Source organism: Lepidochelys olivacea (assembly GCF_965140295.1).
Source record: "Lepidochelys olivacea isolate rLepOli2 genome assembly, chromosome: 24".
Taxonomy (NCBI): domain Eukaryota; kingdom Metazoa; phylum Chordata; order Testudines; family Cheloniidae; genus Lepidochelys; species Lepidochelys olivacea.
Window position 1 is genome coordinate 3,262,559 of NC_140434.1, and position 52,346 is coordinate 3,314,904.

The 52,346-nt window shown below is 53.9% G+C and overlaps 1 protein-coding gene across 6 annotated transcripts; it reads left to right on the forward strand.

Moving 5' to 3' along the window:
- The first annotated feature begins 1,997 nt into the window (after nt 1–1,997).
- Nucleotides 1,998–46,621, forward strand: VANGL2 (VANGL planar cell polarity protein 2). Of its 6 annotated transcripts, none has more exons than XM_084613723.1 (9): nt 1,998–2,044; nt 19,261–19,474; nt 27,872–28,143; nt 28,848–28,968; nt 33,875–34,482; nt 37,784–37,920; nt 38,999–39,134; nt 39,580–39,811; nt 40,769–46,621. In XM_084613723.1, the coding sequence occupies exons 3-9, from the start codon at nt 28,073–28,075 to the stop codon at nt 41,027–41,029; spliced, it is 1,566 nt and encodes a 521-aa protein (XP_084469849.1). In that variant the 5' UTR covers nt 1,998–2,044; nt 19,261–19,474; nt 27,872–28,072; the 3' UTR covers nt 41,030–46,621. The 6 variants fall into 6 exon arrangements, with proteins under 6 accessions (XP_084469849.1, XP_084469846.1, XP_084469851.1 ...); XM_084613720.1 differs by lacking the exon at nt 1,998–2,044 and adding an exon at nt 2,153–2,283; XM_084613725.1 differs by lacking the exon at nt 1,998–2,044 and adding an exon at nt 2,153–2,283 and having other exon boundaries at nt 27,875–28,143.
- Nucleotides 46,622–52,346: the final 5,725 nt, after the last annotated feature.

The following is a 52,346-nucleotide window of genomic DNA, read 5'->3' on the forward strand; positions in this document are numbered from 1 at the left end:
CTAGCAATGCCTTTACATTCAGCCGAGTACGGATCACAATCGGTTTTCATCCGACGGCCTCTGCGGTTTGAGGTGGTGGGGTCTCAGACTAAGCATAATTTTTGTCTCTATAAAAATAATGGAACATGTGTGAAGGGGGGGGGAATCTTCCGAATGTAACAACCCCACACATCGCCTTTTGGCTGGGCGTGAACATGGGAGCCTCAGTAACAACAACAACAAAAGCATAAAGAGGTGATGGGGCCTAGTGGTTAGGGCGCGGCTCAGGAGAGCTGGGTTTTCTTCCCAGCACTGCCATTGGCTAACTGGAGACCTTGGGCAAGTCACTTCACCTCCCTCCGTGCCTCAGTTTCCCCACTTGTAAAGTGGAGAGAACGTTACAGCCCTCCTTTGTACAGTGCTGTGAGAGCTACCGATGACATGCGCTAAATGTTATCAACGGCCACACTGCTGGAGCTTTTGCCCAGTCATTTATATGGGTGTGAAGTGGCTGTGGAAGGCGACCCCTCTGATGCGGGGGTGTTTGTGCCCACTTGGCACTCGCTGCGGGCAGTGCAGCCTGCACAAGAGGAGCCATGAGGAAGGCGTGAGAAAGAGAACAAGCGTAATCCCTCCGGCTTTCCTGGGCAGTTACCCAGTGGAGGGTGTCGGGAGGAAATGGGTGTAACATAACTGACTGGTTTATTATTGCGGTAAGTAGCACAGTGGCACCAAGAGACCCCCACTGAGACCGGGGGGCCTGTCTGGCCAGATGCCATCGGTCAGAAATTCAGGTTTTCGGTTAAAAAATTGGTTTGTTTTAGAGAACTGTAAAATGTTCAGCTTTCATGTTTACAATACCCTCCCCCCCCAAAAAAACAAAACAAAAAAAACCCCAAAAAACAACCAACCAACCAGCCACACCTTTCTGTGGGCAGTTCCAATGAAAATGAAAAAAAAACCCTAAAAATACCCCCATTGAGAACAATGGAGAATCCCCACATTGAGAACAAGGGCCATTGCCCCCCACTGAGAACTATGGAGAATCCCCCCATTGATATCAATGGCCATTGCCCCCACTGAGAACTATGGATAATCCCCTGATGGAAAACAATGGCCACTTCCCCCCCATTGAGAACTACAGAGAATCCCCCATTTGCCATCCCAGTGCCATGCCAGTGGCCATTTGACCCGCATTGAGAACTAGGGGAGTTGCAGGGTGCTAAGCACCGTGTGTAAATCTGGCTCTTAGGTCAGCATGGGATTCACAGCTGCCCTGGTTTTTTGCCTACTCATTTACACCAGCGCACAGCGGCTGTGGAATGCAACCCCTCTGATCTGGGGGCGTCTACCCCCACTTTGGCCCTCACTCCCTGCTGCAAAGGATGACCCAAAGTTCGGGGACGGGTGCACCCGAGCCCGGACTAATGGAACTAGTTGCTTGGGCCAAGGCTGCTCCCTGTGGGGGGGAAGGGTTTGCAGCATTGGCCTTGACCCTGCCAAACGGAAATGAATGGTCCAGCCGAAGCCCCTGATGAATCCAGCGAGCCCCGAATCTGCAAACTAGCCCAGCACCACCCCACGGGGTTGGTCACCATGGCTCCGTTTGCAGGACCGAAGCCGTGAGTGGTGCGCCCAAGTCACCCAGCCAGACGAAATATTTGCAGGATCGGGGCCCTTATTTTCTGCGACCGGTCCTTATGTTCAGCCTGTGTGTGTGGGGGGGGTCTCTCTCTCTCTGCAGCTTTACCCCCATCTTCTCCCTTCGCCTCCAACCCCCAAGGGACTGAACCAAGCAGCAGGCCAGATACACCAGGGCCCAGGGCCTGCGCCAGGTTAGGAATCCCCATCTCGCTCCCCCCCCGGCTTGCGAGAAAATCACAGGAAAGTCGCGCGCAACCATTTCATCCCCCCCCCCCCCCCCCAGCTAAAATGTGGGAGGGCTGGAGGGCTCCTTCCTCTGGCAGGAATCTTAAATGAAGAAAACTGCCAGACAGTGCCCGTTCCTCCCCCGTCGCCGGCTCTTTCCCTTTAACACCAACACACTAAACAAGATGCGGGCGAGGTGGGGGGGGGACTCTGGGAACTTCATCTCGGAGACAATGGGAGAGCTGGAGGGGGAGGGAACCGGTTCCTAGAACAGCCGGGGGGGGGGGCTCAGGGAGGACTTTGCGTTCACACACTCGCAGGCTGGCAGCCGGGATCCGCAATTTCCAGGCGCTTTCTTTGCACCGGGATTTTGTTGTTGTTGTTTTTTTTGGTTACCTTTCGCAGTCGGCGCAAAGCGAGGCAAGCCGCAGCCTGGTAAACGAAGGGCATTTCCCGTGGATTTCGGAAAGGGGGGGGGATTTTTTTTGGAAGCGACGCGTTTTGCCCTTTTTTATTTTTATTTTTAACTGTCGTTGCGAAGAAGAAGAAAGTGTGTGGGGGGAGGAAGGCAAAGCCCACCATTAAATTGCGGTTGTGTGTGTGGGGGGGGGGGGCGTGTGTGTGTGGGGGGGGGGTTGGAATCTAACAAAAGGCACAAGAAGCTACAGAAGAGAAGCTGCGCCCCGGTTGTTAAGGGGAACCCGGACTGGCCGGCCGGGCGCCGCAATGGTGAGTGAAGTCGCCCTCTGAAAAACACGGCGTGAAGCCCGCTTCACGCCGGATCAAAGTTTGCATCCACCCACCCGGCGCGCAGCGACCGAGCCGGCAAAGGCGCAGAGCAGGCTCCTGCTCGCCCATTGTTGGGGTGAGTCCCAGGCAGGAGGGGAAGGCTTGGGAATTGGGGGGCTTACAAGAGGAGATTCTTCATTAACACCGAAGGGGGAGGGTGTTGTGGGGAGGGGGGAGAAGTGGATTGTTTATAGGCTTGTGTAATGTGCATGATTTTAATTGTTGCTCCCCCCCCCACACACACACAAAAAGGCCTCCCAAGCCAGGCCCTTTCCTGGGGTTGTGGCCAGGTGGGGAATGCATGCGGTGGGGAAGAGCTGGTGGATGGAGAGGGAAAGATTTTTTTTTTTTTAAAGGGAGGGATCCTGATGAGATAAATCGCAGCCTGCGTTTCATTTCCCACCTCTTCTGTTGTGTGTGTGTCTGTGTGTTGGGGGGGGGGTGTTTATTTTTATTGTACTGGGGGGGGGTCATTGCACCTGGCTCGTTTCCTCGCTCCCTGGCCTGTGGAGATGGAGCATTTTCAAGAGGGGGGTTGTCTGCAGGCTTCTGGGTCCCTTTTGAATGATCAGACCCACCCTTCTGCTGTCCCCCACTTCCCCTAGGGTGGAATAGATCCCACATGCACTGTAGGTGAGACTGGAGGGTCTGGGATCAAAGTGGGGACACGGGATCAGGAGAGGAGGGGGGACGTGGTCTGAGTATTCCTACAAGCCTTTTTTTTTTTTTTTTCCCTTTCCCTTTCTTTTTTGCCTTTGGTTTAAGAATAATTTGCTCCTGGAAAAATGAAATGTGAAATTCATGGTGTGAATTTAAGTGCCTGCCAGGTGGAAAAACAAGGAGGTGTATAAGGCCCTCCTCCCCATATACTGAAACCCACCCAGCTTTTCTGCATGGGTTATCCATGGTGTAGGGCTCCTCTGTGCATGATTATAGCTACACTAGTGCAAACCTCAGTGCAAACAGTGGTCTGCGCTGGTGTAAACAGAGGTGTGCCTCCATCCAGGTGAAAGCCATCACTGATGCAAATTGCCTATTTTTTTTACACTAGTACTAGTGTGTCTACGCTAAGGATTTGCGTTGGTGTAACTACATCAGTGCAAAAAATCCCCAGTCTAGACAAGACTTGAATGCCCCTGTGATGCAGAGGGGGAATTTGTCAGCACTGGTGCAAATTCAGAACACCCTAGTCGCTTCATGTATCCTTGCACGTTTGTGCAAATGAAAGATGGCAACCTGGCCTGGCAACTGGGCTAATATCACCTTGATTTGGGGCAGGCCAGGGAACTTCCTGCACTTTGTAGCTTTTTCACCCGGGGTGATAGTCCCTTTTTTTGAGGGAGTAGCAAAAATAAGTTTTGATTGGGGGTGGGGAGAAGTGTAAATGTTCGATGCTCCCAGTCAGATTCACTGGGATCTTCCTGTCATGCTTCCCTCTGCCAGCTTTGCTCACCTGGATCTGTGAGAGCGAGGGCCTGGATTCTGATCCTGCTTGCACCAGTCTCACTCCCGTGCACCAAAGTTAACTACTAAGGAGTTACTCCCGATTTACCCCAGGTGTGAGACCAGAATCCTGCCCCAGGTCTCTGTCAGGGTTGGGAAGCTTTTCTCATCATGAAAGGGCGTGTGAGTCGATTTCCCCTTCAGGCCTTGAAGTAATAACTGAAGAAGAGGTTTAAAAAAAAAAATCGCTTCACAGGGCCCCTGGGGTTGGCTGTTGCTTAATCACAGCAGTTCTGGATTGTGTTGGGACTGATCTGGGCTCGGAGGCAGACGGAGTCTGATCCTGATCTCGCTTAACACCAGCATGACTCCCCTGGAGTTACTGCTGCTCTCTTCTCTGAATCCCCGGACTTAATGAACAGATGACTTAATTTCGATGAGGAGATGGCTCCTTTCCTGGCTGGGAGGCTCAGGGGAGCCTGGGTGCCTGGGGTGTTTAGTTTGTGGTGCTGCGGACTAGTAATCGAGGGTTAAAGTGATCTCAGAGGCCTTCAAGCAAAACTCTACTTAACTTTAGTCCATGGATTTCGAGGCTGGAAGGGATGTGTCTGATCATCTGGCCTGACCTCACGCGTTACACAGGCTGGAGAACGTCACTCAGTGATTCTTATATTAAACCTACTTGCATGGGATGGAATGTGCTTTCCGCGGGAGCGCTGGTGATGCTGCACGGCCTGGAAGAGCTTCGTGCTTGTGGCATTGCAAATGATCTGTAGGTGAAGCCTAATTGCACATATATCCGTGTCCAAAAGTACCGGGTTAAGCCCTAGCTTTGGTAAACGTTCATGCAGAGGAGAGATGACCAAGGCTGGCAGCGGTGCTGGAAGGAAGGGGGCTGCCACACCACCTGGCTTGAAGTGGTTTCCATCCTATGCAGGGTTTACACTTTGGTTCAATGGCTCTCAGCACCCCCGTGAGGCCCATTGTCCCAGCGCCCCTGAATGCTTGTTAAATCAAACGCAGAGTTTGGGTTACCTGCCGTGGGGAGGTGAAGAACCTGCAAAGGCAGGGAGCCGTGGAGTCTCAAAGCTGATGGTTTCAGAGGAGCAGCCATGTTAGTCTGTATCCGCAAAAAGAAAAGGAGGACTTGTCGCACCTCAGAGACTAACAAATTTATTTGAGCATGAGCTTTCGTGAGCTACAGCTCACTTCATTGGATGTGACACCTTCATCTGGGATGACCACGGCTTAGCGAGGGTCCCACCAAGTGCGCTGAAGTGCACCTTCTGGGGTGGGGAGGAGATGTGTGGCGCATTAGAGGGGAGAAATGATGAGCTTTCTGTGAGTGGCTGCATGGTCTAGAGGGTAGGGCGCTGGACTGGGAGTCAGGAGATCTGGGTTCTGTTCCTAACTCTGCCACTGCCCTGCCGGGTGACCTTGGGCAAGTCACTGCCCCCTCTCTGTGCCTCGGTTTCCCTTTGCCAGGCTTGTCTCTTTGGAAAGTAAGCTCTTTGGGGCTGTTAGTGTCTCTCACTGTGTGCGTGCAGCGCCATGGGTCTCCGATCTTCTGTGGGGTCTTTGAGCTCGACTGTAAGGCTCATCCTGTGGAGAAGCAGAGCAGACAAGACAGCGGGGAGGGAGTTGTGAAGGTGAATCGGTTGCCAAAGGCACATGGGCTGCGTGAATCGCTGGAGCGGGAGGAGAGCAAAGATGCTGCTTTGGTGTCTAGACCTGGTTGCCTGGGGATCCTGCAGGCTGATGCGCTGCTTATTTAGGGCCTGACCCTGCAAAGGGCTCCATGCGAGAGGTGGACCCCTGTCCAGTATGGCAGGGTCCAACAGGGGGCCTGACTCATCATTGTCCGGCCCTTTGTGTGGTCGTCTGCAGCCGTGCAAAGGGAGCGTATCCCTCTGGTGATCTGGTAGCATGCTGCACTCTCTTTGCACGGCTGCAGACATCTGGCCAGATTCTGTTTGCAGTCACACAGGTGTAAACCCAGAGCGAATCCACGGATGCGGCTCTGGGTTTGCACTAGCCTAAACTGCAAACAGGATTGGGCCTCTTGCGCTCTGGGCTCCTTCAAAAGTATGTTCTGCGTTGCCCCATAGGTGCAGTCTCTCCCTCTGCTCTCCCCGCCGCCCGCCCGAGCACGTTGGTGGACGAGTCCTGGGGTGTGGGAGCTGTAATTACGGTAGTGTAACATTCCAGCCGTAAAACTCCGCACAGCCTTGGTGCAAGCGGCTGAGCAGCCGTCGCCAGCTCCGCCAGATGTGACGGGGTCTCAGTGGGTGGGACGGAGGCAGTGGGGTCTGGGGGTTAGAGGAAGGAGCAGGAGTTGGCCCTGCTGGGTTCTCTTCCCGTCTTTGGGGGAGCAGGACTCACCTGAGTTCCATTCCTGGCTCGGCTGCTGGATGGCAAGTCACTTCCCCTCTCCGTGATTCTGCCTCCTGGTTGGGGAGATGAGGATAATTCTGACCTGACGCCAGGAGCCTGGCGAGTTACTTGGATTTGGAGATTCTGGGATTAGAGGGCTGGTGGGTTGACCAGGCTCGGTTTGTTGTGTGAAGTGAATTTGGGGCAGGGACTGTCACTTGCTAGGTTTGTACAGCGCCTGGCACAGTGAAGCCCAATCTTGGCTGGGACTGCTATGTGCTACTGAAATATAAATATTTACTAATGGTAGTTTGTAAAGAAACAAAAATCCCCCCCACCCCCATGCACGTTTGCTTCAGAATGTGAGCCGCTAAAGAGCGTAAAACCTTCCCTTCGGGAAGCCAGCCGCACTTCTCAAACATTAATGGCTTAGCTTCGCCAAGCCTGATGGGCCTAGCTCTTGGCAGGCCTGGGTTCAAATCCATCCCTTGCCACAGACTTCCTGCGCGACCCTGGGCTTAGTTTCTCTGCGCCTCAGTTTCCCATTTGTACACTGGGGACAGTAGCCCTGCCCTGCTGCTCGCGGGGGCTGTGAGGATAAGTACGTCAGACTGGGGGGGTGTACAGATGCTAGAGGAATGAGGGTCAGGTAGAGCAGAGATGGGTACCGGTTAGGATGGGGGAAATCGAGGCAAAGCGCCTGGCCCAGGGACACACTGTGACTCAACTGGGAGTAGGTTCCCAGCGTCCTGGCTGCCCGGTTGCGTGCGCCTTCTCCCCAGTCTCACTTCGCAGCTTCACGTTCATGTAAATTAGCAGAATTTTTGTGCTGGCTAGTGCTTGGGTCAGGCGCCGGCTGGGGTGGATGCAGAGGTTAAAGTGACATGTGATGGGGGCAGCTGGCCTTCCCGTTCCAAGCCTCTGCCCTGTCCTTGGGGTGAAGATCAGGCTGTGTCCCGGGGCTGCTCACTTCCCCGCTCAGGTTGTCTGGGGCTAATGAGGCGGCTTTGACTGTCAAAGGTTTTGATCTGCAAGGAGGGGCCGCGGGTGGAAACAGACACAATGAATGGTCTGGAAGCTGTGATGATGGGCTGGGAGTGAGCTGGCGTGGGTGGGGTTGAGCTCTGCATTGCAGACTGTGGGGCGTTTGGGAACTGAAGTTATCAGGGGTGGAGAGACAGGGCTGTTTAGGAAACGGGACTTCTTTGCCCCTGCCCGTGGAAATGCCCCACGTCTGCCCTGCATTTAGATTACGCACACTGGCCATTGCCATGCTGTTCCTCCTTGGAGCTTGGGGATCTGGGCCAGGAGGGCATGTTGTGACGGGTCTCTCTCTGGAGCTCCTGCTTGTGAATCAGAGAGGGCCCAAGCGGGATTCTTGCTGCCAGAATGAGCGGGGAGCTGTTTAGCTAGGGGACTGAGATAGGGAAGCGAGGGAGCAAATAATCCAGCCCAGGGCTGCTCTGGGTCTCTTAACCAAAACTGCCTGTTTCAATCCCTGGCGTGGGTACAAACCAGGCCCATTTTACAGTGTGATTCACTTGTGCAAAATCGTGCTGTGCTGGCGTAACACGCGTGCAAAGGGAGGGCGGAGGGGCTGTGAAAGCATTGTGATTTAGTTCCTTACAGTGTGTATGATAACACCCATTGTTTCATGTTCTGTGTGTATATAAATCTCCTCTCTGTATTTTCCACGGTATGCATCCGATGAAGTGAGCTGTAGCTCACGAAAGCTTATGCTCAAATATATTGGTTAGTCTCTAAGGTGCCACAAATACTCCTTTTCTTTTTGCGAATACAGACTAACACGGCTGCTCCTCTGAAACTTGCCTTTTACAGGCAGTTTGCACTGGTGTAAAGGAATGCACTAAGTGCAAGGCGCTGGAGAATCGCTCCCCAGGGATTTGCAGGGGTGCTACTCCTGCTGTCAGGAATAGAAGCCAGTTTTCCAGTCCAGTTCTTGTCTCTATGAGGAACGTTGCACCAGTGTAATTCAATCAGTTTTAAAATAGATTTAGTTAAACTGGGGCAAACGCCTACTTGAATCAGCTCGTGCCTGTAATTTACTGATTTAAGCGGGTTCAGGTGCATCTGCATTAGGGGATTTGCACTGATTTAACTAGATGGGTTTAATAGATTTTTAGTTAAACCAATACAAGTTTTCTCATATAGACAAGGCCAAAGGGACCTGGTAGAAAATTCGAACTACCCCCTCACCCCCCAAATCCTGAGAGAGGCTTAAAATCATGAGTTTTAGGGCGGGAATAATGAATTTGGGGTTCTGGTTTTTGCCTCCCTTGAATCGGGAGGGCTAGAAACATACTTCATGAACTCTCACAGTCTTCTCCCATGTCTCATAAAATTTGGTGACACCCCTGTGCTTGGAATCCCATGACTGCATGAGAATCCCAGCTTTCATTTTTTAAAGTCAAGTGTCTAGCTTTTGTGGTTGCAGAGAAAAGCTTGAAAATATGTCCAGAATGTGCCATGAAAGCTCAAAATCTAGCAGGCAAAGGAAAAACCCCGCGAAGTGTATAATGTAAAAAAAAAATCTGGTTTAAAAAAAATTACAACTCTCACGCTTTTTGGACCCAACTCAAGATTTTTGAATACTTGACATTGGCAATAGTGAGTCTCGTAATCACATGCCTCTGGGAGCTGTGGCTTTCAGAAGAAAACATGGGAAGGGATCAAAGCGTATATAAGCTAACGAAAACTAAGCCTAGCGAAGGCTGGTCGGGAATGTCTGTTCTCCCCATCTCATAACACAGGAACAAGGTGGAAATTAAACACTGACAAAAGGAAATACTTTTTCACTCAATGTTTGATTAGCCAGTGGAACTCACTGCCACAGGAAGTCATTGAGGCCAAGAATTTAGCAGGATCCAGAAAGGGATTCGACCTTTATATGGAGAACATGAATATTAAGAGTTATCGTAATAGACCATCCTGGGGAGGAGGGGGGCAGATGATCCCACATTTTTCTGGTATGGGGTTCTTGCACCTTCCTCTGAAGCAGCTGGTGCTGGCCACTGTCAGACACAGGATACTGACTAGGTGGATCTGTTCTAATCTGGCAATTCTTCTTCTGTTCCACCAAAAATTGCGAAAGTTGCAACAAAATCAGGAGAGCCGGCAGCCCTGGGATTGTACCTGGCTCATGAGGCCTCTGATTCCACGTGCGTGTATGAAGTTGGGGCGGCGTGTGTGTGTGTGTGTGTGTGTGTCACAACACTTTCACTGTAAAACCAAGTGGGGGCTGCTGCCTGGTTTTCTGACAATGAGAGAGGTCTGGCTGGCAGATCAGAACTGGGAGGCGAAATGTTTGTGAAGTCTTGCAAAGCTCTAAGCTCAGATGGTTGTATCGGGAGGGGGTGAGGGCTGGAGGAGACCCAGGGCGGTGGAGAAGAAAGATTTTTTTTTTTCCTGTTGTTTGAGCTTCTAAGAGGGAACTGCAAACAATGGAGAGTTAAGTAAATTTTGTCGGTGGCCTCTTTCCAGCTTCCCAGCTGAGGAGAGGTGGGGACGTGGAGCTGGCGTTCAGGGCTATGAATAGCCGCAGCTCTCCTCAGCCAGTGAGAAAAGCTTCTTGGTGACCTACTTCTTGGTGCTTTTACCTGGGAAGGGCTGGAGTTTATCTGCCCAAGTGGAACAGCCCTCTGGTAAGCCTTCCCCACCTCCCTCCCTGCTGGGGTACTTATGCAACCTAAGCCCTTCTCTAGCCAGCGCCGTGGCACCCTGAGCAGCTCAGCGTGGCGGCCACTTGTGTGGGTTTTAACAGGGGTGCTCTCTGAAATTTGGCCTGCCATCCGCGGGCATCTGATTAGTGGAGCTGGCAGCACCCCTAGCCTCCCGTAGGATCGAGTGTCCATGTGAGATCCTGTTTCTGCTGCCCAGGCCTTGCCCCCCCCCCAGCCAGCTGCCCCCCTGCTCCAGCCGAGGGGCGCCACTGCACAGGCCCGGCGGGGGGTGGAGGTGGCCGTGATGTGGTGGACAGCAGGGGAAAGCGGTCCCATTGTATCCAGCCAGCTAGCCGTATGGAACCAAAAACATAGTTTGGAACGCAAGCAGGCGTTGTCTCCAATCCCCAGGTCTTACGGGTGTAGGAGGGAATTGTTCGGCTCCTAAGCTGGAACATTTACTCATTTATTCTCCGTCGCTTGGAGTCCTTACATTGAGATTGGGCGTCTCTCAGAGATGCGCGCCAGCTCCTACAGACATCACGGGACGTGGGGGAAGGATTCTCTGGCCTCTATTGTGGGTGTGATTATTAATAGTTATTAGGTGTATTATGGTAGCGCCTAGGAGCCCCAGTCGGGGACCAGGTTCCCACTGTGCTGGGCGCGGTATGTTATTGTTTATTAGGTGCATTACGGTAGTGCGTAGGCACCCCAGTCACTGGCCAGGACCCTGTGGCGCTAGGAGCTGTACAGACACCAAACAAAAAAGTCACGCTAGATGATCACAATGGTCCCTTCTGGTCCTCTGAATTTATTCACCTTTTTTTCACTTTGGAATAGCAGTCTCCCCCGCCCCACACACCTCCCCGTGTGAAGGCTCGCAGCCCCTGTCTGGCATTTAAAATGACAAAAACAACCAGGCTGCTCAGTCATCTCGGCGCCTCTGCTAGACAGCAGCTAGCAATCAAGTTCTAGCCGAGAGAGAGGATGGCCCAGTGGTTAGATCGCCCAAGTCCTAGGCAGCTCTAGATTCAATCCCCTGCTCTCTCTGACTCCCTGTGTGACTTCGGGTGCTTGGTTTCTCTGTGGCTCAGTTTCCCCGGTTTCCCCCAAGGCTGTTGTGAGGATAAATATGGGGCAGATTGTGGACGGGCTCGAGTGCTGTGGTCATGAGGGGCCATGTAAGTTCCAGAGGGTTTATCTACACCTGTGGCTGGCCCGTGTCCGCTGACTCGGGCTGGGGGGCTATAAAATTGCAGTGTAGCCATTCGGGTTTTATTACAGGGTAGATATACCCTAAGATAGAGAGGACTGTCCGCTCCCCACCCTCTCACGCCGACCTATGTTGATCCCCCTACCTCGCCTCAAAGAGCAGGTCACTGCTATGTGCCCTGGAAGTCAACAGGCAGGGCAGACCTGCGGGCCCTTCCACGGATCCCTGTGCTAGCCACCCCTCTCTGTCCTGTCGAGAGGGATGTAGCATCAGGGCCTCCACTGATCTCCAGCATGTCATGAGGAGAGAGAGAGAGGATCTCTCAGACAGACTGATCCAGGCCATTGATAGTCAATGGTGCTAAAGATAATAAATAACCCTCTAGCTCTTATCTAGCCATTTACGTCTATAGATCTCAAAGCGCTTTCCACAGGAGCACAGTATCCTTATCCCCATCTGTAAGATGGGGAGACTGAGGCACAGAGCAGGGAGGTGGCTTGCCCAAGAAGCAGTGGGTGTGATTCTCATTGATGCTAAGACCTGGTCTGCAGTTAAAAATGAGATCGACCGGGCTGCGTCACTCAGTGGCTGTGAAAGGTCCCGTGGCATTCTCCAGATGAGGATGAAACATGACAGATCTCTAATTGAGGGCCCTGCTTTTGCATGGTGTGGCTAAGCAATAGGGTGACAGGGTGGCCCTGTGGGGAAGGCTCTAGACTGGGCTCCAGGACTCCTGGGTTCTATTTCCCACTCAACTCCTTGTGTGACCTTCTGATTTCTGTGCCTCAGTTTCCCCATTGTTGCAGAGCCTTGTGAGGTCTGTAGGTGAACAGTCCCATAGAGCTGTGTCTGAGCACTAGTAGGAAACGGTAGCAATCTCTGGGTTGGCTCCTCCAGCAGAGAGGCCGGACTCAAGGCAGTGGCAGGCATGCGAAGCATTGTGTCATCTCACCCTTATTAAAACCATCCTGATTTAACTGTGTTTATTTGATTTAGATTTATAGACCTGCTAAAGGTGGCGCCCGTGGCATGAATCACAAATACCGCCTAAGTGCAGCAGCACCATGTAACATAACCCATCTCCAGGGGCTTGGGCAGTTTAAAACTCACCTTCCCTCCTGTCATACCCATCCCCATTTTCAAATGTCTGCATGGTAAGCACCTAGGGTAAAACCTGGATCCTGGAGAGTTACAGCATGGAGGCTTCTTGCCCCTGTTAATAAAGGCAGGAATAAACCATGGTTCAGCCACAAAGCCACCCCTACAGCGCTCTTTCTGTGAAGAGGGAAGAATTTACCAAGAGAGGTGGTGGCTTCTCCATCTCTTGACGTCTTCAGAGCCAGACTGGCTTCCGTGGCTCAGTACAGGACTTGGGTGGATGTCTCTGGCCTGGGCTATGCAGGAGGTGAGTCCTTGTGGTTTAAGATCTATGAATCCTGAAACGGTGATGTCCTGTTTTGCTAGTTGCAAGCCCTTAAGCTAATTTTGATACTGGTTTGAGGGTGGAGGGAACCCAGTGGACAGGTGCCCTAGAGCAGACATGGCCTCTTGGTTATTGGTCATAATTTTTTACTGTACGTTATCGTCTAAAAGTCCCCAGTCCAGAGGAGGGCCCCATTGTGCCGGGTGCTGCACAGACATGTAGTGAGACAGTCCCTGCCCCAAAGCGCTTGCACTTTGGATAGACAAAAGGTGAGAGGGGAAACTGAGTCACAGAGTGAGACAGTGACTTGCCCACATGTCCGTGGCAGAGCTGGGAATGGAACTCAGCTTTCGTCATTCCTAGTCTAGTGCCCTGTGCCCTGCAGATGTATCAACCTTATCCACTGGACTCTGGTGCTGTTGGGCTGCGATTCTGGATGCCGGTGGGGAAAGATTTTTAACTTTTATAAATACACTGTGGGGGAAAAACACATGAATAATTAGATCCAACCCTATGGGCCTTTTTCTCCCCCATCCCAAGTACCCTGAAATGCTGATGGAGCCAAGCCAATCCCAGCTGGCAGCCCCTTGAGGTTGTGTGCTGGGACAAGTGGCAGATGCTGCCCTCCTGTGCGTCTCCGCATTGGTTCTGCGTTATTACCCCATGACGCATGCTGTTATGTCCAGTGTGTGTGTCCGGGGGTGTGTGGGTGTAGGTGTAAGTGGAAGGCAGCCAGGACGGGGGCAGGTGCTGAGGTGGGAAGATGGGAAACCAGCAGGGAAATGCCAGCAGGCTGCTTTATTTACAAACAGACCTTGCAAAAGTGATGGATTGTTTTCCACACCCAGCCCATCTGGCTTTGCTCCTGCTCTTGGTAGCAAGTTTTATCCCTCTGGGCTCAGAGGCAGTTGCGGGTCTCTGCAGCCTCCCCTTTTCATGGCGGTAACTTCTTCAGGGACAGCTGGATCTGCTCTTGCTGGTCCCCAGATCCAGTGCTGCTGGAAAGGATGCCCTGAACTGGCTCCTCCATAGATCAAGGCCCAAAGGGACCATTGTGATCATCTAGTCTGACCTCCTGCGTCGCACAGGCCAGAGAACCCACCTGGTGTTTTCTGCAGCAAGCCCATAACCACTGGCTGGACCAGTGCCTATGTCTCCTGTATTCCCCACTCATCGTCCAGCAAGGACACCCGCTTCTAGACTCCCGGCTCCTTGGCCGCCACCCCTCTGGCGCGGAGACGTGCGTTTCCCCCCCCCCCCCCCCCGACCGGGGTATTTCCAGGCTGCGCAGCTCCCTGCCTGCACGGGGAGCTTCCCAGTGAGCCAGACTGCTCAGCCAGCTCGCTTTGCTTTCTCCGTGGTAAGGTGCCCCGCTCCTTTTCCTACGCAAGCACATCTATTTTTAAGGTGAAAGCTCTACGGAGAAGACCCAATAAAAGAACCCACCCTCATGTTGATAAACTTAGCAGAGATTTTCCCCAGCTCCAACAAGGGCTCTGGAAGGGGTCAGTCCTTCAAACCTCACCCGGGGTTTCCCTGCGGTTACAAGTTCATAACACGTTGGGCGCCATGAATAAATCAGCCTGGTCTTTATCCAGCTGGGCTCTTTGGTCTAGAGATTCCAGGAGCGGGTGATTAATAGACAACAGGTCTCTGCTCAGGGCATAGCTTCACAAGGCTGGGTTTTTGCATGGCCGGAGAAGGGGAGGGTGCATCTGCGTTCACCTCCCGCTGGGGATTTCCTAGGAAACCCACTGAACGCAAAGTTCGCTCTGGTCTGGCACACTGTTTCAAAGATTTCTTTGACACTCATAACAATTCCCAGGGTTTACCTTCGTTGTCTGCCCCCCAGAGACATTCTGCACAATCCCCCAATCATACGTAATACAACAAACTCATATGACGCTTCAACCTAATTCAGCTAGCTTTGTCCAGGAGACGTCTGGGAACTGCCGTGTGTGTCACGCGTCTCTCTCAGAACCGAAAATCCCCTGGGGAAGCTGTTCCCATGGCTAATTCCTGCCCTGGTTAAAGTTTGTGCCTTGACTCCAGTTTCAGCTTCCCGCTGTTGGGCTGGGTCTCATTTCTGCTCATCTGCTGGCTTGTCTCCTGTGTCTGTATCCATGGACCGAGGCTGTCATCACCTGCTCCCCTTCCAAGCCTCTTGTTTGCTTGACTCTTGCCATCTCTTGGGACATCTCCTGGCTTCTTGAGTTGGGTTAGACCCATTATAACTAAGGGTACATCTACGCTGTGAACAAAATCCTGTGGTGCTGAGTCTGAGAGCCTGGGGCAATTGACTTGAGCTTGCGGGGCTCAGGCTCCGGGGCTAAAAAATAAGATCATGGCTGGAGCCTGGGCTTGGAAACTGGGTGAAGCGGGAGGGCTCGGAGTTGAGTGGGAACATCTGCTCTGCTATTTTTAGCCTTGTGGTGCTAACCCCAGCTCTGAGAGTTGCTGCCACGGGGTTTATTTGCAGTGTTAGCCGTACCCTAAAGTCGTACTCGTTTTTGAAAAGAGGAACCTAAATTTAGGCTCCTAACAGTGAAATTTTCAAGGGCGTGGCAGTGATCTAGACGCATGAGTTCCACTGACTTTCATCATGACTTATGCGCCAAAGTCATTTCCATGCTTTTGACGAATCCCACCTCTAACTCCGTACGTAGGTTCCTAAATCAGCAGCCTGGCTTTGAAATGTAGTGAGCGCCCAAAGCTCTTATTGATGTCCGTGAGTCCAGCACGCAGGAGCGCGATTTAGAAGTCCAGGGTGGTCTCCGTGGAGAAATTGACCAGAGTCCCTGTTGCAGAATAAGCTGTTTTGCGAGAGCACCCGGTCTGGACACTATTCTGCAGTGAGAGTGATTTTATTCCAGGATACTGTGTGCACACTGGGGAGTTGTGCTGGAATAGCTAAATTATACTCGACTAGCTGTGCTTGTCTCATTTCCCCTAACTTTCAGCTCCTGCCTCGGAAAACCTTGGCCGAGATTTTCCAAAGTGAGTAGTGATTTTGGTTGGCTAAAATATATTTTGGGGGTGCCCAGTTGGAGACACCTTAAATGCTCAGAAAGCACTGGGCTCATTTTTGCCAGGGCTAACGAGGAGGAATAATTAACATACCGGCGCTCTGCGGCCCAGTGGTGAAGATCTGTCAGGTGGGAGGAGCTTTACCTCCTATTCAGCCAGCCTGGTCTTTGTAACCACTAGATCTTTTTGGGGGAGGGGGATTGGGTGGCGGGGAGGGGGATTGGGTGGCGGGGGGGGGGGAGGCACTGGGATGCCTCCTCATCAGTTTCCTCATCAGTACACGTGGGATAATGATCCTGCCTTGCCCGTTTCAGTGGTAAGCTCTTCGGGACAGGCACTGTCTCAGCCTATGTATGTGGAGCGCCCAGATCCCAGTGAGATCCCAGATCAATAACTTCTTTGAACCTGCTGTCATCCAAGTCTCTCTTTCTGGGTGTTATTTTGAACCTTAGCAGCGTGACATGGAAGTTAGTGGGTTTGCTTTGGCCAGGTCTTTGCCCTTTGTGTTTCTTGGTTTGAATGAACCTGAAATTCAAAGCAAAACTTGGGCCCCTCCCTAGCTCTTCTCTCATGCTTTTCATCCATAGATCTCCAAGCATGTTACAAAGGTAGTTGCTGTCATGATCCTCATTTTACAGGTGGGGAAACTGAGGCACAGGGCGGCGAAGTGACTTGCCCAAGGTCACCAGGCAAGCCAGTTGCGGAGCCAGAATTGGAACCCTGGAGTCCTCCATGCACTATCATGAGGCATCACTGTCTCCCCAAGACTAAGTGTGGGCCCAGACCTGGGCGGGGGGCTGCATTTCAAATATTTAAACTGTATCAGGGGCTGGGGTTGTGCAACTGCAGGGTCTGGATTGAAAGGCTTGTGGCCGACGAGGTTTTGGAGAACTGTCGTGGGTACTAACAAGCTCACGCCAGTTCCGGGCACCAGACTTCAGGAGAGATGGGGACAAACTGGAGAGAGTCCAGAGGAGGGCAGCAGAATGGTCAGAGGGTTTGAAAACCTGACCTAGGAGGAAAAGTTAAAAGCCTGGGCAGGTTTAGTCTTGAGAAAAGCAGACTGAGTGGGGACCAGCTAAAAGTCTTCAAATGTGTGAAGGGCCGTTCTACAGGGGACGGGGATCGATTGTTCTCCACGGCCACTGGAGGTAGGACAAGAAGCAATGGGCTTAATCTGCAGCAAGGGGGGTTACAGTGGACGAGAAGCTGGATATGAGTCAGCAGGGTGCCCTTGTTGGCAAGAAGGCCAATGGCATTTTGGGATGTATAAGTAGGGGCATAGCGAGCAGATCGAGGGACTTGATCGTCCCCCTCTATTCGACATTGGTGAGGCCTGATCTGGAGTACTGTGTCCAGTTTGGGGCCCCACACTACAAGAAGGATGTGGAAAAATTGGAGAGAGTCCAGCGAAGGGCAACAAAAATGATTAGGGGACTGGAACACATGACTTATGAGGAGAGGCTGAGGGAACTGGGATTCTCTTCTGCGGAAGAGAAGAATGAGGGGGGATTTGATAGCTGCTTTCAACTACCTGAAAGGGGGTTCCAAAGAGGATGGATCTAGACTGTTCTCAGTGGTAGCTGATGACAGAACAAGGAGCAATGGTCTCAAGTTGCAGTGCGGGAGGTTTAGGTTGGATATTAGGAAAAACATTTTCACTAGGAGGGTGGTGAAGCACTGGAATGCGTTACCTAGGGAGGTGGTGGAATCTCCTTCCTTAGAAGTTTTGACAAAGCCCTGGCTGGGATGATTTAGTTGGGGATTGGTCCTGCTTTGAGCAGGGGGTTGGACTAGATACCTCCTGAGGTCCCTTCCAACCCTGATATTCTATGATATCAGGAGAAACTTTCAAACTCTCAGGGCACCTAAACTCTGGAACGAGCTTCCAAGGGAAGCTGTGATCTCTCAATCACTGGAGATTTTTAAAGAACCAGTTGGACAAACACCCGTCAGGGATGGTCTAGGTTTACTTGGCCCTGCCTCAGTGCCAGTGGGCCGGACTCAAGGTCCCATCCGGTCCTATGTTGCTATGATTTTATACTGCTTTCCGCTTCCCCTGATCTTACAGGGATGGGGTTTAGAGCTGGGTAGGAAATTTTACCAGGTGTCTGTCTTATGTGGGTCGGGGGAGCTGGTGTAACTCCACGGGCAAAAGCATTGTCCGCAAGAGGAGCAATTACTGGTATAGGCTACCTGTATAACTATGCCCGTGAGGCCTGGTTCCCCTTACTGTGTGGGAATAGCTACACCAGGAAAAGCATCTTTATATAATCCGATTCCAGACTTGTCACTCGGATGGCTAGACTGTCTGCTGAGTCAGTGTGAAGTGATGGAAGCGGCCACAAGCAGGGCTGAGCACGTGTTTTGTTCTGACTGTCCCCAGGTTGAATCATTGCTGGGGTTCCCTGCCTGTTACGGCCTGGTTTGGAAGTTTTCAGCCATATTTTGGCTTTTTTGTACACTTGGTGAATTGCAGCCGTACGCCAGGTTTGCACCCATATCATTGTAAAGGGCTTGTGCGGCTCTAAAGATACCAGCAGAGTTAGAGCCATGCACCCTCTGTGGGTAGAAAAGGCTTTTGATGACAGCTGGGGCTGGTTGGAAAATGGAGCATGTTTCTGCCAGATAAATACAGAAAAAGAGAGAGGCCCATGTTTTTGTTTTTCATCCTTCCTCTTTGTTCCCCCACGGAAGCTCTCCCACTAAAAGAGGAGAAGTGAAATCTTTTTGTTTAGTTTCAGATCTAGCCAACGTGTTTCATTTTGAGGATACGTTTTGGCAACCACGAACAGGTTCAGGTTGGTGGGAAAAGCCAGTTTCCCTTGAAAGACGTTTTGAGGGACACGTTTTGGCCGGCTCTCATGATGGCCGGCTTGGGGGCTGTTCATGGAGCCGGCAGGAGCTGAGGAAGTGGCCCGGCATTTCAGGCACCTAACCTGCCACCTAGTGCCCCTTTTATTTACTTCTGTGGCTCTCACTCCCGTCCCGCGGGAGTCTGTTGCCCAGGTGTGGGGTTGGATGTCCAGAATTAGGGGTCGGTTCTGCAAAATTTTGGCTTCGCCCTTAGAAGGAAGCTGGTGTTTCTTAAACAGCTTGGGGACAGTTTAAGGATTCTTGGCTTAACCAGCCTGGCAGGCTCATTAGGGCAGAGGGAACTGTGGGGGGCTCAGGGCATTGGTACCGGGGCATCAGTGGAGCCTTTGTCCTCTACACCTGACTGCCTGTTCCCTAAATATCTTCCCATCACTTCATGGTTTGGTGGCTTACGTGCACTGAGTTTGCTGCGTCTCAGCCCAGCCCCTGGTGGACGCTGGAGCTGGGCAGGGCTAGAGCAGTGGGAAGTTCTTTGGATCATTGCTTGGTCTCCAGGGTTCCTGGGCCAGGCCTGGGTACCCTGGTGTCGTATCGGCTGCAGCAGGGCCTTCATCTGCTGATTTCCTGTCTCTCTGGGTTTCCTGCAGCTTCCCGGCGGGACCCTGGAGCAGAAGCCCAGTGCCTAAGCTGCTCCAGATGTGGAGTCCCGCAGCTGGCCGGACCAAGTGGAATTGGGATCTGGCCACTGGTTTCTTTTGCGAGATCGGGATGCACCGGCGTCTCGGCGACTGATCAGACCGGGGGGGACAGGACCCTTCTCTGTCGCCGCACCCAACCCCCTCCCGCTGCGCCACTGAGTCGGTGAGTTCCCTCCACGTGTGCAGGGGCAGGACTCCTAGGTTCAGAAAGTGGGTGGCCTTCCCCTTCCTTGGCTCTGGTGTGTCTCCCCTGGCTCCTTCTTTAAAGGAAGCTGCAATTGGTCACTACCCAGGATTTGTCTTTAACTCCCAGCCAGGTGAGTGTCACCAATTTCTGTGGTGACATCTGAGCTGGGAGCCGTGGTGAGGGGGATGGGGCTCAGTTTGCACTGGTGTATGGGGGTGAAAATCTAGGGGGCGGGGTGCCTGGGGTGCATGCATGTTGGAGAGTGTGTCCATGTGCAGACGTGCCTGGGGAGGTGTGCAAAGGCGGGGGGTGGAGTTGCAGAGGGGGAGGGCGTGTGCATGCGTGTGAATCCATGTACAGGTGTGCACTAAGGGTGGGGCTGCAAATGGAGCTATGACAGGGTTAGTGCAAGGGGGTGGACGTGTGAATGTGTGTCCCGGGGCATGGGGGGATGCGCGGGTGAGTCTGGGTGTAGGTCTGTGTGGGCGGGGGGATGCACTTGTGAGAGGATGCATTCACGTGCGCAGTTGCACATGCGTGCGGCTCAGGGGGCCGAGGGGGGCTGCGTGCAAGGGGGCATGCGCAGGCCCGGTGCTGTTGACGGGGGCGCGGGACGTTGTATCCCTGCAGGCCCTGCTGGCGTTGGGAACAGACCGCAGGGAACACGGCCCCGGCGTGAATCTACTGGCGCTAGTCAATAGGCCGGTGATGCCGGCGTCCCCTGCGCGGGGAGGGCTGCTTCTCGCCGGCCTCGGCTGTGCACCCCATTGTTCCCTGCAGAAATCCGATTCCTCCTTTCAGACAAAGCCCCAAAAGGGGGACATGGGGGGAGGGGGTCAGGCCCTCCCTCTTTCTGCTTGTGTTTCCTCCCCCCTCCCCTTTCCCCCACCGCTTGGGACACTGGGATGCAAGCTCCCCAGCCTCCATGCCATCTCCTAGACAACCGGGGTGGGGGGCTTTTGTTTCCATAGTGATAAATGTGAGAGAATCCAGCATCTGGGACAAAAGACTCCCACCCTCCCCTCCCCAAAGCAGAGGGGCCTTGGGAGAGGCCAAAAGACATTTTGGGTTTTATTTGACTGAAATGGCATTTCCGTGGTAACTCGTCTCTCTGTGTCCTTCTGCCCCCAGCCCTGAGCCTGGTTTCTCTCTTACCCACAACAGGCCCTACGCGGCCTCGGCAAGAAAACGGGGTTCACGGGCGTTGGGGGAGCCATGGTAGGGTATCGCCTACCCCAGAATTTAAGGAGGATTTTTGCGAGGGATGAAGTTGGGGTCTGAATAGTAGGGGGCAGGACTGGGGGGGCCTGATTACTGCTTTCCCTGAATGGGGGAGGGGTCTGGGGTTGGATTTAGGGTTTGAAATCTGCTGAGACACCCTCTCCCCGCTTGAATCAAGCAACTGCCCTTGGCGTGTGGGGTTTCAATCTCCCTGCTTGAATCAGGCGTGTGGGGTTTCAATCCGCTTGCTCACATGGGCAGCCCCTTGACAGGCGAGCAAGTCTGTCAGCCACCGGGGGGGCTCTCTGGGGGCCCGAGAGCTCGTCTCTGGGGAAGATTTGCGAGGAATTATTTGACTGGATTTTGCAACAACTTCGGGCCGGGCAATTCTTTATCACCTTGAATGGCTCCAGGTCCTGATTCAAACGCCCTCTCGCAGTGGGACTGTCCTCTCCCATCTGTGCCCCCCAAAATCTTGCAGGTGGAGATCCCCTCGCTGTTTCTGCCTCCCCTCCCCCAAACCACCCTCTATGCCCCATTAAACCTCAAGGATACGAACACGGACAAGCCAAGCTGTGTGTGTGTGTCCCGCACGTTCCCACCCCTCCTGCTCCCATGTTCATTGAGGCCTCTGGGCAGGCTGATTTCCCCACCATCGCCCCCCTTTGGTGTTAAACTCAGGCCTGGGCCAGGATCTTACATAAACTAGAAATCCAGGAGTACCAGAGAACTTCTGTTAACACCTGGTCTTGTTCCTTCTTCAGACTGATAGCATTCTGTCATGCCTTTGCATGCAGATCCAAATCAGCATGCACCAGGACTCCTGGGTTTGGGGCTCCACTTCTGGGGAGGAGAGAGTGGGACAGAAAGGGTTTAAGCAGGGGAACAAGACCTCAGGACTCCTGGGTTGCATTCCTGGCTTCGAGAGCAGAGTCTGGTCTAAAGCAGTGGTACACAGAGGTCTTCCAGAGGGTTCATCCACTGATCTAGATATTTACTGAGTTTTAAAACAGGTGACATGAAAAGCACTAGCAACATCAGTACAAACTAAAATTTCACAGACAATGACTTGCTTATGCTGCTCTGTGTCCTGTGCACTGAAATGTAAGTACAAGATTTATATTCCAGTCGATGTGTGTGATAATTACATGGTAAAAATGAGAGAGTCAGTAACAATGAGCTGTGACCCTGCTGTATTTTTATATCTGATTTTGTAAGCAAGTCATTTTTAAGTGAGGTGCAACTTGCAGATACGCAAGACAAATCAGACTCCTGAAAGGGGGACAGTCGTCTGGAAAGGTTGAGAGCCGCTGGCCTAGAGTTCAGAACAGGGTCAGTGGTAGATAATACGGCACTCTGACAGCCAGGAATGGAACCCCGGAGTCCTGGCTCTGAGGGTCCTGGCTGTGGCATCTCACTCCTGTTGATTTTTGCTTTTAGAAATTCCTATCTGCATCTTTAGGCACCTAAATACCTTTAAAATTCTGGCCCTAAACATCTTGCCCACCGTCACATAGGGAGTTAGCCTGGGACATGGGGGACCACCCTCCTTCTCCAGGAAGGATGCCCTGGTTTATCTAGATTAGCTTGGAGTCACTCTTTAGCTGGGACCAGTGTGGCTTTCCCATGCACACTCATTAAATCAGTGCAATTCAGCGGGAGTAGCTGTGATCTGATCTACACGCAGAGTTTAGATTTGAGGTTTGGAGGAGACCTCAGGGACTGAAACTCAAGAGGGCAATCGCACCCACAAAGGAGGAAGTACCAGGGATAACAGCCCGCACTACACCAGTTGTTATTTACTTTTTAATAATTTGGGTCAAACCCCAAGCATCCTTCTGGAGTGGGGGCAGGGTCTTCCCTGCCTCTGACAGATACCGCAGGTGGGGTGGGGTGGATCGGTTTCTTTGCCAGCACGCTTATGGCATGTCAAGCCACCCTTCTGACTAACTCAGGAAGAGCTTTGAGATCCTCAGGCAGCGGGAGCTGTAAGCGCGAAGGGTCATTGCCTCTGCACCCTCGTGCTCTGATGACACCATGGTAACTTTTTTCACACCCCTCTGTGCTCATCAAACCGTCTGTGAAAGATCAGATTACCTAGTTGGGGTGGGTGGGGGAGGTCTCCACAGCTTCTGGTGGGAGTCACAGTGCTGATTTGCCCTCGCATCCTAGCCACGGGGGCGGGAGCGTGGTCTGCAACACCCATCCCAGAAAGAGCAGCGTGTGGGCAGGTATTTGGTGCAAGCAGCTGGCTGGATCATGTGATCCATACCTGGAGGCCTGGCATGGTAACTGGTGCTGCTTTGTAATTAAAAAGCAGCTGAGAGTCATCCAAGCACATACAGCTTGGGGTGGGGTCTCAGCAGCTTCCCACTTCCCCTGGCCTATGGATCCTGGCCAGGATTTCGTCACCTCCTTCACCGGGACAGCATGACTCCCCCACACTGGCTTTGCCTGTGCTCCCAACCCTTTTAGCAGACGAACATGGATGGAAGGGTTGTGACTAGCCCCCCCTGGTGTCAGGTCCTAGTCCCAGCAATAGGGGATGGAGATGGTTCTTTAATGATAATCCCTAGTTTTCATAGAGCACTTTTCATCAGTAGCTCTTGACGTGCTCTAACAAAGGAGGTGTCATTTGCTCTGATTGTACAGCTGGGAAAACTGAGGCACAGGACAGGGAAGGGCTGTGCCCAAGCTCACCCAGTAGGCCAGTGGCAGAGCCAGGAATAGAAATGAGATCTTCCGAGTCCTAGTCTAGTGCTCTATCCACTAGGCCAATCTGCCTCTTAAAGGACCCAGAGGCCTCTCTGTGAAGGTACATCTTTGGCCTATTCATTATGCGAAGGGATAGCAGCTACGAGTCCCAAGCAATTTCCCACCCTTAATGGGTCCAATGCTCTTTTGCAGCATTCACCGTTATTCCTGAGAGGGGGCTCCTAGATGCACACGCAGTTCCTACTGGGCTAGTAGTATCCGGGGCATGTTGCAAGACCCTTTTCTCCAAAGTGTAGTTGTAGTGGGAGAAACGAGTGTGAAATTGGCTCTGTGGGGTTTGGTGGCTCTGTTCAGGAAGGGTTCCAGGCCTGATAACTCAGTTAGCAAATCAAAGCCTGTTTTTCTTTTCTAGTAGGTTTGGAAGCAACGTAACCAATTGGCTAGTGCGCCAGGAGACCTGGCATTCTGCTGCCGGCTCTGGAGAGATCAGTAGCTCGGTTTCCCTCCTGTGCGCCCTTTGTCTTGGCTGTTCAGGGGATGAGATCTTCAGGGCAAGGATCGTATTGCACTGTGTCTCTGCGCAGTCCCTGGCTCGTTGGGGCCTCGTGACAGAGCTGGAATTCAGCGCCACGGCAGTGCCAATGAGTTGCTCTAAAGTGGACCTCGTTAAGAAGAGCTGTGCCTACTTGATGGATTGGGGTGATCAGGGGAGAGCAAAGAGACTAATTAGTCCCGAGGCAGAGGGTAGAGGAGACCCAGCAAGGAAGCGCAAAGGAGCGAGAGAGGGAAGATACCTTCCCTCTGGCCGTGGGAGCTGAGGGCTGCACGAGGCTGTAAAGGTGACGGGCAGAACTCTGTGAAACAAACCACGTTCGGGGCTTACCACAAGAAGGTCCCCTAGCTGTTTGTAACTTGGAAAGAGACAGGAGCAAGACCCCACCCTCTTAATTGGTCTGATGAGGAGCACCTGGATGGGAATGCTGAGGGGGGTGGGAGGGTTAAATAACAATTACATTGGCACGTGTGGATATGTATAACTTTAATTGGAATAATCGGGTTGCTTATGTTTTCGATGACCTGGCAGCAGTAGGTATGGGTGCCGCAGGACGCGTGCTATCAAACAGAGGTTTGATTTCTGCCCATTTTCCTTCCCTGCAGCTGGTGGTTCGTTCCCCAGCCTGCCAGTCACTGGTTTGTCCTGGTGGCTTCTCCCTCCCTAACCCCTTGTGTCAACCATGGGCAAAGCTTTCAAAAGTGGTAGCTGATTTGGGGTGCGTTTATTTCTGAAGCAGCTGGGGTGTGATTTTTTTCAGAGGGGCTGAGCCCTACTTGAGTTTGGCTGGCAACCTACAACTGGTTTCAGTCTGCCCTGATACCATTTATTATGACCTGTTCCATATGTTATCCACTGAATGGGCCATCCTGCATCTAAAAATGGTGTTTAAATTCCTTTGTTTAGGTACCGCTAATTCCTCAGATTGTTACTTCATAAAGAATTCTTTTTAAATCTAGGGCCAGATTCCCAGCTGCTATGAATGGATTTCACTAGTGTGAGACCAGTGAATGATCTAGCAGCTAGCTCATTTACTGTTCTCACTCCAGTGAAATCAATTGATATCACATTCTAGCCTCTAATTGCTATTCTCCTACACTCTTGATGCTGCACTCAGCTTGGAAGGGCGGCATGCTAGTTCGGTCACTTTCATTCGTAACAGCCATTCTGCTGCCTTGATTCCTGGATGTGCTTTTCAGACATTTTCACTTACACCACCAGATTTGAACTCCTGATCTTTTCCCCCTTAGAGACGAGTAGCCTATCACTGTGCTACCAGGCCTATAGCACAGAGAGCCTTTATCAGAGTGTATTTTATATTAATATGGTTTTGTTACAGCCATCCTACCTCCCCCACACTTTTACCAAAAAATCTGAATTTGGTGTCTAACCTATTCCATCCCTGTTTTCTCCAGCCTGGGATAGCTCTGAATCTCAAGGCATTTTGCAGAGTCTGATAATGAAAGCTGATCTGTGTTATTTCTCCCCTATCTCCTCCCATTTTACACATGAGGAAACTGAGGCCATGGTGGTGACGTGGCCTTCCCAGCTTCACACACAGAGTCAGTGGCAGAGCCTAGGTCTCCTGATTCCCATTCCTCTGTGTATCGACCACTAGACCACACTTCTCTTCCCGAGGCAGGAACAGAACCCACAAGTCCTGATTCTCAGAGGGTGGTTCTAAAAAGGACTTGAAAGTGAATTTAAGCTTCTTCCCACTGCAAGGGTGGGCCAGGGGTTAGGGTCCTAATCAGGGACTTGGAAGACCTGCATGTAGTTCCCTGCTCTGCCACAGACTCCCTGTGTAGCTCTGAGCCAGTCACTTCGCCTTTCTGTGCTGCAGTTCCCTGGCAGTAAGCTTTTGGGGGAGGGATCGTGTTTCTGGTCCATTTCTGTGCTGTACCTAGTGTACGGTAGTAAGGTCTTGGCTAGTAGCCGCAGCCACGGCGCACTACCGCAACATGAGGAATAATGGTACTAGGGTTCGCAGAAAGAACAGGAGGACTTGTGGCACCTTAGAGACTAACACATTTATTTGAGCATGAGCTTTCGTGAGCTACAGCTCACTTCATTGCTCAAATGAATGTGTTAGTCTCTAAGGTGCCACAAGTCCTCCTTTTCTTTTTGCGGATACAGACTAACACGGCTGCAACTCTGGTACTAGGGTTGAACAGCCCACAAATCAGGGCGCAAACTGCATTTCCCCTGTGCCACTCCCAGTGACTTAAATGTGAACTCCACGCTCTGGACCTTTTGCGGGATCGGGCCCAGGAGCTTTTCCCGGCGTTCTTTGCAGAAGCCAAAACTCCAGCATTGATCTTCTGGATCTGAGATTCCGTGTCTGTGCCGGGAAACTTCTTCTAACAGCGTCTTGCCGCTTTGAAATGGGTCTGAAGCACTGCCCTTGCTGAGTAAATTATTTGTAAGTTGGTCCTGGCCCTGGGTGCTCTCCTGGCAATTAAAATAACAATCAGGATATTAATTAAAACATAAATTACATGAAACAGTGCATGAAAAAGCTCCTCTTTCAGTGTTGTTTATAAAAGGGCAGAGAGTGCAGGGTTCTAGCTGATGCTAAAAGAGAAAATGCCATGAGAGAAATAGCCCAAACAAGTGTAACATGTTCGTGTCAGTTATTGCTGGGAGCTAGTGTGATCGGAGCCTGATTCTCACTTTCACTCCCTTCAAGGCTCCTTTGCCCTGCCAAAATGGTGTAAAGGGACCTTAGTGGAAGGGAGAATCGGACCCTGCCTTATTTTTCTTAACGCTTACAGATTATTTTAGCCGCTACGAATGCGTTATGAGTGATGACATGTATTACGGAGCACCCAGAGCCCGCATTGTACCAGCCACCGCACTGACGCATCGTAAGAGCTAGACCCTGCCCCCAAAGGGCTTAGTTGAAATGGGGAAGACAGATGGGCACGGAGAGACAGTGATTTTACGAGGGTGACACTGGGACCCAGTGCGAGAGCTGGGAATAGAACCCAACTCTCCTAGGTCCCAAGCCAGTGACTTAAAAATGCCTCTTGACAAGGGAGTGCTTTTCTACTGATGCTAATGTCTGGGGGAAGATGGGCGGAGGTGGACGTGGGATGGCGCGGGGAAAAGGGGCCTTTTACTTTGTTCCCTAGGGCTGGGCTAAGGATTGGTGGGATTGAGCTGTTTCATTTCCCATAAACAAAAACTGCTTTCTCCTAACTAAGAAAAGGGGTCAGAGGAAAAGAAGCAGCCAGGAGTCACTGTTTGTTGCAGGAAATGTTAAGTGTCAGCTTGGAAGGATTTGATTTTTATTGGGAAATGTCCATTTCGCTGCATGCGTGCAAACTGAGGAGGAAATATTTCCACTGAGAATCGTGGGAGTTCACAGAGTGGCAGAGTCAGACCCTTGCTGTTTGAGAACTCCTGAGAGCTTGAGTGAAGGCTGCTTAACTTGTGTCTTTTGACACAAACATTTAAATGGGTGAAAATAAGAAAAAAAAACCTTACAAATATCAAGATGTCAGAATTACATCTAGAAATCGGCTTCTGCCAAGCCGCCGATGGCGCGGCTCGGGGAATTTGGAAGCTGTGTTGGAAGACCTTGTCGGCGACCCAGCGATATTTCCTGCCTCTCCCTGCAATCTCACAGCCGGTGCAAGAGCCGCCGTCTCTGCAGCTTCTACTGTTCGTAGTGGCCGTCTCCCCATTATCCCTCCATCTTGCTGGTCTCTCTCACCGGTAGCAGATGGCTCAGGGGATTCTCTGTCAAGGCTGCTGGACTCGGACAGACCTTGGGGCTCCCTCTGGCTCGGCCCGCTGTGATTTTTAGGGAGGGTGGAGTTAGTCTGAGACCCGGTGGGGATCCCCTCCGGGAGCCTTAATTCTCTCCCACCCTTCCCCAGCAGGGCGTCGTTTTCTTCTGAGAGGAGCCCAGCCAGCTGATCAAAATAGAGTCCCTCAAGGTGACAGTCGACTTCCTGAAGGTGCCCCTGGGCCTGAAGAAGCCCGCGCTGAAGGAGGCAGCGGCCGCCTTGGCTGCTGTCCCCGTCGGGAGACCCAAGTCCGTCAACGTGGAGCGCTACAAGGCCCGGTGCTCTGACAACATGGACAACGAGTCGCAGTACTCGGGGTACTCCTACAAGTCGGGGCACTCGCGCAGCTCCCGCAAGCACAGGTGAGGGGGCGGGGGGGAGCCCTGCACCTGGGCCTGTGAGTCGGGGGAGGGATGAGGGGCTGACCTGGCTTGGGGGGGAGGGGAGCTAAGCTGGCTCAAGGGGGCTAACCGAGATCTGCCCTCAGGATTGGGGAGGGGGCGGGTGGAACGAACCTGGGTGGGGCGGGGGCGGTGCCTCACCCCATGTGCAACTTCAGGAGAACCCATGGCGGGGGCTCCCCCCCCAACCCTGCATCCGTCCTGGAGGGGGGGCAGGGAAGAATGCCCTACTCCCTGTGTGTAACCTCCCCGTGCACACACATCTGCCCGTGGGGAGGAGGAAGCTGCCCCCCTTCCCCCGACCCTATGGGAGAGGGGTGAAGCCCCCAGACTATATCTGCCCTTGGGGAGATGTGTGTGTGTGTGTTTTCGGGGGGGTGTCAGGAAGGCCTTGTGCAGCCCTGGGAAGATCGGGACCTGGCTCCCCCTATGTCTGTCCTTGTGGAGAGATTCCCCCCCTGCTGTCTATCTTCAGGGTGGTGCATGGAGGAAAGGGAGACTCCCTTGTGTGGGGTCTGGGAGGATCCCCCCCCCCCCCCTCCACAGCGTGCATCCTTGGGAGGGACGTACCCCATTCCCCCTCTCGGCCCACTCCCAGCTGCGTGCCCCCATCAGCCCCTGCACTTCCCCCTCTGACCCCCGGCGTCTCTCTCGCTCCCTTCCAGAGACCGGCGGGACCGGCACCGCTCCAAAAGCCGGGACGGGAGCCGGGGAGACAAGTCGGTGACCATCCAGGCCCCGGGGGAGCCCCTGCTGGATAATGAGTCGACCAGAGGAGATGAGAGGGTGAGTGGGGAGCGCCAGGCTGAGGGGGTGGGGCTAGCACGTTGCTCTGGGGGGGTGGGAAAGGGGGTGTACAGGGCATCAAGGGATGGAGGCGGGGTCTGTGTTTTGCTCCTCCCTCGTCTCTGGGGTGGGAGGTGATAGGGGGGTGGGAGGAGCCTTGGGGACTACATGCCCATTGTCTCCCCGTTGCCAAAGAAACCGAGGCGGGGGCTTTGAAGCCTTGTTGCCTCCTTCACGCTGTGGGAAAATGAGAGGGGAGGGAAGGAGGACTCCTCCCGGGGTGGCTCAGCGAGGCTCCCCTGGCCCAGACAGTGGCCTGGGCGACTGGGCTCACCTCACCCCCCAAAACACTCTGGTTCTGATTCTCAGTTCCTCCAGCCCCCTACACAGGGCGGTGGTGAATGGAAGCAGGATGGCTTCAAACCCCCCCCCTACCCCATACACACACACACACCTTTATACTCCCTGTATTCTGGGGCTACCCTCAGGGCCCCTGGGATGAGTTAGAGCAGCCTCAGGGCTGCTCTGGATTCACACTTTGGGCCCTGGGACAGCAGAGAATACCCAGAGTGCAGCATGATCCAGCCACGGTCCCAGTCCACCCCCTATGCAAGGGGCTGGGAGCCAGGGCCCTTATCCCAGCTTCACACCAGCCAGGGAGCCCCCTTGTGCACGGGGAGGGGGGATCTTAGGGGGCTGTTTTCACCTACTTTAAGACCCCTTCAGCCAGGTAGAGGGGCCAGAGTGTGACTGAGAACCAGGCCATTTCCCAGAGCCCGTGAATTAGGGGTGAGGCAAGACACAGCAGCTTGGCCCCTATTTCGAGAGCGTTGGCCTGGGTCCCCTGCCCTCTGCAGGGTGGGGGCTCTCAGCAGTGCCCGTGGCAGCTGACAGTGGAAGTGGCCGGGCAGGGGGGTGGGAAAGCACCGCTGGGACCGGCTCCCAGTCTTTGCTCAGCGTTGCCTGGGAAGTGCCAAACTGCAATAGCCCCAGGCTGGGTCTTGGGGGGATGGAGCGCGCGTGGAGGCTCCTGCAGTGGGTCCCCGCCGGCTCTGTGCACCGAGGCTCTCGGGCTGGACGTCGAAGGGGAGTGTGTCCCCTCTGCAGCTTCCTGGTGGGGAGCTCTGGCGGGCGCATGGCAGCGGTGTGTTTCCCAGGACCCTTGGCGGGGTCCCCGCCCCATGCAGCAGCCTCTGGTGCACAGGGACTCGCGTTTCCCAGCAGCTCTGCTCCGGTTGCACCTCAGGGGCTCAAACAGCTTGGATGGCCACAGTGTGGCCTGCCGGGGCCCAGCTGCTGGGAGGGAAGCTCGGGAAACCCAGCTTCTCTAACCGCAGACCATGCATAGACAGGCGGCGGGCAAACAGTTTCCACCATGCAGTCCCCTTGCCAGTCCCCGCCTCTCTCCAGCCGGCTCTGAACACCATCTCCTCGGGCCGTTGTCCCCTCTAGGAACAGGGCCAAGCCTAGCCAAAGCAGCCGCAAGGGCCGGCCCCTGGCTGGATTTGAACCGGGGTCCTGGCGGTGAAAGCCTGCAGCTCCTATTCACCATCCCCTGAGCCAGCCTGTGGAAGGGCCTGAGGTTTATTGTGTAGGGGTGAAAATTCCAGGGAGCTCCTGACTGGGATGAGAGCAGAATATGCTCCCCCGGCGGTTGAACGGAGTAACCCGACGGCAGTTACAGGTGTTGGTATTCTCGTTGCACCTAGGGGGTCCCCGTCACGCCAGGGGCTGTACAAACACATCACAAGGAGACTGGGTCTCCCACTGGAAGTTACCGCCCTGACCAACCAGGGGCTACAGTTCTCCGGCCTGTGCTATGCAGCAGGTCAGAGGAGAGGAAGTCCCCCGATTGCTGTAGATTTAGGTCCCCTGTTTTAATCCTCCCTAAGCCAAGATAGACAAACTGAGCTCTTTTAATCTGAGTCAGTCCCGCCAACCCCCTTAGTTTGTCGTTGTGCTTTTGCCTGATTTAAATTTGTCAACAGCTGTCTGGCGAAGCAGAGCCCAGAACACAGTATTCCCTGTGTGGACTCTCCTTACTCTTCATAGCAGGGGGTGATTTTTTCGGTGTATGTTGTGTCGTTTGGGACAGGGTCTGAGCTAAAATGGAAAGAGCTACCCTCAGACCCGACTCAGGGCTTGTCTGCACCAGAAAGGGTTTGCCAATATAGCTTATACCCAAATGAAATAAGCCAGACCAGGAAAAGGCCTTTTATGCTCATGTAACTGCGTGTCCAGTGCTGCTTATTCTGTCTTAGTTTTGACAGTTAAAAAAAAATCACACCCTGAAGTGACATGTCTGTGCTGGTCTGTGCTTTAAGGAGGATTGGGAGAAGTTAATTGATATTTTTTGTTATTTTGGTGGCTGATATCAATGTTTGTTTTTAAGCATTTTTTATTTTTATGGATTTACATTTTCTCAGATGTGGGAAGTTACGGAGCGGCGATCAGACAATTATTTAATGACCGTAGATGCTGAGATTCCAAAAGTTCAAGCTTTATCCCCATTAAAACTCCAATTGTCAACCTCACCTGTCAAAATACAAACAGTAAATATCCTTCAGTCAAACTCTACGATGTTCACAAGCCCCATTTTTCTCACTTTGTCCCTCTGTAAATTTTGATGCTCCTCGATGGAAATATTTTTCCTCGGTTTGTGTGTCCGGTGAAATTGACATTTACCCTTCTGAGCCTATTTTTAAGGGTAGACGTGGCCTTACTGTGCCCCCAGGAGGGGGTGACACCGACAGAACTATCTCAGGATAGCTGGTGAAAAGTTTGCATCTAAACTACAGACTTCTGCCAGCACTGCTCTGTCGGCAATCCCTGTCCCACCGAGCCATGCTGGCAGAAGCCTCTAGTGTACACGCACTTCTGCTGGCCGCATTTGGTACTGGGATGGCTCATTTATGCTCGTGGGTTGAGGAGGGAGAGGGTGATAAGCTGCACTTTAGCTGGAATAGCTTTTCTGGTATAAGCTGTGTTCACATTCGGAGCACTTTGCTGGTATTGTATAGTGGGATTCCTATACTGGTCAAGCGCTCTGTAATCGGGTGGCTTGCCCTTAGGGGAGGTGTTAGCCACGTAAAAGCCCACGCGCAGTTCTTAAGGGGCCCACAAGGGGGCGCCAATAAGGCTGGGGTGCTCCTGCCCATGAGGGGGTGCCCAGTAAATGGTGACCCCGCTACATGCTCCTAATGTAAGGTCTTTGGGGCAAGGCCTATCTTTTTCTCCTGTGTCCGTACGGCGCCCACCTGGTCCGCGATTGGCACTCCTAGCCACTACCGTGAGAGACTAATAACCATCGAATGATAATGGACAAGGCCTAGCATTGCAGGAATGCGCTACCCCAGTTGATAAACCCCTTGTTACCGGTGTAACTAAGGCCGCCCTGTGGGGGTTGAACCGCTTTCAAGATCCCCTTATGTAACCGTGTGGGTGTATAACAAGGACATCAGCGGGCTTCTGCTCTCAGCAGCCTGCCGGCTCTCTCTGGATCCCCTCTCTCATCTCAGGAAGCATCCCAGGGGAGCGGTTGCTCTATGAAGACATCATCACAGGGTTCAGGGAGGAATTTGCGTTGGCTAATGCCCTACAGCTTCCCTCCACGCCCACATCCGGCAGGGTGCGTCGGCTTGGGGACAGTCAGCTCTGCTGACAGAGGCCTGGTTTTATGATGGGGAACCAGATGCAAGTCGGGGAAGCCGGCTGCAGTTGCCTTCCAGGTGTTTTGCCATCACTGTAAAGCAGGGGAAGTCCACTTTTTTTTTTTTTTTTGTCAGGGTCCAAATTTCTTGGTCAAGGTCCAGTCTCCAGAGAAAATAATAATAAAAAATAACAATCATGATGATAAGTAAATGTAAAGATTTTGGGGTCTGTTCAAAAGCATCTGCCAATCCGGATTTGGCCCACGCTCCACCTATTGACTCCCCTTGCTGCAAAGTAACGCCCAAAGGGGTAATGACTTTGCTCAGGGAGGTAATTAACGAGCGAATATATCCGCCCCCCTGAGGAGGAAGTCTGGGTTTCAAGTCCCCTTTAAAGGGTTTGTGGTGAATCTGAAAGGACGTGCTCGTTGTACTACCAGGCACATGCACCCAAAATAAACGTACCGCGCCAGCAAAGGTCGCCCGCGAACCTTGCCCGTGGTACCAGCCCTTGGGGAAAGGGGGTGCTATGGGTGTCAGGAGCTTATGGTGACGCAGGGATATGATTTCATTGATTGTCAGTGACGGCATTTTGAGATGGGACTTGGAAAATTAAGCCCTTGGAATCAGAGGGCTGGGTGTGGGTGCTGAATTCCAGGCCCTCTCCTCTTGTGCTTAACCGGGTGCTGCAGCCTCGCGTGGCGGAGGAGGGGTGCATGGCGGACTGGCACGTGGACGTAGTTGCTTTTCCTCTTGTTACGAAGGGGATTTGTGTGGAAATCTTTTGACGTTCCCATTTCAGAGTTTATCTGCTGCTGGTCAGGCGTCACTTGTGGGGGAAGGCAGCCTGTCCCCCGGACTGGGAACGGCACAGGGAGACAGGATGCCTGGGTTCTAGGCCTGCCCCGCCCCGTGCCTCAGTGTTCCCCTCTGTAAAATGGGAACAACAATCTTGTCCTCCTTCGCAAAGGGCTTTGAGATCTGTGGCTGGAAACCAATCAACCGGATTGATTCTTAGATCTGTTGATCTGGCACGGCTGGGAGGGGAGCCCATGGCCTGCCTGGGCATCTGATCCTTCGGGGCTTGGATGGTCTAATCCTGCAGGGCAGGGGGTTGGGTGGGCTGGGGGTAGTTCTGATCCCACAGGGCGGGGGCGGGGGGAGAGTCTGATCCAGGGAACTGGAGGGGGGTGGCGGAGTCTGTTCCCACAGGCCAGCCCCCCGTGTGTAACCCTTTCCTCCCCGCCCCTCTCTAGGATGACAACTGGGGCGAGACCACCACAGTGGTGACTGGCACCTCGGAGCACAGCATCTCACACGATGACCTCACGCGCATCACCAAGGACATGGAGGACAGCGCCCGCCTGGACTGCTCCCGCCACGTGGGCGTCTCGCTGGGCGGGGCCCTGGCGCTGCTTTCCTTCCTCACCCCGCTGGCCTTCCTGCTGCTGCCCCAGCTGCTGTGGCGGGAGGAGCTGGAGCCCTGCGGCACGCCCTGCGAGGGGCTCTTCATCTCCGTGGCCTTCAAACTCCTCATCCTCCTGCTGGGCAGCTGGGCCCTCTTCTTCCGCCGCCCCAAGGCCTTCTTCCCCCGCGTCTTCGTCTTCCGGGCCCTGCTCATGGTGCTCGTCTTCCTCCTCGTCGTCTCCTATTGGCTCTTCTACGGCGTGCGCATCCTGGACTCGCGCGACCGCAACTACCAGGGCGTGGTGCAGTACGCCGTCTCCCTGGTGGACGCGCTGCTCTTCGTCCACTACCTGGCCGTGGTCCTGCTGGAGCTCCGTCAGCTCCAGCCCCAGTTCACGCTCAAGGTGGTGCGCTCCACCGACGGGGCCAGCCGCTTCTACAACGTGGGCCACCTCAGGTGAGGGGCGGGCGGGGCGGGGCGGCTGGGAGGGTGAGGGGGACGTCGCTGCCTGCGCCGGCGGGGCGGGGGGGGGGGAGAGTGAGTGAGTGTGTGTGACTGCCCCCTGCTGGGGGAGAAGGGGAGTGAGTGTGTGGGTGTGACTGCCCCCTGGTGGGGAGAAGGGGAGTGTGTGTGTGGGTGTGTGACTGCCCCCTGGTGGGGGAGAAGGGGAGTGAGTGAGTGAGTGTGACTGCCCCCTGGTGGGGGAGAAAGGGGGTGTGTGTGTGGGTGTGACTGCCCCCTGGTGGGGGAGAAAGGGGGTGTGTGTGTGGGTGTGACTGCCCCCTGGTGGGGGAGAAGGGGAGTGAGTGAGTGAGTGTGACTGCCCCCTGGTGGGGGAGAAGGGGAGTGAGTGAGTGTGTGTGTGTGTGTGTGTGACTGCCCCCTGGTGGGGGAGTGAGTGAGTGTGTGTGTGTGGGTGTGACTGCCCCCTGGTGGGGGAGAAGGGGAGTGAGTGAGTGAGTGTGTGTGACTGCCCCCTGGTGGGGGAGAAAGGGTGTGTGTGTGTGTGTGGGTGTGTGACTGCCCCCTGGTGGGGAGAAGGGGAGTGTGTGTGTGTGGGTGTGTGACTGCCCCCTGGTGGGGGAGAAGGGGAGTGAGTGTGTGGGTGTGACTGCCCCCTGGTGGGGGAGAAGGGGAGTGAGTGTGTGTGTGTGTGTGTGTGTGTGTGTGTGTGTGTGTGACTGCCCCCTGGTGGGGGAGAAAGGGGGTGTGTGTGTGGGTGTGACTGCCCCCTGGTGGGGGAGAAGGGGAGTGAGTGAGTGAGTGTGTGTGACTGCCCCCTGGTGGGGGAGAAAGGGTGTGTGTGTGTGTGTGGGTGTGACTGCCCCCTGGTGGGGGAGAAAGGGGGTGTGTGTGTGGGTGTGACTGCCCCCTGGTGGGGGAGAAGGGGAGTGAGTGTGTGGGTGTGACTGCCCCCTGGTGGGGGAGAAGGGGAGTGAGTGAGTGAGTGTGTGTGTGTGTGTGTGACTGCCCCCTGGTGGGGGAGAAGGGGAGTGTGTGTGTGTGTGTGTGACTGCCCCCTGGTGGGGGAGAAGGGGAGTGTGTGTGTGTGTGTGTGACTGCCCCCTGGTGGGGGAGAAGGGGAGTGAGTGTGTGGGTGTGACTGCCCCCTGGTGGGGGAGAAAGGGGGTGTGTGTGTGGGTGTGACTGCCCCCTGGTGGGGGAGAAAGGGGGTGTGTGTGTGGGTGTGACTGCCCCCTGGTGGGGGAGAAGGGGAGTGAGTGAGTGTGTGTGACTGCCCCCTGGTGGGGGAGAAGGGGAGTGAGTGTGTGGGTGTGACTGCCCCCTGGTGGGGGAGAAAGGGGGTGTGTGTGTGGGTGTGACTGCCCCCTGGTGGGGGAGAAGGGGAGTGAGTGAGTGTGTGTGTGTGTGTGTGACTGCCCCCTGGTGGGGGAGAAGGGGAGTGTGTGTGTGTGTGTGACTGCCCCCTGGTGGGGAGAAGGGGAGTGTGTGTGTGGGTGTGTGACTGCCCCCTGGTGGGGGAGAAGGGGAGTGAGTGTGTGTGTGTGTCATTGACCCCCCCCGGGGGGGAACGGAAGTGAGTGTGTATGTGTGTTACTGCCCCCTGCTGAGGGGGAAGGGGAGTGAGTGTGTGTGTGTGACTGCCCCCTGGTGGGGGAGAAGGGGAGTGAGTGTGTGGGTGTGACTGCCTCTGGTGGGGGAGAAGGGGAGTGAGTGAGTGAGTGTGTGTGTGTGTGTGTGTGTGTGTGACTGCCCCCTGGTGGGGGAGAAAGGGGGTGTGTGTGTGGGTGTGATTGCCCCCTGGTGGGGGAGAAGGGGAGTGAGTGAGTGTGTGTGTGTGTGTGTGTGTGTGACTGCCCCCTGGTGGGGGAGAAGGGGAGTGAGTGTGTGTGTGTGTCATTGACCCCCCCCGGGGGTGAACGGAAGTGAGTGTGTATGTGTGTTACTGCCCCCTGCTGAGGGGGAAGGGGAGTGAGTGTGTGGGTGTGACTGCCCCCTGGTGGGGGAGAAGGGGAGTGAGTGTGTGGGTGTGACTGCCCCCTGGTGGGGGAGAAGGGGAGTGAGTGAGTGAGTGTGTGTGTGTGTGTGTGTGGGTGTGTGACTGCCCCCTGGTGGGGGAGAAGGGGAGTGAGTGTGTGTGTGTGTCATTGACCCCCCCCTGGGGGGGGAACGGAAGTGAGTGTGTGTGTGTGTGTGTTACTGCCCCCTGCTGAGGGGGAAGGGGAGTGTGTGGTGTGGGTGTGTGTGTAAAGTGTTGCTCTATGCTAGAGGGAACTAGACCTGTGTGTGTGTTTGCACACACTGCTGCCTGCTGCCATCTCGGAAGGGGGGGTGGCGGCAGTGGTGTGTGTTTGTGTGTGTGGGTTTGTAGGCATGTCCATGCATTTTGTACCCACATCTGCTTGGGGGAAGTGCGTGTGCGCGGCCATGAACGTCCCTGTGCTACCATCCCCCGCTGCATGGATCTGCACCTGCCGGCAACCGTGGCATTTGGTCCAATAAAAGATATTCCTCACCTACCTTGTCTCTACGGTAACAGCCTCGTCCAGACCATGTCTCCTTTAACTCCAGCTGCAGGGACCTTTCTGGGGCCTGTGCCGAGTCCCCTGCCCCTGGGTTGTAGTGAGGCTTGATAGGATTAGATTTTTATCGGTAAATATCGGTAAGCGTCAATTTCACTATCCACATGCAAACACACCTGGGAAAACATTTCATCCAGGGTCACTGAAATTGGCAGCCAGGCCAAATAAGAAAAATGCTGCTTGAGAACCTCGTAGAGTTGGATTTAAGGAGATTTACTTTGCCTCTTCTGGCATGGGATGTTGACATCTCGGTTACAAAGCTTTGGCTTTTTGAACTTCCAATATCTGCTGTTAAATAATTATTTTCTGACCTGTCCGCCCCCACTGCGTCCTGCGATTGTGAAAATAGAAATCAATCAAAGTCTTTACAAACGCTTAACCAACCATGGAAAATTATCCCTCGAAATGCTAAAACAATCAAAGTTGAGGTCTAGTTGTAGTCACCGTACAGGGGCCGGCTGTCGGTCAGTCTGTACTGTGGTGGCTGGTATATGCTGCTGCCACTGGACAGACAGCTCCAGCCCCGTGGCGTGACGTGTCGATGCGTCCTCTCTCTGCGATGTGTGGCTCAAAGATCCAACACATCATTGTCTCCCTTTTGTTCTCCCCCTTCTGTGTACGTGCGTCCCCTCCCTACCCCACGCCCCCCCGGCAGCGCGAGTCTAACCTATTATCTTGTGTCCCTCCCCGTACCCTGGCTGTGTCTCTCGCAGTATCCAGCGCGTGGCAGTGTGGATCCTGGAGAATTATTACCATGATTTCCCCGTCTACAACCCCGCCCTCCTCAACCTGCCAAAATCCGTCCTGTCTAAGAAAATGTCCGGGTTCAAGGTGTACTCGCTCGGCGAGGGTGAGCTTGGGTCTCTCTCCCGTCCACCCTCCTCGCTGTCTCTTCTTACTCTTTGTTTCCCCACACTCTGTCCAGCCCCGGACCTTGCGGTAGCTCTGTTGACCTTAGTGATGTTACAAGGGGGAGTGAAATCGACCAGCTTACTTCTCCCCTTGCTCCCAGCCTCGGCTCTGGTTAACAGGAGCTGATTTTATTTGATAAAGCTCCCTTTTATTACCAACTTTCCTCCCCTCCTTTCTCCTCTGCCTGAGCACGGGATTATTCTCTGTCTTTCTGGGAATTGCTTCGGATTTGAATGCGTTTCTTCACACCAACACGGAAGTTTTATATCCGACCTTTCACTCCCCCCGGAGGCAGAGGTTATTGGTAACTTACCGAAGTCACCTGAACTGGTTTAAATGAGTCTAAAATAGGGGACTCACACCCGGTTAACTAGAGCCGGGTCGTTAAACCGATACCGTTTACTGACTGTAGACAAGGTTTTGGGGCAGGAGGCCTGAGGGTGGGATTTTCGGTAGCCTGTTAATATTTGATGTGTTTGAAGGTAGGCTCCACCTAAAAACCTGGGCAACGGGCATGTGTCTTTCCCCCTCCCCCTCTCCGCCCCCGTGCCATTCAGATCTAGCTCCAGACCAGGGGTTTGGATCCAGTGTTCTGGTGCCAGACCAGGCTGCAGCACTGATGAACGAAGCTGCAGAGACTTAAAACCCGGCAGGTGTCTTCCCTGCCTCCGGCTGCAGCGCGAGTCCACAGCGGCCCGCTGTGGCCGGTGAGCTCGTTGCACAGGGTGCAAGCCAGGCGGGGCTGAGCACGAGTCGCCGGGGTGCTCTAAGGTTGGGGCGCTCCCGGCTTTCGGAGGCAGCCCGGGGGATGGGCCAGAGCAGGTGCTGCTTGCCAGTGGCTCTGGGAAGCTCAGCGGGGTGCTGCATGGCATGCCCTCTCCCCTGCCTGCGTTAGTGGCTAGTTCCCGCTGCAGAGGCGCCCCGGGTGGGGTGGGGGGCGGGAGCGAACAGCGACTGCTCCGGTGAGCTCTAACCCCCCTGCGTCTAACCCCCCCCCCACCTCCTTCCCCTTCCAGAAAACACAACGAACAACTCGACGGGCCAGTCCCGGGCCGTTATCGCCGCGGCCGCCCGGCGGCGTGACAACAGCCACAACGAGTACTACTACGAGGAGGCCGAGCACGAGCGCAGGGTCCGGAAGCGCCGCGCCAGGTACGGGAGTCGACGGGGGGGGGTGGGGGGGGTGCAGTGCCCCCTAGTGGTGGAGGGGAGGCAGGGCTGGGCTGGGGTGACTGTAAAGGGGCTTCTGTCCCGAGGCGGCTGGACACGGGCAAGCCCTGTGGTTCTTCCCGCAGCACGGCTCTCGGCGTGGGAGGCGGAGAGACCAACTACGTTAGCATGGGCTGCACTTCCCGCCTGGCCGGGGACGCTTCCCCTGAGCTTCTTTGACCCACAGCAGGTCGAATCCCCCTAGAGTCCTCACAGGTTGGGTCGTGACTGGGGATTGAACCCAGGACTCTGGGTCTATGAGCAAGGTCGCCGCTCTCTGAGGCGCAGGGTGTCTTGGGCCAGCCTGGGGCAGGGGCAGGCTCCGGAGCCTCTGCAGGGGTTTCAAGCCGCGCCAGCTGGGTCACCACTGCCTCCTTTCTCCCGCCAGGCTGGTGGTGGCCGTGGAGGAGGCCTTCACCCACATCAAGCGGCTGCAGGAGGAGGACCAGAAGAACCCGCGGGAGATCATGGACCCGCGAGAAGCTGCCCAGGCCATCTTCGCCTCCATGGCCCGGGCCATGCAGAAGTACCTGCGTACCACCAAGCAGCAGCCGTACCACACCATGGAGAGCATCCTGCAGCACCTGGAGTTCTGCATCACCCACGACATGACTCCCAAGGTAGGTAGGCGGGCGGGGGTGAGAGGGAGGGGTAGGCTGGGGAGCTCGGGTGTCGATGGGGGAAGCCCCAGTTCCCCTGGGCCAACCCGAACTCACCCCTGTTCCCTCGACCTGCAATCCACCCCTGGAGACTTTTCCCCCATGAGAATTACTTCTGCAGGCTCATGGTCAGACCATGAAACCAGAATCCATGTTAAACATGGATTCTGAGCTATTGCCCCGTGCCCCTTTTCTCCTCCTCCTCCCCATCTTGGCTGGCTCTGGGGTTGAGGGTCCGTCCATCACTGAGGTAGCTGAGCTATGGGTGAGAAGTCCAGCAGCCGAAAGCCCTGGTCCCGTCTACACCGTAGGACTGTATTTCAGAGCCTGTCGCTCCAGCGTCCTCAGCATTGGTAGACACATATTAAGCCCCCAAACTGTGATGCATCTATTGCAGTTCAACACAACCCCGCAGTAGCTTTGTTCCCCAGCATCGCCGTGCATCGGCCACGTAGGCCAGTCCCTCCTTACCGGGTTTGTACCCGTGCATGCTGGGAAGATCTGGCCAGCTATCCCGTACTACCTCGGCCTCTGGGGGCAGAGAGAATCGTGGGTGTTTTTTGCGTGGTGCCGTGCACCTTGGGAGAGCCTGCCCTGCGGAGGCAGGAGAGCTGGGTAATGCGGTTGGAAGGGGCCCTACCTACAGTCAGAGCCCTGGATACAGCTGGAGGACAGGGTTAGAGGTCGAGGCCTGGCGCCTCAGGGACTGTGAGAATCCCTTGGGCCATGTTCCACTGATGGTTACCAGCTCAGGTTCTGGCCCCAGCACCTCTGCCGTTATGATAAAGGTCGGGCAAGCAGATGGTGGGTTTCCATGGCAATGCTGCAAGGCCTCCTTCTGGCCTGACCCACCAGGTAGCCAACCAAAGACCACTATCCATTGAGAACGCCCCTCCTGTCTCTTCTCCTGTCCCCCAGGCCTTCCTCGAGAGGTACCTGAGCGCTGGGCCCACCATCCAGTATCACAAAGACCGCTGGCTGGCCAAGCAGTGGACGCTGGTCAGCGAGGAGCCGGTGACCAATGGCCTGAAGGACGGAGTAGTCTTTGTCCTCAAGCGCCAAGACTTCAGCCTGGTGGTGAGCACGAAGAAGATCCCCTTCTTCAAGCTCTCCGAGGAGTTTGTGGACCCCAAGTCACATAAGTTCGTCATGAGGCTGCAGTCGGAGACCTCAGTGTGAACTGCAAAGGGGGCGGGTTGGGCTATGAGCTTATGCCTGAGGAGGAGCAAGCTCCCTCCAGGACTCTCCCTTTTTTGACAGGAGCTCAGAGAGACCACCATGCAGGGAGAGCCCTGTAGGAACCTCCCGGAACCAGCGTGCATGTCCTAGGGCTCCGTCTCCTCTCTCTGCCCTCCTCCATCTCTGCTTGCCCCCCGTTTGGGGGTTGGGGGCAGAGCCCTTTCCCCTTCCCATCTCTGCAGTCTCCAAAACCCAGATTCTTGTAGCAACCTCCCAGGAGGTCGGAAGGTGCGTCGCGCGAAGGCTGGCGTTTTCGCAGGAGGAAGATCCCTCATTTGGTGTCAAAACTCAAGGGCTACTTTTGTTCCTTCCTTCACCAGCATCTCCAAATGCAGCTGGGTCCGAGGAACCTTCTCAGTTTCCCTTTTTTTATTACTATCCCGATCCTGGCCTTTTTTACAACTCCCCCGGATGTTCGGAGTTTGTTTTGTAAATTCCCTCGCGCGAGGCCTTTGGAGCATTTGCAAGCGTCCCTCCAGTATCGTGGCTGCTATCGAAACCTCCCTGCTCCACCTGCGGGCAGGAAAAGACGAACTAACGATGCCGACTCTCTGGTATAGGAACCTCCTCTTTGGCTCTTCTCTGGGGTTTTCCAGATCAATTTTTTAACAACAGCGAGAAGACTAGTTTTAAAAAGTTTTTTAAATAGGGATTTTTTGTGTGTGTGCTGATCTCCGTGCTTTGTAATGGAATCCTGTGTTTTTTGTAAATAGTGACTCAAACCGGCCCAGTTCCGCTTCCTTGACTAACTGGGTCCAATTCCTCCTTTACACCAAGGGCATCTTTACACCACTCCGGCAGTGTAAGGGGGCCTTAAAGTGGATGTCAAGTAGGGTCACGCCGCCGGAGTGGCATAAAGGGGCCTTTGTGTCCAGGAGAATCAGCCCCCCCCACCCCCCCCAATGATAAGGTTGGTGAATGTGCTGCATTGCAGGATTTGAGCAGAGTGACTCATCCCCCTTGTGCCAAGGCCTCAGGCTGTTCTCTGTCTGGAGGCTGAGCTTGGGTTTAGCAGTTGGGATTTACAGGAAAAAAAAACGCACCTAATCTCTCCCATGCCCTAGGAATCATCCCCAGCCTCGGGCGAGTAAAGCCACTGTGACTCTTGCTTTTGTTAAGGGTCATGACTGCAAGGTACATGCCTAACTTTACCTCTTTAAGGTACTTACGTGGCCCCCATCACCACAGCGTCTGGGGGGCCCACAGCTCCCCTGTGCAGTCGGGCAGTGCTGTTGTCCCAGTTCTGCAGCACAGGTCGGCGAAGCCAAGTGACTTGCCCAAGGAATCTGTGGCGGAGAAGGGGCTCAAACCCAGATCTCGCAGGCCCAGGAGCCTAACCACTAGCCGATCCTTCCTCTGATCCCCACCCCCAGCGGGTGTAACCCAGCGTAGGGCCATTACCTGTAAAGGAGCTCTGCCGACTTTACCCGCTGAGATTCTGGCCTGTTGATGTAAGTGGAACTGCTCTTGTGCTGGAAGTCAGGTGTGTGCTTTAACGGCCTTGCTGGTTCAGGGCCTATCGTCACACGCACGTTTGGTGCGAAAACAGCCCCTCCAACTGTGCTCCCGTAACTGTCAGCAAACAAATAATTGCTCCCATGAACGCTGCAGTGGCGAGCCTGGCTGCTGTAGACTGAGCTGGGTTCTCTTCTTCCTCCTGTGCCATCCACAGAGCCTGGCGACAGCATCTTCGGCCTTGGTTCTCGGCGCCCTGAGCCTCGCACGGCCCCTCACACTGGTGCACAGCCGGGTGTAAAAGGCTCCCCCTCCTGATCTGGCAATCTTTTGCCCTCCCTTTGTACTGTTGACCCAGGGAGCTGGAGAATCGGGTTTTTTTGTCTCCAGAGCTGGTGCGGGAAGGGGACAAGCATGCAGAGACTGCAGCTGGTTCCCGGGGCTGGCCGCAGCTAATGAAATCCAGTTTTTGGCTTTGTTACAAACGGAGCTGGTTGAATCTAGAGATGAAGGCCTCCAGGTCCATTTCTCTTACGCCCGCTTTGTAGATTGAATTAGTTTCAACACGCCAGCTGGCCCCCTGCACGAACAGGGCTCTTGTCCACAGAAGAGGGCTAAAGCCAAGTCACATGACTTAAAAATAATTTTTGCTTCCTCCTGGCAAACTTTGTCCTGGTCTCCCCCTTTAATTTTGTTTCTGGAGCAGCATCACTGGGCGTGCATCAAGGGCCCAATCCGGCTCCTGCTGGAGTCTCCAGAGGCCCAATTCCTGACCTTCCTGCCCCTTCACGCCAGCTCAAAGCGAGCGTGTGAGATGCAGCCGTTCTGATCCGCTGGCATCTTACACCTGACTTTGCACATGCCTCAGTGACCAGGGCCCAGACCCTGCCGACTCCTAGGTACACGCTGAGCTTTATGTCCCGTTGGGCCTGCTCCTCTGCAGCGCCCGGTGCAGTCATGAACGCGGGTCACTAGTGCAAAGCGAGGGCAAACCAGAATGGTCATGCGTTCACACCCGTCGCACTGGCGCAGTGCGGGTCTGACCCTGTGCCTGTCGCCATCCGTGGTCATGCTCCCAATGACTTCAGTGGAGCAGGAGCAGGCCCAGAATGCACCAGGCACAGGGTGACGGAGAAGTGGGCACAAGGGGACCGATCACATGCACAAGTGTCAGGATCTGAGCAAGGCCGGGTGCAAGGCTGCGGAGGATCAGGTCCAGGGAGAGTGCGGGGGTGTCTCTCCCATGTCCCCAAAGATTCATTCCTTCTTCCCTCCCGTGTCCTCGGGAGCCTGGAATCAGAAACCTGCAATTCGTTACTGTGCCATGGCCTCCCCCTTGGTACCGAGTTCTCCCACTCAGCTGGTGCGTGCGTCTGGAACTCCCCACCCAGTGGATACTAGAACTGGCCGGCCGTCTCTCCCATGGGCCTGTATGAATTCTGCCTATGCCAGCTTCAGTGCTGGGGAGGGGCCTGGGCTAGACCCGCCGCCTGCCCTCCCCAACTGCAAGTGGCAACATTACGATAGGCCCCTCGCTTGGCGGGTTTTCGTCTCCCTTTTTTGTTTGTTTGTTTTTTAGGTCAAACCAACACGAAGTCTTTTTGGTTACAAATACCTCATGGGTTTTATACTGGGTCCTTTCTACCGTCTGTGCCGTTGTCGTTTGCAAAAGGATGGCTATGTGTGTTGGGTTTGAGGAGAACTCTGGGGCTGTGTGAGGGTACTCAGAAACGTCGGGTCGCTGTAGGAGTTGGGGGGGTTGTAGGGCTCGCCAGGTTTTGTCACTGTGATTTCAACTTTTTTCTTTTTTTAAAGCACTAAGATTATTAAAGGGCTGTGATTTGTTGGGGCAGGAGGGGAAATTGATGCTATTTTGCTCTTGAAGTCAGATCTGTGGTTAATTTTTTTTCCTTTTATTTTTAAAATTAGGGGTCTCCCCTCCCCCGCCCGGCTTCCATGCTGTTGCTCAGAGGTTTACAATCGTGGTAACTCCCTATCTCTCTAACAGCCTCTGGGATGTCAACTGCCTTTCTTTCTGAGCTCAGATCCTCCAGGCTAGCCCCCCAACTGGTGCGAGTTGCCGTAACATCTGTTCATCAGTCCGCCTGTCAGTCATAGGGTGTTATTTTGCCACCCATCACCACAGTATGTGGGCACCTTCCACATAAGATCAATAGCAAAGTCCCTAGTGGATTTTATGGCCTTTTTCAGGGTCAAAATTTGGGCTTGGGGGTAAGTTGAGCCCAGCTGTGGATCTGGGTCTCCAAGTCTGTACAAAGATACTCTGCTGTCCTCTTTGTCCTGTTCTCTCACTGTTATTTGACTTCATAGAATCATAGAATATCAGGGTTGGAAGGGACCTCAGGAGGTCATCTAGTCCAACCCCCTGCCCAAAGCAGGACCAATCCCCAATTTTTGCCCCAAATGGCCCCCTCAAGGATTGAGCTCACAACCCTGGGTTTAGCAGGCCAATGCTCAAACCACTGAGCTATCCCTCCCCAAGCCTACAGCCCCCAGTATTCCCTGGAGGTCTCCCGTCCAAGTACTAACCAGTTAGCACCAGATTCACCATGCGTTCAGAGTTCGCCCTATGCTGAGGTCCGTGCACCACTAAGCCCTTTAAAACAGCTTTGGTGGGACGTCACTGGTGCAATTGCTCTGTGCAAGCCCCTCTACACAGCACGGGAATTTCACCCCGTCTCTTTCTTCCCTATTCCCAGCATCCTCTGTGCTTATCACCCAGGTCTGATTTTGTTCTTGGTTACACTGGTGTAAATCTGGAGCAACATCAGTGGAGTCACTCTGGGTTTGCACAAGTGCAGCTGAGACCAGTCTGACTGTCTCTAGTCTTCCAGGGCTTTTAACCCTTTGTTTCCATCTCCATTCCATGCTGCTTTGGATCTCTGTACCTTGGCATTTCCATTACCACACCAAGCTGCCGGCTTCCCCACCCATCCCTGCTGGGTCATCTCCCAACATGAGATCCCACTCCCTTTGTTTGGCTCAGTTAGTGTCTTGGCTCTTGTCCTCTCGACTTCATTTCCTTCCACCCTTAGGCCAGATTCCAATCCCAGTGACACTCATGTGGAGTCACGTGAGGAGGATCACTGGAGAGACTCTGGATTGACACCAGTTCCACTGAGATCAGAAACCGGCCTCCAACTTCACATCCAGATTCCGATATCAGTGTCACAGCACGGAGGTCAGTGAAGTGACTCTGGATTTACATTTGTTTAATCATGACCAAAATGTCGGGCCTGATTCCTCATTGTCCTGCACCTAGCTTTACACCACTGCATAGCAGGTGTCAGCGACGAGACAAAGCGCAGGACAACCGAGAATCACAGCCCATCGCTCCAATCTCTCAGATTCCTTAACATCCTCCACCTTCCCCTAGAAAACAAAGCCCTGAGCTGTAAACCCTAAGCGTCAATATTCCAAGGACAAGAGGATCCAGCTAAAACATCTGGATCATTGAAGATGCTTCATGCACACATCTGCTTCCATTACTGCTACCTTCCACCAGCAGGGCGATTCTCTTACCATCACCATTTCTTCTCCTCCAGAGGATCTGTTAATCTGTCCATCTGTGTGTCTCCTTTCCTGATCCTCCAGGGGGATCTTTCGCCGACATGGTTTTATGGATCGGTCACCATTGCTGTGAGCATCTTGTCACGTTTCCATGTGCACATTTACAGGGGGAGAGTTGTTTGGTTTTTTAAAATTTTTTTTTAGTTTAAAAAAAAAAAAAAAGACAAAAATACTGACTCTTCCGTGGAGTGCGATTGTAAATGTAGAGGCTTTAGGGGTTTTGTTTTTCCACTCTGAGTTGAGGGAGAAAAAGGTTTTGGGGTTTTTGTTTTTGTTTTTTACAGAGCTGATACCTTGTGCATGCGTGTAGAAAATTGTAAAATGTAAAATTGTTTTTTAATATATAAAAAATTTGGTTTTCCAGTTTGCAGTGAATCTAAGCATTATGGCCATGTTAGGAACTTTGGGTTTTTTTCATAAATATAGGAACTAAAACTGTACAAATGTTTTTTATATAAAATAAACACATTTGACATTTTTCTTTTCCTTCTTTTGCCTGTGACTTTGTTACTAAATTTCTCTACACTGGTGGTTCTGAACCTGTACCATACCAGTGCCAATATGGGAAGGGCAGCATGGTCCAGACAGGCAGTGTTACCTAGTGGTTAGAGCAGTAGACTGCAACTTTGTTCCCAGCTTTGATGCTGGGTAACCTTGGGCCAGTCAGTTCCCCTCTCTGTGCCTCAGTTTCCCCACCTGTAAAATAGGGCTGATATTGCCAATAGAAGAAAATTCTGGCAGGGCTATTAAACCTCATGCTTCAGGGCTTAAGCTATTCTCTAACTATTTAGCAGTCAGGAGGGAACCTATCATGGGGGTAGAGTATCTCACCTCTGCCTAGGGCGATGTTTCTTCTACCTTCCTCTGAAGCAGCTGGTGCTGGACCCACTGTCTGAGATGGGATACTGGGGTAGATGGACCATGATGGGTCTGATTCAGTCCGGCAGTTCCTAGGTCCTTTTAAAGATCTAAGCAAGAGAGCTCCCCCCACCTCTTCCTATGGGAGACCATTTCCCAGGTAAAGATCTCAGTGTCTGCATAAACTCTGATGGTGTCAGCTCTGTGGGATATAAACTCTGATTCTCAGCTGCTGCCTACACCACAGTGCTGCGGCTGTTGCCATTGGGCTGGACACAGGCAGAGGCGAGGGGAACAGTGTCCCCCCCCCCCCCCCCGCATTCTTGTTTCCTGTACAGTCCGCCTGTTTCTTTTAAAAACACCAGCTGTGGGTTTGGGTGTGTGCGTAGTGGGGGAGGAGATGGGGTGATGGAGGGAAGTTGCTTTTTTCCTCTAAGCTCATGCTGTGATCATGGGCTACGCAGACTTTTTCCAGCACGTGCAGAGTTTCAGAACAGACTGCTGGGGAGATAGATCGTGTGGAACAGCAGAGTGTTTCTTCAAACACGGAACAGGAACGGGCCTTCTCCTTCCAGCTGCTTAGCCACAGCTGCACTAGGGAGTTTCTGCCCTGTAACCTTGCCCGCTCTTGCCAGACTTCCGGTTACAATTTTAAAGAAACAGGACCCAAGGGCACAGAAGGCCAACTTCTCATTTACACTAAGGCTTTGGCTACATACACAAGTAAACTGCTTTAACTACACTGGTATAATGAACATTGTACAAACCCCTAGTGTGGATGCAGTTACATCCGTCTAGGTTATTCCCATAAATGTATCAGGCCTGATTTACACACACTGTTTGCATGGGTATAATTATGGCCTTGCCTTCACTGAAGTGTTAGCTTGAGATATAACTCAAGGGTTGCCCTGGACCCACCCCCTCCCCCCCACACACGAACATGCCATGAAGACAAGCCAAGTGTTGGTTGGGCAGGGGTGGGTGGGGGTAGTGTAATTGAGAATCGGGTCTTTTGGGGGTATGGTTAGTGTCATCGTTTCCCTTGTATAGCCACAAAGACTCAGATCTTAAAATAAGAACGTGCGATCGGCCGTACTAGGTCAGACCACTGGCCTATCTAGCTCAGTGTCCTGTCTCTGACAGTGCCCGGTGCCAGATGCTTCAGAGGGAATGAGCAGAACAGGGCCATTATCCAGTGATCCAGTCCCAGCATCTGGCAGGCAGAGGTTTAGGCACAATAGGAGTTAGGAATCGAGGCGCTCGCACCCTTGCCCCAGTGACTTGACTCAGTCTCCTGGCCCAGAGCGGTCCACCTACGCAAAGCAGATCCCTTAGTCAGTTTCCCTTGGTGTGTGAACCAACCTACCCCGAGGGGGGAAAGAACCGCTTGAAAAATAGGAAAATGTGATTGTAAAAAACACGCCAGTTAGCCAGGCTGGGGGTAGCTCAAGCTACTTGTAATCGGTTTTTACCGGGACTGGATTCCAAGCCACTGTTTTGGCAAATCCCTCTAGATTTGTTCCCTAATTTAAAGGTGGTGAAAACAAGGTTCCACTCCCCCCATGACCAACGGGAATGGTGTTGTGACAAGGGATGAGAAGAAGATATTTAACTAAAAGGGAAAACTAGGAAGGTGGGTGAGGGTGGAAAGAATGGGGTGGGGAGTGAAAAGATAATGAGGGAGAGATTTGGCATCTTCTGGATGCCTTCCTGAGCACTGCATGGCACTGGAAACATCCTGTATTTTCTCCCATTCCCCCAGGGCTGGCTCATTCCAGGAGGTGAGCTGGGTCTCAGACGCCCTCCCCACCCAATCCATAGCAGCCCCTTACCATGCCCAGTGGGCCTGTGCTGACAGCCAGCATCCCCCCATGTGGGTCATTCTGAGCAACGTTTGTCTGGGCCATGCCTCGAGCTGCACGGCTGAAGCTCCTGGCCCTCGTTGCTCCGCTCCCGTGTGGCCTTTCTGAGCGAAGCCAGTGAATTCGCTAATTGGGCTCCATTATGGCAGACGCAGAGGGTATGTTTGAGATTAGACCATGGGGCAGAAATATAATTGATGGAGAGATTGCATCACAGAGAGTGTGTGTTTTCCCTCTCGGGTGGAGTCTCCCCTCTCACTCTGCATTATTTTTTCCATTGCACCTTTGTTGTTTGTTCCCTGTGAACTTTGCCACCTACTCTCGGACATTATTCTTCCAGGGTGACTCTGAGTGTGAGGCTCCCAGGCAGCATACTCTGGGGGACAAAGTGCTTGGCAGGCCTGAGTGCCGGCCCCAGCTCGGCTCCAGTCACTCTGTATGATGTTAAGCAAGTTGTTTCCTCTCTGCATGCTTCTGTTTCCCCAGCTTGGAGATCTCCAGTGGAGTAATGGGGATTTGCACTAGCTGGGGATCTGGCCCTAGGACTGTTCATTACAGAGCAGTTGAATGGGGAAGGGGACTGGAGCCAAAAGGAAAACTAGAGGCCAGAAGGGGCAGCGTAATTCATGGAAAAGAACAACCAACCAACCAACCAACCCAAAAAAGCATGAAAAAGCCCCAGGAGCTGGAAAAAAGAAGAGACAGCAGCTAATGGTAATGACAGGAATCTGCCGCAAGAGGGGGCTCCAACCGAAGAAAGGAGGCAGATGGTCTCTGCACCCCAGACCGGAGCCAGCTGTGAGGGGTCCTGCTCCACTCCGGCAGCAACTTCTGGGGGAATTATTTGAGCCAAAGCAGAGGGAATTGGAGATTTACATACAGCTGCCCCCACCCCCATCCATCCAAGATACTTGTTTAAAAGGCCTTGCAGGGCAGTGGGCCTTTATTCTAACCCATGGGGGCTCTGCAGACAATCAGTGGCTCGGATCCCACGGGGGGGAGCAAGTCTCAGATCAATAGCTAGGGGAGGGCCAAATAAATCAACCCCACCTTCCCCACTGGCTCCCTGGAACAGCCAGACATTTCTGAGGCTCAGAAATAGCCATTGAAATTCCCCTCCCCCATTGGGGCCATACACCCTTCCCTCCCTCCCCCTGCCGGTAGTTTATTTGTCTTGAGGTAGCGCCGGGAGGGAGCCTTCCTCATGGACCACACCCCTCACAGTGCTAGGTGCTGTACGGACACAGAACAGAAAGACGAGGCATGCCCCACAGAGCTTACAGCATAAGACAAGAGACTGCAGGTGGCTACAGACAGACGGGGGAGCACAAGGAAACCGTGAGTCCATACAGGTCCTGATGGGCAGGTCTCAGCTCCCCGGGTTGTCGGGGGCCCCATGGCAAAGGAGACGGCGGCGGGCCAGGTGGCAGATTTGCTGATGGTTCCGGGGCAGTGGGGGGAGGGGGCGACAGCACAAAGGGTGGCTTGTTTGAAAAACGTGCCAAGTGTGCAGGGAGGGCTGGCATCACCGGCCAATCAGAGGCGGGAGCTGGCAGCTGAGTAGCCTTGGGTGACCTTGGACAAGGCGCCGTGACAAGGCCTCAGTTTTCCCAGCTGTAAAATGGGGATAGGGATCCCACCTTCCTTTGTAAAGCACTCGGTGACCTTGGGATGCACTAAGGCTTTGATGCTATTCTACTAGTGTATGAGAGATGGTTGTTGCAGCCGCTGGCAAAGATCTGAGCTAGGCTCTCAAGTGGGCCCAACCCTACTATTCACCCTTCTCTCCTACCCACGAGATCCGTTCTGCTTCCCAGAGCGCCACGCGCCCCTGGCTAGCAGCGTTCTCTCAGCGCAGCAGCAATGTGGACCCTCCCCGCCACCCCTCCCAGATGACACCCAGAGCTGGTCAGTGTGTGGTCATTTGCACTAGTGCAAAGTAGGGGCCAAACCCTGCCAGTTCTAAGCTCGTGGCGTTTTTACACCCGCCAGCAGGGGTGACGACACAAGGCACAGCGAGGGAGTGGATTGGGTGTGTCGCTGGCCGCCTGCCCTCCCGCTCCCCGCCTGTGTCTGCAGTCCTGCTCTTCATGAGTTCATTTCGAACCGCACATCCCCTGCGTAAAGCATCCCATTGGGTCCGGTGCAGCCCCAGCCCGGCTGGTGGAAAACTGGGCGTGTAAAAAAAAAACCCTCCCCTGCTCCACTGAGACGCTGCAGGAGCTGGTCGGGCTGCTGCCCCCTGGCTCGGCAAAGGAAGGGGAGATGGATGGAAAGGCCACGCTGCACACGGAGCAGAGGAACGCCCAATCCCGGCCCCGCCCGATTAGGCTGCGCAAGCAGCTGGTCCGTCGGATGCACTCATCTGAAGTGGCTGGCCCCTACAAAGCCCTGTGGCCCGGCTGGCCAGAGCCAATGTGGAGGCAGCTGGAGCATGCACAGTAAGCCTCTCCCCTGCGTGGCTCTGGTGACAGAATCCTGACTGCACCGGCCATCGCACCTGCTGGAAGCTGAGGTGGCGGAGCCGAGGCAGGAAACTAAGAGCTGGTTGGCACACAGATGTTGCCCTGGTATAGGTTAAAATCAGGTTAGTTGGCCCAGTGCAGGCCCCTGCAGGGGCCCTGCTCACAGCTGGCTTATAGAGAGTTACCCTCATTTGGTCAATGGCCTGGCCAGAGGAGGGGGCGTGGCCAGATAGGGGGTGTGGCCAGAGGTGGCAGTAAACTAGAGCATTCAGGGGCAGCTCTAATTTACACCAGGGACCCTAAACTCCAGGTTTGAAACAGGGCAGCTCCCTTGGTGAATAACCACTGATGGCTGAAATCTGGGCAAGCCCGCAGCGTAATTTCATGTGTCTAAGATCACGGCCCCTGGCCCAGAGCAGGGGCTTGAGTCATAGCCACAGAGGGGCTGTGGGAATGGCTTGCTGCTCAAACACCGGTGGGGGTTGGGGACAGGATATTCCATTTATAACCCCCAGCACACCGTCCTCCCCCACAGAAATCCCACGGCCTTCAGGGAGGTGAGAGTATGCGAATAACACCTTGCTTTTTTGCAGACAACTATAAAAAGATCCACCCAGCAGAAATGTCAGCCACAAAAAGTTCAGAGCTAGGCAGTGGCATAGATCATTGTGTGTGCACGTACACATGAGCACACGCGTGACACACAAACACACGTGTGTGTGCACACACACGTGCTGCAGAATGATCCAGTGATCAGCACCTGCTGTTTCATGGCAGGAGCTCTCGGGAGGTTGCTAGGGGGAGTTTGCTTAGCAAATAGAACGAGGTGCGGGGGGAGGTGGGGATTCGTTTCTCCCCCTCCAAATCATCCTGTTTTCTTTAAAATCAGACCCCAGGCCCATTGCCCCTACCAACCCATATGTGCCTCATCGTTCTCAGAATGAGTCACCTGGCAAAGGTGCCATGGTTTCGGGGCATGAGTCATTTCCTTTGGCTTTTGCATTGTCTTATTTTCCCCTTCCACCT

Excerpts from the sequence above, each read along its gene's own strand:
- VANGL2 (XM_084613723.1), top strand. The coding sequence starts at position 28,073 with ATGGACAACGAGTCGCAGTACTCGGGGTACTCCTACAAGTCGGGGCAC. Across the intron at positions 39,135-39,579 it reads GTCCGGAAGCGCCGCGCCAG|GCTGGTGGTGGCCGTGGAGG; the intron begins GTACGGGAGTCG and ends TTCTCCCGCCAG. Across the intron at positions 39,812-40,768 it reads CCCACGACATGACTCCCAAG|GCCTTCCTCGAGAGGTACCT; the intron begins GTAGGTAGGCGG and ends CCTGTCCCCCAG.